Source organism: Nicotiana sylvestris, chromosome 6 (genome assembly GCF_000393655.2).
Source record: "Nicotiana sylvestris chromosome 6, ASM39365v2, whole genome shotgun sequence".
Classification (NCBI taxonomy): Eukaryota; Viridiplantae; Streptophyta; class Magnoliopsida; order Solanales; family Solanaceae; genus Nicotiana; species Nicotiana sylvestris.
In genome coordinates this window covers 112,968,413-113,040,501 of record NC_091062.1, presented here as the reverse complement: position 1 = coordinate 113,040,501, position 72,089 = coordinate 112,968,413, and the positions used below count along the sequence as shown (strand labels likewise).

Sequence of the window (72,089 nt, the reverse complement as noted above, 5' to 3'; positions counted from 1 at the left end):
CGCCTGTGTAAATCATAACTTAGCCAAAAATTTCTCATTTTTCAAACTTTTTCAAAACCTAAACACCTTTGGGCGATTTTTCAAAGCCAACTACTCTTCCAAATCGATTGTAAGTCAATTCTAACTCATTTTCCTTAATCTTTAACATCTTTTCACATGATTTCAACTAAAAATCAAGGGTTTTCATGGGGAAATTGGGTGTTTTGGGTAGAACTTAGGTTTTTCAAATTTTGGGGATTTGGACCTCGATTTGAGGTCCGATTTCAAAATAAATTATATATTTGGGTTCGTGGGTGAATGATAATCAGGTTTTGGTTCGAATCTCGGGTTTTGATCAAGTGGGCTCGGGGTCAATTTTTGGCTTTTGGGGGAAATCATTAGAAAACTTATTTTCATGCATTAGAATTGATTCATTTAGCATTTATTGATATAGTTAAGTAACTTGTGGCTAGATACAAGCGAATTGGTGGTGGAAACAAGAGGTAAAGCGGTAGTTGAGGCTTGGATTGTGTTAGCGGCATCGAGTTAAGTGTTTGGTCTAACCTTATCTTGAGGGATTAGGAGTCGTGTCTTATTTGCTACGTGTTAGTTGTTGAGTACGACGTATAGGCATGGTGATGCGTATCTATACGTTGGTGTCAAGCGTGCCTGTGACTCTTATACTATGACTAATGTGACTCCATTTCATATTGTTCATGCTTTATATGATGATTTCTATTGTTGAACAAGGCTTGTGGAAGTATTATTGGTAATTGATCATTGTAGAGCGTTGGCTCAAGTTGAGAAATGAGTTGTGAAGAAAATGTGGTAAAGAGAAAAGGTTTATATTATTGTCTCCTTTGCCGGGACGTTATTGCTTTTGATATTATCTCCCTCATCGGGATGTTATTGCTTTTGATATTATCTCCCTTCCCCGGACGTTACTTTTTCATGATATTGTTTTCTTTGCCGGGATATTATTGTTATGCTATTGTTCCCTTGCCGGAATTTTATTGTGATTTTATTGATTCCCTTGCCCTAGTTGCTTTGTGATTGTTGTTTGGATAAGGAAGAGTGTTAAAGCGCATGATATTTGTGAGAGAGCGATAATGCACGAAGGGTGATGTCGTGCCGATTTTGTGAGGTTAAAGCATGAAGGGTGATTCTGTGCCGCACGATGTACAATTCCTTGCCATGATATGAGTGACAATGCACGAAGGATCATTCTGTGCCATGTTTATGTGAGGTAAAAGCACGAAGGGTGATGTCGTGCCGATTTTATTAATTTTATGATGAGGACGAGAGTAAAAGAACGAAGGGTGATGTCGTGCACTTGTCTTTTATTTCTGATTCTTGTTGATAATTGAACTTTGGTGTTTCTTATATTTATCTGATGTTCTTCAGTTATTACTTGATGTTTCCCGCAGCATGTTTCCACCTCCTATCCTTAACTGTACATTTCTTCCTTTATTTTCCGTTGTATATGATTTAACTGCACATGTTTATTTGGTAGTCTAGTCCTAGCCTCGTCACTACTTCGCCGAGGTTATGCTAGTCACTTACCAGCAATTGGGGTCGGTTGTGCTGATACTACACTCTACACTGTGTGCAGATCCCGGTGCTGCAGCTTTTGGACCATAGTGAGGGTGTTGTCTTCAGTCCATTCAGGCGACCCGAAGTAGTCCTGCAGGCGTCCACAGGCCTTGGCATCTCCTTCTATCATTCCATTTCTATTTTTACTTATTCAGAGACAGATTCGTGTATTTTTATTCAGACTTTATTTGTAGTATTCATAAATGGTCCGTGATATGGTGACACTAAATTCTGGGTAGAGTTGTACTTAGACATTCGCATTTTGTATTAATTACATTATCACACTTCGTCTTCCGCACTGTTGTTATCATTATTTCCGCTGTTTTGTTATGTCATTTTGGAATTGCTAAGGGATATAACTAAAAATGGTTAAACAATTGAACTAATCGGCTTGCCTAGGTTTCACTAGTAGGTGCCATCACGACTCCCGAGGGTGGAAAATCTGGGTCGTGACAAGTTGGTATTAGAGTTCTAGGTTACTTAGGTCTTACAATTCACGAACAAGCTTAGTAAAGTCTGAGGGATCGGTACGGAGATGTCTGTATTTTTCCTCCAGAGGCTACAGAGTTAGGAAAAATTTCACATCTATTCTTTCCTATCGTGCGGCTTAGTTTCTCAATACTAATTGATTTTCTACTCTGTTCTTTCGCAAATGGCGAGAACACGCACTTCCTCATCCACTGATCAGCAGCCCGAGCCCCTAGTAGCAGCTCCCATGAGGGGCAGAGGGCAAGGCCGAGGCCGTTCTAGAGGCCGAGGCAAGGGCAAAGCTCAGCCCAGGGCAGCAGCACCAGCGGCGGAGCCGCAGGTTGAGTTTGATAATGAGGTTCTGGCCCAAGTAGTTCTAGTGGGCCCAGCTCAGGTCCCAGAGGGGCTCATTGCTACCTTAGTACTCTAGGATGCTCTGGTCCGTCTAGTTGGCCTTATGGATAGTGTCACCCGAGCAGGCTTACTTCCGATAGCACCAGCCGTCTCTCAAGCCCGGGGAGGAGCACAGACTCCCGCTACCTGCACTCCGGAGAAGATGGCTCCCTTGTTTCAAACTCTAGTAGCTCAGCTAGTTGAAGCAGTTCAGCCGGGTGTGGTAGCTCAGACCGCGGATGGAGCAGCTATGTCTGCTGATGCCTTGTGAAGATTGGACAGGTTTACCAAGCTCTTCACTACCACTTTCAGCGGTGCATCTTCTGAGGATCCACATGATTATTTAGATAGCTGTCATGAGGTTATTCAGAACATAAGTATAGTGGAGACCAATGGGGTCGACTTTGTTGCTTTTCGCTTATCTGGATCTTCCAAGACTTGGTGGAGAGATTATTGTTTTGGCAAGACCAGTTGGGTCACTAGCTTTGACTTGAGATCACTTTTCTCAGCTATTTCTGGAGAAGTTTCTTCCTATCACTCAGAGGGAGAACTATCAGAGGCAGTTTGAGTGTCTCCAGCAGGGTTCTATGATTGTTCCTCAGTACGAGACCAGATTTATTGACTTGGCCCGTCATGCTCTTCTTATACTTCCCACTGAGAGAGAGAGAAAGTGAGGAGGTTCATTGAGGGACTCCTTCAGCCTATTCGATTGCAGATGGCTAAGAAGATGGGGAGCGATATTTCTTTTCAGGATGCGGCCAATGTGGCCAGCAGAGTTGAGATTGTTCTATCACAGGGGGTAGTCAGGGGTCTGACAAGAGACCTCGTCATTCTGGTAGGTTCAGTGGTGCCTTGTCTAGAGGCAGGGATTCTTTTGGTAGGGGCCATCCTCCCAAGCCATTTCATTCAGCACTCTTGGTATCTCATGTTGCTCCAGGTGGTCGTGGTTCTCGTATGCAGTATTCCGAACAATTGCCCTACAGTGCACCGCCAGCTCCTATCAGTGCACCTTCGCTCCAGAGTTTTCAAAGTGGTTATTCAGGCCATCAGGTTCATTAGTCTCAGCCACCGAGGGTTTTTTATACATGTGACGATACTGGGCATATTGCTAGATTTTCCCTCGAGCACCGAGCAGCTCTCAGTATCAGGGTTCCCATGCCATGGTTCAGGCACCGAGTGTTCCACCGCCCGCCCAGCCAGCTAGAGGTAGAGGTAGAGGTGCTAGAGGTGTAGGAAGAGGTATTATAGGTGGAGGTCAGGCCGCTAGACGTGGAGGCCAACCGGTAGGACGCCGTCCCAGAGACTAGTTCAGAGTGGTAGGGCCCAGCATCGATGTTATGCTCTTCCAGCCAGGCCTAAGGATGAGGCTTCCGATGCAGTTATCACAGGTATTGTTCTGGTTTATAGTAGAGATACTTCAGTTCTATTTGATCCAGGGTCTACATACTCCTATGTGTCATCTTATTTTGCACCATATCTGGTCATGCTTAGTTATTATTTGAGTGTTCATGTATATGTGTCTACACCGGTGGGTGATTCTATTATGGTAGATCGTGTCCATCGTTCATGTATAGTTGTGATTGGGGGTCTTGAGACTCGAGTAGATATGTTACTTTTGGACATGGTTAATTTAGATGTCATATTGGGGATGGACTAGTTATCACCTTGCCACACTATCTTGGATTGTCATGCTAAGACTGTGACCTTAGCCTTGCTGGGATTGCCTCGTTTAGAGTGGACGGGGACTCCTGGTCATTCTACCCGTAGTGTTATCTCATATATGAAGGCTCGGCGAATGGTCGAGAAAGGGTGTTTGGCCTATTTGGCATATTTTCGTGATTCTAGTGCTGAGGTTCCTTCTATGGATTTTGTGCCTATTGTTCGTGAGTTTTCTAAGGTATTTTCTTCAGACCTTCCGGGTATGCCACCTGACAGGGATGTTGACTTCTGCATTGATTTGGCTCCGGGCACCCAGCCCGTTTCTATCCCGCCGTATCGTATGGCCCCGCCGGAGTTGAAAGAATTAAAGGAGCAGTTGCAAGACTTGCTTGATAAAGGCTTTATTAAACCTAGTGTCTCGCCTTGGGGTGTACCAGTGTTGTTTGTTAAGAAGAAGGACGGATCGATGAGGATGTGTATAGATTACTGGCAGTTGAACAAGGTTACAATCAAGAACAAGTATCCATTGCCGACGATTGATGATTTGTTTGATCAGCTTCAGGGTTCCAAGGTATTTTCGAAGATTGACTTGAGATCTGGAAACCATTAGTTGAGGATTAGGGCATCCAATGTCCCTAAGGAAGCTTTCCGCACTCGGTGCGGGCATTATGAGTTCTTGGTGATGTCATTTGGGTTGACAAATGCCCCAGCAACTTTTATGGATTTAATGAATCGAGTGTTCAAGCCTTACTTGGATTCGTTCGTGAATAGTCTTCATTGATGATATTTTGATCTACTCCCACAGTCGGGAGGAGAACGAGCAATATCTGAGAGTGGTTCTTCAGACTTTGAGGAATAGACAATTGTATGCTAAGTTTTCGAAGTGTGAGTTCTGGTTGAGTTCAGTTGCATTCTTGGGCCATATTGTTTTAGTAGAGGGTATTCAGGTGGATCCGAAGAAGATAGAGGAAGTCAAGAACTTTCCTAGACCCGCGTCAGCTATAGAGATCCGGAGTTTCTTGGGTTTCAGGTGGATCCGAAGAAGATAGAGGCAGCCAAGAACTGGCCTAGACCCGCGTCAGCTACAGAGATCCGGAGTTTCTTGGGTTTGGCAGGCTATTATCGTCGGTTTATGGAGGGGTTTTAATCTATTGCAGCCCCGATGACCAGGTTGACGTAGAAGGGTGCCCAGTTCAGGTGGTCAGACGAGTGTGAGTCGAGCTTTTATAAGCTCAAGATAACTTTGACTACAGTTCCAGTGTTGGTTTTGTCCACAGGTTCAGGGCTATATACAGTTTATTGTGATGCATCTCGTATTGGACTTGGTACGGTGTTTATGCATGATGGTAAGTTCATTGCTTATGCTTTGCGGCAGTTGAAGATTCATGAGAAGAATTATCCAGTTCATGATTTGGAGTTAGCACCCATTGTTCACGCATTGAAGATTTGGAGGCATTATCTGTATGGCGTTTCATGTGAGGTGTTCACGAATCACAAGAGTCTGCAGTAGTTGTTCAAGCAGAAGGAGCTAAATTTGAGGCAGAGAAGGTGGTTGGAGCTATTGAAAGATTATGATATCACCATTTTACATCATCTGGGGAAGGCCAATGTGGTGGCCGATACTTTGAATAGGAAGTCAGCCAGTATGGGTAGTCTTGCGTATATTCCGGTTGGTGAGAGACCGCTTGCTTTGGATGTTCAGGCTTTGGCCAATCAGTTCATGAGGTTGGATGTTTCTGACCCCAACCGGGTGTTAGCTTGCACAGGCACTCGTTCTTCATCATTTAAGCGTATCCGAGATCGGCAGTATGATGATCCTCATTTGTGTGTCCTTAGGGACACGGTGCAGCACGAAGGTGCCAAATAGGTTACATTGGGAGATGATGGGGTTTTGAGGCTGTAGGGTCGAATTTATGTGCCTAATGTGGATGGACTGCGAGAGTTGATTTTAGAGGAGGCCTATAGTTCCCGGTACTCTATTCATCCGGGTGCCGCTAAGATGTATCAGGATTTGCGGTAACATTATTGGTAGAGGAGGATGAAGAAGGATATTGTTGCATATGTGGCTTGGTGTTTGAATTGTGAGCGGGTAAAGTACGAGCATCAGAGACCTGGTGGTTTGTTCCAGAAGATTTAGATTCTAGAGTGGAAGTGGGAACGTATCACTATGGACTTCGTTGTTGGACTCCCACGGACTTAGAGGAAGTTTGATGCATGTGGGTTATTGTTGATAGGCTGACCAAGTCAGCACATTTCATTCTTGTGGAAGTCTCATATTCTTCCGAGAGGTTAGCTAAGATCTATATTGGGTAGATTGTTCGTCTTCATGGTGTGCCCGTGTCTATCATTTCGGACTGAGGTACGTAGTTTGCCTCACATTTTTGGAGAGCAGTTCAGCGTGAGTTGGGCACACAGGTCGAGTTGAGCACAACATTTCTTCCTCATATGGACGGGCAGTCCGAGCATACTATTTAGATTTTGGTGGATATGCTCCGAGCTTGTGTCATTGACTTTGGAGGCTCTTGGGATCAGTTCTTGCCTTTAGTGGAGTTTGCCTACAACAACCGCTACCCGTCGAGTATCCAGATGGCTCCTTATGAGGCTTTATATGGTAGGCGGTGTCGGTCGCCGGTTGGATAGTTTGAGCCGGGAGAGGCTCGGTTGTTGGGTACGAATCTAGTACAGGACGCCTTGGACAAGGTCAGGATCATTCAGGATAGGCTTTGTATAGCTCAGTCCAGGAAAAAGAGTTATGCCGACTGAAAGGTTCGTGATGTGGCATTCATGGTCGGCAAGCAGGCATTGCTTCGGGTGTCGCCTATGAAGGGCGTGATGAGATTTGGGAAGAGGGGCAAGCTTAGCCCTAGATTCATTGGCCTGTTTGAGATTCTTGATCGAGTAGGAGAGGTGGCTTACAGACTTGCATTGCTGCCGAGCTTATCTGGAAAGCCATTATGTGGAAATCTGTGAAAAATGATAAATTTTGCTTTTAAAATGAATTTAAGTTGACTTTGATCAACACTTTGGGTAAACGGACCCGGACCCGTGATTTGACGGTCCCGGAGGGTCCATAGGAAAATATGGGACTTGGGCATATGCCCAGAATGGAATTCCGAGGTACAAAGCCCGAGAAATGAATTTTTGAAGAAAATTATTCGACTGAAATTATAAGAGTTTATAGAAATTTAAATATGTTTGAGTTTGATGGTATAGGGCCCGTGGTTTCGGAGACCGGTACAGGTCTTATATGGTATTATAATCGATCCTGTAAAATTTGGTAAGAAACGGACTTGATATGATGTGAATCGGACCATCGATTGTTAGAATTCGAACTTAAGAGTTCATGAGATTTTTCTTTGATTTTGATGCTAAATACATAGTTATTGATGTTATTTTAATGATTTGATCGCACGAGCAAGTCCGTATGATGTTTTCGGATTTGCATGCATGTTTGGTTTGGAGCCCCGAGGGCTCGGGTGAGTTTTGGATAGGCCACAAAGTGTTTTTAGCTTAGCAAAAACTACTAGTATATTGCAGATCTGCAGGATTTGCAATTGCGAGCTCGCATTTGCGAAAAACCCCTCGCATTTGCGAAGATTGGCTGGATAGGGAACCTTCGCATTTGCGAAGCTTATGTCCCAAATGCGGCCTTTACAGGCATCGCAGTTGCGAACACTGTTCGCATTTGAGAAGAAAGCAGACATGGGCCATCCTTCACAATTGCGAAGCTTTGGCCGCAATTACGAGTTCGCAATTGCGAGTTCGCATTTGTGAACCAGGCTTCGCAATTGCGATATTTGCGCCTGTGTAAATCATAACTTAGCCGAAAATTTCTCATTTTTCAAACCTTTTCAAAACCTTTTACCTTTGGGCGATTTTTCAAAGACAGCTACTCTTCCAAATCGATTGTAAGTCAATTCTAACTCGTTTTCCATAATCTTTAACATCTTTTCACATGATTTCAACTAAAAATCAAGGGTTTTTATGGGGAAAATTGGGTGTTTTGGGTAGAACTTAGGTTTTTCAAATTTTGGGGATTTGGACCTCGATTTGAGGTACGATTTCAAAATAAATTATATATTTGAGTTCGTGGGTAAATGGGTAATCAAATTTTGGTTCGAACCTCGAGTTTTGACCATGTGGGCCCAGGGTCAATTTTTAACTTTTTGGGGAAATCATTGGAAAACGTATTTTCATGCATTAGAATTGATTCATTTAGCATTTATTGATATAGTTAAGTAACTTGTGGCTAGATACAAGCAAATTGGTGGTGGAAACAAGAGGGAAAGCGATAGTTGAAGCTTGAATTGTGTTCGTGACATCGAGGTAAGTGTTTGGTCTAACCTTAGCTTGAGAGATTAGGAGTCGTGTATTATTTACTACGTGTTAGTTGTTGATTATGACGTATAGTCATGGTGACGAGTATCTATACGTTGGTGTCAAGCATGCCCGTGAGTCTTATACGATGACTAATGTGACTCTGTTTCGTATTGTTCATGCTTTATATGATGATTTCTATTGTTGATCAAGGCTTGTGGAAGTATTATTGGTAATTGATCATTGTAGAGCGTTGGCTCAAGTTGAGAAATGAGTTGTGAAGAAATTGTGGTAAAGATAAAAGGTTTATATTATTGTCTCCTTTGCCGGGACGTTATTGCTTTTGATATTATCTCCCTTCCCGGGACGTTACTTTTTCATGATATTGTTTTCCTTGCAGGGATATTATTGTTATGCTATTGTTTCCTTGCCGGAATTTTATTGTGATTTTATTGATTCCCTTGCCCTAGTTGCTTCGTGATTCTTGTTTGGATAAGGAAGAGTGTCAAAGCACGAATGATGATGTCGTACATGATATTTGTGAGAGAGTGTTAATGCACGAAGGGTGATGTCGTGCCAATTTTGTGAGGTTAAAGCACGGAGGGTGATGTCGTACCGCACGATATACAATTCTGTGCCATGATATGAGTGATAATGCACGAAGAATCATTCCGTGCCATTTTTATGTGAGGTAAAAGCATGAAGGGGGATGCCGTGCGATTTTATTGATTTTATGGTGAGGGCAAGAGTAAAAGCACGAAGGGTGATGTCGTACACTTGTCTTTTATTTATGATTCTTGTTGATAATTGAACTTTGGTGTTCCTTATATTTATCTAATGTTCTTTTGTTATTACTTGATGTTCCCCATAGCATGTTTCTCTCTCCTATCCTTAACTATACATTTTTGCCTTTATTTTCCGCTGTATATGATTTAACTACACAAGTTTATTTGGTAGTCTGGTCCAGCCTCGTCACTACATCGCCGAGGTTAGGCTAGACACTTACCAGCACATGGGGTCGGTTGTGCTGATACTATACTCTGCACTGTGTGCAGATCTCGGTGCTATAGCTTTTGGACCGTAGTGAGGGTGCTGTTTTCAGTCCATTCAGGCGACCCGAGATAGTCATGCAGGCGTCTGCAAGCCTTGGCATCTCCTTCTATCATTCCCTTTCTGTTTTTATTTATTTAGAGACAGATTCATGTGTTTCTATTCAGACTTTATTTGTAGTATTCATAGATGGTCTGTGATATTGTGACACCAAATTCTAGGTAGAGTTGTACTTAGACTTCCGCAGTTTATATTTATTAAATTATCACACTTCGTCTTCCGCACTGTTGTTGTTATCATTATTTCCACTGTTTTGTTATGTTATTTTGGAATTGCTAAGGGATGTAATTGAAAATGGTTAAATAATTGAACTAATCGGCTTGCCTAGCTTTCACTAGTAAGTGCCATCACGACTTCCGAGGGTGAAAAATCCGGATCGTGACATAATCGTTCCTCCCATCCTTCTCGTAATCATTCTTCCCCTCCTCCCCATGATCATTCTTCCCGTCCTCCACATGACCGTTCTCTATACCGTCTTGTAGGTGAAAGTTCATCAGACGGTGATGATGATGTTGTAAAAAACACCCCTTGACCAGTACTTTGATATACTTTGAACTAGACTCATTGAACCAGGTTTGAATTAGATTGAACAATTTTGAACTTGTTGCAATTAGTTTTTGCTTGATTTTGGATTGTGATGTTTAATTGAACTTTAATTTGTTAGTTTTAAAATATTAATTGGATATTTGGTTGTTGTTGTCGTTGTTGTTGGGTTTTTTCTTGGAATTGTGGTGATTTGATGGTTATTAGATTTGAATTGGGGGTATTGGTATATTATTTTTATTTGGTAGGTGGTGTAGCTACCAAAACAAGCATTTTCTACCAAAACTAAACCTAGAAAACCGACCAACCTTGATCGGTTACTAATAAAATAAAAAAATTAAATTGCACATTACCGACCAATGTTGGTCGGTTAATGTACAATGAATTCTCAGATTCAACATTACCGACCAAGTTTGGTCGGTTTTCTGCCTGCCCAGTCCAGTTTACCGACCAATGTTACACTCCGTAAGTTTAACAACCTTGATACCGTCATATACATTTGATATGGTATTTTGAGTGGAACATTTTTGTAAAACAGTTTGAAAAATTACGATTTTATATAGTTATTAATATTACTACTTTCAAATATGCTTTAAATTATACATATATATAATATGAGGAAGTTTATGAGATTTTCTTTATTGTAAAGATAGAAATTATTTTCTCACAAGAAAAGAAGGTTATCTTTTTACAATTATAAGAATTAAGCGTACGAAAAAATTATACTCTTTTTATGAGATTATAAAAATTAGAAGTTGATAATACATATATATATGTATATATATATATATATATATATATATATATATATATATATATATATATATATATATATATATATATGTATATGGGATATGTATATGTATTTTTACATGGATGTTTTAGATAATAGTGTATGTATTTATTTTGTATGGTACCACATGACCATAAAAGTAAGGTGTATAAAGTGTATTAAAAATAAGTAGAATTTTAAGTAATTTGAGACAATTCTTAATTATGCGGGTAATTGATTAATTATCGAGTAGGGGAATATTACTTAATTAATTAATTATTGAATAAGATTTACAATCTTTCACGTGGCAGTCTTATAACCTAAATTAAGTGACTCTTGCATTTTTATAAAAACGTGGCATACATCTTAAGTGCCATTTGACGTATCAAGTGAACTTCTATTTTGTTGTTAATCATCCTGTTGTTGTCTCAATTGTAAGGATTCTGTTATTTTTATTCATTTTATTTGTCTTTTATTTAAGAGGGGTTGCTCTGATGGTAAGCAACCCCCACTTCTAATCGAGAGGTTGTGAGTTTGAGTCTCTCGAAGAGCAAGGTGGGAAGTTCTTGAAGGGAAGGATGCCGGGGTCTATTTGGAAACAGTCTCTCTACCCTAGGGTAGGGGTAAGGTCTGCGTACACACTACCCTCCCCAAACCCCACTAAGTGGGATTATACTGGGTTGTTGTTCTTGTTGTTGTTTATTTAAACTTAGCGATTTTCTGGAACAATAGGCTATAATGTTGTATTTGTTAGGTCTTGTGTGCGTATTTTAGATGGAATGGATGATTTAAATTCTTTGAGATCTGCAACTTTTATTTGATCCTTTTGCAGTTATAGATTTTGATTTTAGGAGTCACTATGTTTTTAGGTTAATTTTCATGTAGAGAATATGCTTATAATTGATTAAAAGAAATTGTTGGGTGGGGTGTGTGTACATGGTTTGAGTATATACTCTTAGTTGGTTTTCTTTATGGTTTGAATTTCGTTAATTTCTGTTTTGAAATTTTAAGTGACGCGTTCATGTAGGCCCTCCATTTCAGTTTATGTAGCATTTCATTTTTTATGGAGAAGACAATTTAGGGAAGTGGATTTTAAATGTTATTGCATCTTTTAAAGTTTTTTTTTTTTTTTCTTAAACTCCATTGTTGGTCAAACTATGCCATATAAATTGAAGTGGAGGGTGTAGTGCTTTTAATAGAGGTGGTTAAAAAACTAGAGATCATGCCGTTACATACTGTTTAAATAACTTAAATATTTCCAAGTATACTTTCTAAAAGCTTTTGCAGAAAAATAAAATAGAGATGGAATAAGAAATAATAATGGGCTAAATAATAAGGAAATGGAGTTTAGATATCAACTTATTGATCTAACATGTTAGGATCATGCTATAGTTTTCATTCTCTCTACCCCAAGTGTCTTATTGTGTTTATATCTGTGCTCAATATACCTTTCCTTGTATTTCCTGAAAATCTAAATTCAGTTTTTTTTTTGTTTTTTTATAGAAAAAAATTCTCAAAGCAAGATTGAGATATTCAGGAGATATAGGGAAAATCAAATAAAATTGAAGCTGTTACACTGTAGAAATACTGAAGGAATCAATAATTACTTATTGATAAAATAGGTTTTCCTCTTCAGTTAAATAGATTTTGAGTAAGACTTTCTTCTTGAAAATATATTTTGAACAAGCTGTGTTGTTTCTTAATTTCTTTTGGCGGGTGCATGGAAAACTATTAGTAAAATTCTATCTACTTGCATTAAATTGCAATTATTGTATGTTTGTCATAATGAAAATAAGACGTGTGCCATGTACAAAGGATGTTTGCTTTATAGATTACCAAGTATGTTAAATTTTTTACTGAAGTATTAGTGGTTTCCACGAGTACTATTTGCAGTTTTTGCTGATCAGTATCCTAATCTTAGCGAATGGTTTCTTGTAGAAGTAGATTGTTACATCCCCTACTTTTCTATCGAGGATTTGAGACACTATTTTTAATCATTATTGTTAATATGAGACGGAGGGAGTATAGTAACTTGAACTTAAGATATCTTATCGATTGAGATTTTCAAAAACATATCCTACATTGTTCATATCTCGATGTTAGCAAAATAATAAAAACTGAAATTTATTACGAAAGTATCAATTTTATTTGGCAACTTCCTTACCCTCATGCCAGCTCTAAATCATACACGTAATTTACTATATGCATGATTGCACCAATCCTTTATAAGTAATTGTATAAACTGAACCAAGAAGTATTTTGTAAAACAATCTTGATACCGTTAGATACATTTTGAAATGGTATTTATATCGAGTAACAATATTTTTGATAAATTTTTTGAAAAATATGATTTTATATAATTATTAATATTACTACTTTCGAATATATTTTAAATTATACACATAATGAGGAAGTTTATGAGATTTTCTTTATTGTAAAGATAAAAATTATTTTCTCACAAGAAAAGAAGGTTATCTATTTACCATTTTAAGAACTAAGTGTACGAGAATTTTCACTCTTTATATGAGATTAGAAAAATTATAAATGAAAATATATGTATTTTTGCATGGATATTTTAATAAAAATAATAATGTATGTATTTATTTTATGTGGTACCATATAATCATGATTGTAGGATATATAAAGTGTGTTAAAAGTAAGTAGTATGATAAGTAATATGAGATAATTTTTAATTATGTGAATAATTGGGTAATTATTAATTTTAGTATGAGATTAATTAATTAATATATTTGGATTAGAGTTCAACGTGGCAATGAGATGTGATATAATAAAGTGATCACTAGTGAGTCACTTTGAAAGGTGGCTTGCTAAGAGGGAAACACCTCAGTAGCCTCTTGGAAGAAATTGTATGTTTTAGTCCTAACAGGTTATGCCTAACCTCCTTAAGCCAAGCTATGAGTGGACATCCTCACTTCATTTTTTAATCTGATCCTATAATATAAATTTTATAGAAAATCCTTTCCAACAGTGTATAGAGGGACTTCTATTTACAAAATGACTCTATTAGTAAAAATGTTAAAAGATGCCGTTACTACGTTTCATTAGAAGTCAAACGACACAACTTCTTTTTAATTCGTTCTGAATGCTGTTAATGCTATACCGAGAATACTGAAAATCATTGATACTGACTGAGAGGACATTTCAGTGCAAACTTCGTAAAGTCATTTGTTTGTTTTCTGAATGAAGGTTAGTAAATTTAATTTGTTTACTCATTTTCTTAGCTTTTCTTCTATTTACATTACATGATTGTAATATTAATATTTTGGGATATATCAATTTCTTACGGCAGTAGTTCATACAATGGTATAAAGACAGAAGGTTGATGTTTCTTGTGACAGCAGTAGTTCTTTTATATTTCCAAGTTTTTAGTTTGTAAAGGTTTAGAAAAATTTCTAAGGTTACACTGCACATCTGAAAGTCGGTACTGAAGGTTTTCTAGTGCGGATGTTGGAAAATAAGTTGTATACTTTGAGGCAGTATTTGAGGTGATAATAGCCATGGGTATCTTCCAGATGTGAAGTTTTGAAGATGTACTGATGAAATTGATATTAACTTGCATCTGCATTAAAAAAAAAAAAAAAAACTTGCATCTGCATTTCAGCGATTTTACATTTGGTGCCATAACTGCCGTTGTGGTTAAAGTAGAAATTTCAGTAACATTGTTCATGCTGACCTTACTATCCAGATTCCTTTGCAATACTTTGTGATTTTAGTATCTGTTTAGGCTCTTTCTTGTAGTTGAACTCCCGGATAATTGAGGAGATGCTAGTAAGCAATCCTACTGTTAATGGTGCCTAGTATGGCTGAGAACCTATGAGCGAGCCTACTACGGTAGAGCAATTATATATATACCGAGCCTTATAGGGCTGGACAACTATTTTACTTACTATATTGAGAGAGTTGAGCCAGTATCAGCAGGTAAGCATATCTTTAGATTATCTTTGACTTCCAGCTAGTTGCAGTTATTATATTATTAGTTCAGTTTCAGCTTTCAGTATATTGCCTTACATACTCGGTACATTGTTCGTACTGACGTCCTTTTGTTGGGGCCACTGCATTCATGCTTGCAAGAATAGACAATCAGCTTGACGAGCCCTCATATTAGATGAGATCAGCATTCAGCGAAGGATCGGTAAGACTCCACCTCATTCGGAGTGCAGCCGAGTTTTATGAGTCATCGTGTCAGAATTTTGCTACACACTTATGAGTAGGCCGGTACCCGGCCCCGTTGATGTCGAATAATAATAGAGGCTTTGTAGACACAGAGGTTTACTTTGTACAGTATGTCAGAGGCCTTGACGGCCCATATGTACTTATGTTTTAAGAACGATATTTTATTGATACAGTGCTGCCCACTTACAATTGTACATTACGAGTTGCGGCCATGTTGGCCCATGAAAATTACAAAAGGAATGAATGAGTTACAGAGTGGTTCACTCGGGCCAGTGCGACACCGAGTGCCAGCCACGTCTCCCAAGGTCGGGGCGTGACCATGATAGGAGATTTACTCGACTTAACCGTGAGCTTAATTGGCAAACTTCTAGCAGCCAAAGGTATTCTCGTTACATTTTTCCACAACTGAAAGTCACGATGCTCAAATGAAACAAAAAAAAGCCAATAAAAACGTAAGTGATGAGCCAACTCCCTATGGTTCAGGTATGTTAAGGTTAATCGTTCATTCTTTTGGCATGATCCAAAGAACGATACGTAAACGTAATGATATTCCATAAGTGGTTCTACTCTTAGCAGTTAAGGATGTCTATGTTATTCATTCCTATAAAGTGATATTCAAGCATGTCTAAGTATGTTTGTCACGACCCTAAACCCAGACCCGGTCGTGATGGCGCCTCTCGTGAAGACAAGGCCAGCTGACACAAACCCCCAATAAAATTAACAAATAACAATTCATAATTAAGTCATTAATAATGATAAATCCCATAATAGAGTGAAATATATCAACTGCGGAAAACCAAACATAGCCCGACATCGGGGTGTCACCAGTCATGAGCATTTAGCATAGTCTAAGAGTATGAAAGAGTTTATACAATCTATTACATAACTAGGACAGGGAAAATAATATAGAAGGGAGAAACACTGGGCTGCGAACGCCAAGCAGCTACCTAGTGGACTCCGAATAGCCTGCTGAGCAATCAAACCTCACTGGCGGGACCTGAAGCTCCTGAATCTGCACACAGGGTGCAGGGAGTAAAGTGAGTACTCCAACTCAGTGGGTAATAACAATAAATGAATATTGAGCGACAAAAAATCACATAAAAACACAACAACATGATATAAAGAGGCAGTGTAAAACCAATAAGATGCAATAAAACAGTGAAATCTTATAAAAATACCTTGGTTCAGAATAAGCTTCTTTAAATCACCTTTTCAATAGTTAAAACAAGTAAATGAAAAGCAGCTAGAAAAGATAAACACATAACATCCGCCCCTCGGGCAGAATTGTCAATAGAATCAGCCCCTCGGGCAATAACATGGAACAGCACCAGCCCCTTGGGCTATATCTCATATCACAATGGGTACCCGCACTCGCTGGGTGTGTACGGACTCCGGGAGGGGCCCCTTACGGCCTAAGCGCAATATCAAGCCATCTCGTGGCATAATCAATAGGCTCTCGGCCTCATATCAAGCCACCTTGTGGCGTACAACTCAGGCCCTCGGCCTCATAATCATAATCAGTACAGCACTGCTGCAGCGTGCAGCCCGATCCCATAATAGTCCTCACAACACAGGCTCTCTGCCCTACTCAGTCAGAAATCTCTAAAAACCACTCGGGCATAGTAAAATATGATGCTCAACCCAAAATATCATTTAAAGTGTTAAAACAAAGTAAACATGGTTGAGTTATGAAAACAATATAATTTAGCATGACTGAGTACAAATATAAAATCAAACAGTGAGAAAATAGCAGTAAAAATCCCCTAAGGGTCCATATAGTTGGCACAAGGCCCAAATATGGTATTCAGCCCAAAACATGATGATAGAAAATAATTTTCAATCAAATACGCAGTAAAATAGTTACTCGGGATGGACTAAGTCACAATCCTCAACAGTGTACGACCCCACGCTCGTCATCTAGCGTGTGCGTCACCTCAATATAGCACCACGATGCGAAATGCGGGGTTTCATACCCTCAGAACAACATTTGAAAATCATTACTCACCTCTATCCGGTCCGAACTCTAGCCCGCGAAGCCCTTGCCTCTCGAATCGGCCTCCGAATGCTCCAAATCTAACCAAAATCAGTGCAAAATCATTAAAATATGCTAAGGGAACAAAGCTCACTCGAAAGAAATCAAATTACAATACAAATCCTGAAATTGGCCAAATCCGACCTCCGTGCCCACGTCTCGGATTCCGATAAAAATTACATCAATAGACTCTTTATTACTCCCCGAGTTCATTCATATCAAAATCACCAAAATCCAACCACAAATGATCCCTCAAATCCCTAATTTTAGGTCTCCAATTCCAAGCTCTAGTTCTTAAATATTAGGCTTAAATTCCATGATCAATTATGTAGAAAACACATTAGGATTGAGTATTAAGTCCATAAATCTTACCTCCAAGTGTTCCCCCTTGATTCCCTCTTCAATCCTCTTCAAAAGTTTCAAAATTGCCCAAAAATGGAGGAACTTATGCTCAAAAACGCGGAATAGGCCTTTTAAAACATTCTGCCCAGGCATTCAAATCTTTCTTCGCGAATGCGGTCAACCCCTCGCGTTCGCGAAGCATAAACTTAGGCTTACCAGAATTTCAACTTACGCGAACGTGACCGCTCTCCCGCGAACGCGATGCCTCAGTAACTCCACCAATCACGAACATGTCTGCTCTCCCGCGAACGCGAGGCTTCCTGACTCCAACCCTTCGCGAACGTGGGGCCTCCCTCGCAAACGCGAAGGCCAAATCTCCAGCCTCACCTGCTAACCCTTCGCGAACGCAAGGGACCACTCACGAACGCGAAGAACAACTGGTTTGCAACACACACATCAGTTTTCTGCGATCTTTTTCAACATGAGATGGTCCGTTTAACCACCCAAAACTCACCCAAGGACCTTGGGACCTCAACCAAACATGCCAACATATCCCATAGCATCATTCAAACTTGTTCCAACCTTCGGAACGCTCAAAACAACATCAAAACACCAAATTTGCATCGGATTCAAGCCTAAGAATTTCAAAATCTTCTAAATTCCGTTTTCGATCAAAACGTCTATCAAACCACGTCTGAATGACCTAAAATTTTGAACACACATCCCAAATGACACAACGGACCTACTGCAACTTCTGGAATTCCATTTCGACCCCTATATCAAAATCTCACCTATCAACCGGAAAATGCCAAAATTTCAATTTCGCCAATTCAAGCCTAAATCTACTCTGGACCTCCAAAACACGTTTTGATCATGCTCCTAAGTAAAAAATCACCTCTCGAAGCTATCTGAACCATTAGAACTCACATTCGAGCCCTTTAACATATAGGTCAACATCCGGTTAATTTTTCCAACTTAAGCTTCCTCAAAAGAGACTAAGTGTCTCAAATCTTACCAAAACCTCTACGAACCCGAGCCAACTAACCCAGTAACACAAAAAAGGCAATAATAGGTAGAAATGGGGGGGGGGGACAGAGCAGTAACTCATGAAACGACCGGCCGGGTCGTTACATCCTCCCCCTCTTAAACAAATGTTCGTCCTCGAACGAGTCTAGAAACATACCTGAAGCCTCAAACAGGTGAGGATATTTGCTCCGCATCTCCCGCTTGGTCTCCTAAGTAGCCTCCTCCATGGACCGAACTCTCCACTGCACTTTCATTGAAGCTATATCCTTTGATCTCAACTTTCGAATCTGACACTCCAAAATAGCTACTGGCTCCACATAATAAGTCAAATCATCATATAACTGAACCGTTCTAAAATCTAAAACATGAAACGGATCCCCAATATACTTCTGGAGCATAGAAACATACCGGATGCACACTCGACAAGCTGGGTGGCAAAGCAAGCTCATAAGCCACCTCCCTATTCCTCCGAAGCACCTTAAAAGGCCCAATGAACTGAGGACTCAATTTACTCTTCTTCCCAAATCTCATAACACCCTTCATGGGTGAAACCTATAACAGAACCTTCTCACTAACCATGTAGGACACATCCCGAACCTTTTTGTCAGCATAACTCTTTTGTCTCGATTGCGCTGTACGAAGCCTCTCCTGAATTACCTTCACCTTTTCTAAAGCATCCTACACCAAGTCTATCCCCAATAGCCTAGCCTCACCCGACTCAAACCAACCAACTGGAGATCTACACCGCCTCCCATACAAAGCCTCATATGGAGCCATCTGAATACTCGACTGGTAGCTGTTGTTATAAGCAAACTCTGCGAGCGGTAGAAACTGATCTCATGACCCTCCGAAATCAATGACACAAGCACGCAACATGTCCTCCAATATCTGAATAGTGCGCCTGAACTGCCCGTCCGTCTGAGGGTGAAAAGTTGTGCGCAACTCAACCTGAGTACCCAACTCTCATTGCACAGACCTCCAAAACTCCAAAGTAAACTGAGTGCCCCTATCTGAAATGATGGAAAATGGGACACCATGGAAATGAAAAATCTCCCGGATATAGATCTCTGCCAACCGCTCTGAAGAATAGATAGTACACATAGGAATGAATTGTGCGGACTTGGTCAGCCGATCCACAATCATCCAAATAACTTCAAAATCCGTGGGAGCCCAACTACAAAGTTCATGGTGATCCGCTCCCACTTCTACTCTGGAATATCCATCTGCTGAAGCAAGCCACCCGGTCTCTAATGCTCATATTTCCCCTGCTGACAATTAAGACACCGAGATACAAATCCCACAATGTCCTTCTTCATTATTCTTCACCAATAATGCTGTCTCAAATCCTGATACATCTTCGCGGCACCCGGATGAATGGAATACCGCGAGCTATGGGCCTTCTCCAGAATCAACTCCCGAAGCCCATCTACATTGGGCACACATATCCAGCCCTGTACCCTTAACATCCCATCGTCACCAATAGTCACATCTCTGGCATCATCGTGCTGAAATCTGTCCTTAAGGACAAGCAAATGAGGATCATCAGATTGGGGCTCTCTGATGTGATCATATAAGGAAGACCGAGAAATCACACAAGCCAATACCCGACGGGGCTCCGAAATATCCAACCTCGCAAACTAATTGGCCAAGGCCTAAACATCAACTGCAAGAGGTCTCTCCCCAGCTGGAATATATGCCAAATTCCCCATACTCACCGCCTTTCGGCTCAAAGCATCGGCCACCATATTGGCCTTTCCCAGATGGTACAAAATAATAATATCATAATCCTTTAGCAACTCCAACCATCTCTGCTACCTCAAATTGAGATCCTTCTGCTTGAACAAGTGATGGAGACTATGATGATCAGTGAACACCTCACAAGACATACCATACAAGTAATGCCTCAAAATCTTCTACGCGTGAACAATGGCAGCCAACTCCAAATCATGAATAGGGTAGTTCTTCTTATGGGGTTTCAACTGACGAGAAGCATAAGCAATGACTCTGCCCTCCTGCATCAATACACACCCAATACCAACTCTTGAAGCATCAAAATACACGGTATATGAACCTGAAGCTGATGGCAAAACTAACACTGGAGTTGTAGTCAAGGCAGTCTTGAGCTTCTGAAAGCTCTCCTCACACTCGTCCGACCACCTGAATAGAGCACCCTTTTGAGTCAACTTGGTCAAGGGCAATGCGATAGATGAGAATCCCTGAACAAACCGGCGGTAATAACCCGCCAAATCAAGAAAGCTGCAAATATTTGTGGTTGAGGACGATTTGGGCCAACTCTTAACCGCCTCTATCTTCTTCGGATCAACCTGAACACCCTCGCTGGACACCACGTGCCCCAAGAAAGCCACTAAACTGAGCCAAAACTCACACTTGGAGAACTTTGCATAGAGCTTCTCCTCCCTCAATCTCTTCAACACAACTCTCAAATGCTCCGCGTGCTCCTCCTGACTACGCGAATATACCAAAATATCATCAATGAAAACTACGACAAACGAGTCGAGATAAGGCTAGAACAGCTGTTCATCAAATGCATGAACGCTGCTAGGGCATTGGCCAGCCCAAAAGACATCACCAAGAACTCATAATGACCATATCGAGTCCTGAAAGTTTTCTTAAGAATATCCGAGTCCCTAATCTTCAACTTGTGATAACCTGAACAAAGATCAATATTAGAGAACACTCTCGCTCCCTGAAGCTGGTCGAATAAATCATCAATGAGAGGCAAAGGATACTTGTTCTTAATTGTTACTTTGTTCAATTGCCTATAATCAAAACACATCCTCATAGTGCCATCCTTCTTCTTCACAAATAGAACAGGCGCACCCCAAGGCGACACACTAGGCCGAATGAACCCCTTATCAAGGAGTTCCTGAAGTTGCTCCTTTAACTCCTTCAACTCCGATGGTGCCATAAGATACGGTGGAATAGAAATGGGTTGAGTGCCCGATACCAGATCAATACCAAATTCAATATTCCTATCCGGCGGCATGCCCGGCATGTCTGCAGGAAACACATCGGGAAAATCCCTCACAACTAGAAAAAATTAATATCGGGAGTCTCTGCACCGATATAACTCACAAAGGCTAAATACAAAAGACAACCCTTCCCAACCATACATTAGGCCTTCAAGAATGAAATTACTCTACTGGGACAGTCAAACCTTGCCACTCAATCTGTGGCACACCCGGCATAGCCAATGTCACTGTCGTATCATGGCAGTCCAAAATAGCACAACACGGAGATAGCTAATCCATGCCCAAAATAACATCAAAATCCACCATACATAATAACAAAATATCCAGTCGGGTCTCCAGACCTCCAATAGTCACCACACATGACCGGTACACACGGTCTACAACAACAGTATCGCCCACCGGAGTAGATACATAAACAGGTGAAACAAGAGACTCATGGGGCATATCCAAATAACGAGCAAAGTATGATGAAACATGAGAATAAGTGGAACTAGGATCAAATAATATAGAGGCATCTCTGTGGCAGACTAAGATAATACCTGTAATAACAACATCGGAAGCAATAGCATCGGGTCTAGCCGGAAGTGCATAGAAACGGGCCTGACCGCCACCTGATCGACCTTCCCCTCTAGGGCAACCCCTAGTTGATTGACCTTTACCCCTAGCTAGCTGGGTGGGTGGTGGTGAAGTAACCGGCGCTGAAGCCGATGGCTGACTCTTCTGCTGAGATGAACCCGCAAGACGGCGAGGACACTGCCTCTACATATGACCCATCTCTCCACACTCATAGCAACTCTCGGGTGCTGGAGACGGGGAATGAAGGGAACCCCTAGCACAGAAATAACTAGCAAATGCACCTGGCATAGAAGAGCCCTAAACTGATGGAGAACGGGACGAACTCTGAGCTGGAAGGGCACTAAGTGATGACTGGCCCTGATGAGAATTGTGAGAACCATGACCCGATAATGCCCCACGATAACTTGGGCGAGCTGGATGAGCATGCCTGAATGGACGGCCTCTACCGTGCTGAAACTGGCCTCTCGAATGAGCACCACCATAACTACCAGATCCTCGAGGCCTCTTGGCCTCCCTCTCATCTCGCTCCTGGCAATGAACTGACTCAATATCACGAGCAATGTCTACAACCTCCTCAAAAGTAGCACCAGACATCCTCTCCCGGTCTTGAGAATACGAAGCTGATATGTGAGGCCATCAACAAACCTCTTAATCCTCTCTCTATCTGTCAGAACCAACCAAATAGCATGACGAGCTAACTCGGAGAACCTCATATCATACTGCAACACAGTCATCTCTCCCTGATGCAACCACTCTAACTGCCTGCGCAGCTCCTCTCTGCGAGACTGCGGCACATACTTCTCCAAAAAGAGAATGGAGAACTACTGCCAGGTAAAGGGTGCTGCACCAATAGGCCTACGCCTCTCATAAGCCTCCCACCAAGTGAAGGCGGATCCAGAAAACTAAAAAGTAGTGAAAGCGACCCCGCTGGTCTCTAGAATACCCGCTGTGCGAAGAATCCTCTAATACTTGTCTAAGAAACCCTAGGCATCCTCGCCCTCTGCACCACTGAAAGTTAGAGGCTGAAGTCTATCAAACCTCTCCAACCTGCGTTGTTTGTCCTCTGGCATGGCAGGAGCTACATAGCCCTGAGCAGCTGCAACCGGTTGGGCTGGATGTGCCCCCAGTGTCTGAAGTCCCTACACGACCTGCTTAGGTGTGCGAGCGGTGGGAGTTTGAGTGCCTCCCCCGACCTGAGAAGTAGTTGCGGCTGTAGTAACTGAGGCCGCCTGAGCTAGGCCAGTGAATACTAATAGAATCTGAGCCAAGGCCTCCTGAAGACCTGGAATCACAATGGGCACAGCTGGTGTCTGAGCTGGTGCTGCTGAAGCGTTCGCAACTGGGACCTGATCCTGAACTGGGGCGACTGGTGGATCTGTAGGTGCTACCCTAGCTGCTGTGCGGGCCACAACCCTGCCCCTACCGCGACCACGACCGCGTCCTCGGCCTCTAGTGGCCATAGCTGGTGGTACTGGTGGTCATCCATCCTGACCGGTACCGCGTGTCCTCACCATCTGTGAGAGAATAGAATACCAGAAGTTTAGTACTCGGATCAATAGATTCGCACGATAAGAATTTCAAGAATATGAAGTTTTTCCTAAAGGTTCTGCAGCCTCTCGTGGATAAATACAGACGTCTTCGCACCAATCCGCGAAACTCTACTACACCTGCTCATGACTCGTGAGACCTATGTAACCTAGGTTCTAATACCAACTTGTCACACCCTAAACCCAGACCAGGTCGTGATGGCGCCTCTCGGGAAGACAAGGCCAACCGACACAAACCCCCAATAAAATTAACAAATAACAATTCATGATTAAGTCATTAATAATGATAAATCCCATAACAGAGTGAAATATATTAACATCGGAAAACCAGATACAGCCCGATATCGGGGTGTCACCAGTCATGAGCATTTAGCATAGTCTAAGAGTATGAAGGAGTTTATACAATCTATTACATAACTAGGATAGGTAAAATAAAATAGGAGGGAGAAACACTGGGTTACAAACGCTGCGCAACTACCTAGTGGACTCCGATAGCCTGCTGAGCAATCAACCCTCACTGGCGGGACCTGAAGCTTCTGAATCTGCACACAAAGTGCAGGAAGTAAAGTGAGTGCTCCAACGCAGTGGGTAATAACAATAAATGAAGACTGAGCGATAAGAAATCACGTAAAAACACAACAACATGCTATAAAAAGGCAGTGTAAAACCAATAAGATGCAATACAACAGTGAAATCTTATAAAAATACTTTGGTTCAGAATAAGCTTCTTTAAATCACTTTTTCAATAGTTAAAACAAGTAAATGAAAAGCAGCTAAAAAAGATAAACACATAACATCCGCCCCTCGGGCACAATTGTCAACAAAACCAGCCCCTCGGACAATAACATGGAACAACACCAGCCCCTTGGGCTATATCTCATATCACAATGGGTATCCGTGCTCATTGGGGGTGTACAGACTTCGGGAGGGGCCCCTTACGACCCAAGCGCAATATCAAGCCATCTCGTGGCATAATCAATAGGCTCTCGAGCTCATATCCAGCCATCGTGTGGTGTACAACTCAGGCCCTCGGCCTCATAATCATTATCAGTGCAACACTACTACGGCATGCAACCCGATCCCATAATAGTCCTCACAGCTCAGGCACTCGGCCCAACTAAGTCAGAAATCTCTAAAAACCACTCGGGCACAGTAAAATATGATGCTCAGCCCAAAATATCATTTAAAGTATTAAAACAAAGTAAATATGGGACCTCAACCAAACATGCCAACATATTCCATAACATAATACAAACTTGTTCCAACCTTCGGAACAATCAAAACACCAAATTTGCATCGAATTCAAGCCTAAGAATTCCAAAATATTCTAAATTCCGCTTTCGATCAAAAAGTCTATCAAACAACGTCCGAATGACCTGAAATTTTGCACAGACATCCCAAATGACACAACGGACCTACTGCAACTTCTGAAATTCTATTTCGACCCCTATATCAAAATCTCACCTATCAACCGGAAAACGCCAAAATTCCAATTTCGCCAATTCAAGCATAAATCTACTCTGGACCTCCAAAACACATTCTGATCATACTCCTAAGTCCCAAATCACCTCCCAAAGCTATCCGAACCATCAGAACTCACATCCGAGCCCTTTAACACATAAGTCAATATCCGGTTAATTTTTCCAACTTAAGCTTCCTCAAAAGAAACTAAGTGTCTCAAACCTTACCAAAACCTCTTCGAACCCGAGCCAACTAACCCGGTAACACAAAATAAAACTAAACAAAGCAATAATAAGCAGAAATGGGGGGAGAAACAGAGCGGTTACTCATAAAATGACCGGTTGGGTCGTTACACTGTTCCTGATTCCCCGTATGTCCTACTACCATATTGTCTAATCATGGGCCTCGTAACATTCCAAGATCATATTGTCTTACTTCATTATGCATTGCATTAATTTATACATGTGCATTTACCCATGACTCAGACGTCGTTATATATGCATATATATGTATATGGTATATGGGAAAAGGTTACGGCGTTATATACGTATCACCACCTGATCAGCTGGTATACGATGATGATATTGCCCACAGTGGCTGAGATGATATGATAGGATGCCCTCAGAGGCTTTATGATGTTATATACGTACAGACCTATGCATTACATGACATTTATACGCATATGCATGATACTATAAATATTTCATGATTTACAGAGTTATCCAGACTTCCAGGTTGAATCTTTTACTCCATGTTTCTTCCATATCTTTAATTAAAGCTGACTTACTGTTATGTTTCAATTCTGCCTTACATACGCAGTACATTATTCATACTGGCGTCCTTTTGTTGGGGACGTTGCATTCATGCCTGCAGGTATAAATAATTAGTTGGACGAGCCCTAATAGTAGGCGATATTGCCATTCAACGAAGAATCGGTAAGACTCCACCTCATTCAGAGTGCAGTCGAGTCTATGAGTTAGCGTATCAGAGTTTTGCTACAGACTTACGGGTAGGCCGGTACCCTGTCCCATTTGATGTCAATTAATCTTAGAGGCTTTCTAGACAGAGATTCAGATTGTACAGTATGTTAGAGGCCTTGACGGCCCATATGTATTCATGTTTTAAGAAAAATGGTTCACTGACATAATATTTTCCACTTACAATTGTACATTACGAGTTGTGGCCATGTTGGCCCATGATAGTTACAAAAGGATTGAATGAGTTACAGAGTGGTTCGCTCGGGCCATTATGGCACCGGGTGCCAGCCACGCCTCCCTAGGTTTGGGGCGTGACAAGAAGTTGGTCGGTTTTTTAAAATTTTAATAATTTATAAAAAATATATATTTTCCAATATCGACCAAAGTTGTCGGTAGGAAAAATTAATAAATTTAATACACTGACCAAGCTTGGTCGGTAAAATTAAATTAATAAAATAATACTCCGACCAATTTTGGTCGGTAAGCCAATTACATTGTTAGATGGTCGTGTAGAGCATACCGACCAATGTTGGTCGATAATTTTCGACCAACTTTGGTCGGTATGCCCTTTTGACCTTCAAAATACCGTCCACACGTAAATGATTGTGTTTTGGACGGTTATTAGCCATTATTGACCAGCTTTGGTTGGTTTTTCCCGAATTTCTAATAGTGCTAGCCCAATAGATTTGGACTTACTTATTTTATCCCTTGACACGTGGCATGATTCTATTGGCTCTTCTATTTGACTTGGCGTGCCACATCATTTCACACGTGGCACAAGGTGGGCCTCTAGGAAGATGATATCTGAGGCCTAATAAAGTGGGCTCATTATTTGTTAGCCCAATTAAATGGGCTAGTCCATAGATTCAGATTTATTTATTTTAGCCATAATTATTGGACTTATATAACTCAGTTATATTAGCCCACAACACTTATTTGAACTAATATATCTTGAATTTAAAATAATGTAGTCTAAATAATTTTATGGATATAAATCCAATAAAATTTAGATGCCTACATTACTGGTAGTGTAAATAAAAGTTTAGAAGTTGGTTACTTACCATATTTTTAAATGAAGTGACTAGATAGACGATGTATAAAAATTAAACTCATATATAATATATTATTAAAATAAATATTTTTCATCATATATAAATAAATACTTCAATTATTATTCTCCATGTAATTGCCTAATTGGTGCGTTTATAAATACGTATAGTTTAAACACGTGTAATCTTAAGTCTTTTTCATAGGATCATAGTTACGAAACTCAGTCGCAAGCTTGCTAAAAGGTGTAACAAAAAAGAATGGCGAGTCGACTGATCATCTTCCTCTCTATCTCATCCCTTCTCCTCTTTCCTCTCTTCATCACCCCATCACTAGCCAAAACTCCAACATCCTCCGATGACGAATTCCTCAGCTTCCTCGAAGACTACGAGGAATCAACCGAGCCAGACTTGGAGAATCATGACCAAATTGAGTTCCCTTCGGCGCCATTCGATCATGCGGAGGAAGACGAGGATCTTAAGATTGATGACAAGAATGTTGTAGTATTGACTGACAGAAATTTCAGTGAATTCGTGGATGATAATAAGTATGTGATGGTGGAGTTTTACGCTCCCTGGAATGGCCACTGCAAGGCCCTGGCTCCAGAGTATGCGGATGCCGCAACAGAGCTGAAAACGGAGAATGTGGCGTTGGCAAAGGTTAATGCCATTAAGGAATATGAGGTGGCTGATAACTACGATGTCCGAGGTTTTCCTACCATTTATTTCTTCGTTGACGGTGATCCTGAACCTTATAATGGCCGAAAAACCAAGTATGTCTTATTCATCACTGTCTCTTTACTCTGAGAGAATTATGTATGTACTTCTCTATATATATTCAACATATACCTACATAATAGGAACGTACATACATATTCATATATTCTTAATTATAGTATTTGATAACACTTGAAAGTAATATCCGAGCATATAATGCATCGGACAACATGTGACAACAACAACAACAACAACCCAGTATAATCTCACTTAGTGGGGTCTGGGGAGGGTAGTGTGTACGCAGACCTTACCCCTACCCTAGGGTAGAGAGGCTGTTTCCAAATAGACCCCCGACATCCTTCCCTCCAAGAACTTCCCACCTTGCTCTTGGGGAGACTCGAACTCACAACCTCTTGGTCGGACAACATGTGACAATCCATGAAAACGGGTTAGGCAATTCTGTTCTATACATACAACTGTTAATTAGGTAAGAAAACTCAAAATTGGACTTCAAGACTTTATTCTGGCAATTTCGGTTTTTGCATAAATGGAAGAGAGAAGACAATTAAAAGTAATGTATGTTTAGCTGATTATATAATTGGCATCATTAGTGTATTTCTGGCTTGGGCAATCAATTGTGAGACTTACAGTTATCATCACGGCGTGTGGAAATGGGTTGATATTGAACAGAATGGATATAGATGATTTGGGTAACTGATTAAGGATCAGGCTTAGCTGATCAAATGATCATCTCAAAGTGGAGATATAAACGGGAAAGGTGGGAATTTTTCTTCATTCTTGCAACTTCTCATAACTTATCGTACTTCAAGCGAAAAGTTAGAGATGACCATAATTCAATAGACTCTGTCACACTCTTTTAATTGGTTCATAATCATTGTAATTTGTAGTGTCTGAAGCAGATAAATTCTCCTCCTTTCTTTCTTTGCGGCTTCTGGCTTATCAATCAGTCTTGTGTGCTGAAGTGAAGCTGATGAGGAATTTTACCTGTAGAAATGCAATTGTGACTTGGATAAAGAAGAAAATAGGACCTCACATTTACAATATAACAACAACAGAGGACGCAGAGCGTGTATTAACCTATGAGGACAAAGTTGTTCTAGCATACCTCGACGCCTTGGTGGTATATTTTGCTTACTCTATCTTGATTATTAATTTGCTGTTCTTATTGTATAGTTTTACTGAGCCTTGCAAACTTTCTCCTGGTGATAAGCATGCATTGCAGTTTTGATATTTTTCTATCGCTAAAGAAAACTTGAATTTTAATGCTCATATTTTTATGTCGGATTCATGACATTTGATTTTTGATAGTTAGATGGCACTTGACGAAATAACTTTACCATATTGTAGTATACAATGAGCTTCAGTTCAAATGGGATGTTTTGCTCTTTTTTCCTTTTTTTGCTGGTATTTGCTATTTTAACCAGTTGCAGATTCTAACTTAAAACCTTGAAAGTTGATTCTTCTCTTTTTCTTGTTGTACTAGTTGTATACTGCTACAATATAATGCTCATTATTCTTCCCTTCTAGTGAAAGTACAACAACAACAATGACCCAGTAAAATTCCACTAGGGGGTCTGGGGAGGGTAGTGTGTACGCAGACCTTACTCCTACCCGAGGGAGTAGAGATGTTATTTTATTTCTCTTAGTATTACATCCTAGTATACCTCTTTTATTGTGTATTGCCGCCAATGGTCAGTCTGCAACTTACAGTTTTGTCATTAGCCCTCTTATAACATGATCGGTCATAAGTTCATTGTCTAAACATTTTACAGGGTCCAGAGACTGATCAACTAGCAGCTGTTTCAAAACTTGAATATGATGTTAACTTTTACCAGACGACAAATCCTAACGTGGCTAAGCTATTCAACATAGAATCCAATGATAAACGCCCTGCTATAGTCATGCTTAAAAAGGAACCAGAGAATGTTGCGCATTATGGTTAGCTACTCCTCTCATCTCTGTTTATAAATACTGGAAGTGAATCTTGTCTCTGGGGGATGGTAATAAGAGAGCCTTTAGGAATTTGACAACCATGCTGTATTATTTTAATTGGGACTAATTTATGGTTCCTTTCATAGCTGCTTTCTTTCTATGAAGAAGTGAAAAAAGAAGGAAGCAAGGAGATATCCTTATTTTATTTTTATCTTTTCATTTTGCCCTTCAGATGGTCAATTCAGAAAATCTGCAATAGCTAAGTTTGTTTCTGCCAACAAGCTCCCTTTAGTGACAACTTTTACTAAGGAAAGCGCCCCTTCAATTTTTGCTAGTCCAATTAAGAAGCAGGTAAGATTAGATCATTTATTTAACAACTATTATGACTTTTGTTTTGAAGTGTATCTTCCTCATCTAGGAATATGGTTAATGTATTGATTGTCCGCTATGTTCTATGTAGGTTTTGCTTTTTGCGACAGTAAATGATACGGATAAGTTGTTCCCAACATTTCAAGATGCTGCAAAACTTTTCAAGGGAAAGGTAATGAAGCTTTATTCTGTCTCAAACAGCATTGTCATATATTGCTTCTATACATAGAGTGGAAATGCTGTTAGAATGGGTTCCAAAAAAGGATTTATAGACTGAATGGACACTATCATCTAATGTGTAATGCCGTTAGGTTGGACCCTTCTATTTAGTTTATAACAATTGATATTGGAGTAGGCTGATCAATGCTTGAGATCATGACTTGGAGTATGGTGTTTAAAGCCTTCGGTTTAAGAAGGTTGATGAATGCTTAAGATCATGATTTCTAAGTCTTCGGTTTAAAGTTAGAGTGATAGATAGATAACTACCTATCTATCATACATTTTACACCAAAACACCCAAATCTTTGATTCCTTTACTATTTGGCACTATCAATTAACTAACAGTGTGTACTTTTTGCCATGGACAAATGAAGCTAAACTTTGTTTTTGTCAAAATGGACGATGAAGTTGGAAGACCAGTATCAGATTATTTTGGGGCTACTGGAGATGCTCCACAGGTAACACTTATTCCACATTATAATTGGGCACTATAAGATTTTTAGGAACCTTTGTTACTGAATGTGCAATTCTATCTTGATTGTTGATTTAATTCCTGTAGGTTATTGGATACATAGAAGATGATAATCACAAGAAATTTATATTTGTTGGGGAGATAACACTCGAGAAGATTAAGGTAGATGGCCATGAATGGTTGTTCGGTGCATATAATTTTGGTTGAGAAGTTGTGGACTAACTTGTTTATTGTCTTTTATTCCTCAGGCATTTGGAGATGATTTTCTAGAAGACAAGCTTAAACCTTTCTATAAATCAGATCCAATTCCTGAGACTGTAAGCTGCGATTTCGTTCCTGCAGGCCTTCAACTCATCATATATATAGTTCTAATTCAAGTCTGTTTCATTGTAATTATCACAGAATGATGCGGATGTGAAAGTTGTAGTCGGGAACAATTTTGATGAAATCGTTCTAAATGAGTCAAAGGACGTGCTTCTTGAGGTATGTTCAAGAAATGAATTTTCTTTGGTTAGTTTTGTAATCAACTCAGGCATCGAAGTTTTAGAATGCCTTTAAACATCTTTTTGTCAGATCTATGCACCATGGTGTAGGCCGTGCCAAGCTCTAGAACCAACTTTCAATAAACTTGCACACCACTTCCATAGCATTGAGTTTCTTGTTATAGCCAAAATGGATGGAACAAGAAACGAGCACCCTCGGGCTAAGGTAATTTATAGTTAATATGCGGTTTGGAATTGAAGTAGCTTGATTATCATCTGGTGTTTTTCAGCATTCATTTGTTTGCAATAGTTCAAATTTGCATTATTTAATTTAAGTTCAACTGACATTTTCTAGATTTAGATGAAAAGAGAGAATTGCGGTCATTTCTGTTACTTTGCAGGTTAAAGGATTTCCAACACTCCTCTTCTTCCCAGCAGGGAATAAGAGCATTGATCCAGTAAGTGATGTTTATTTTATTTGTGTTGGTTCGCTATAAACTAAGCAAGATGCCAAATGTTTTATTTTTTGTGTTGTGATCATACAGATACCAGTTGATACTGAACTCACTCTAGTGGCATTGTACAAGTTTACCAAGAAACATGCGGCTATCCCTTTCAAGCTTCAGAGACCAGCTTCTTCTACCAAATCCGAGAGGGAGCCTAGCAACGTCAAAGATGAATTATGAGGAGTTTAACTTGTACACACTGACAATAGTTTTTCTATCTATAGTTGGATTGCTTTTTCCCTGGGACTATTTATGTAGTAACTATGTTTAGGATAGAACTAAAAACTACTGTAGTATCGCTTATAGTTTAATAGATTCAAACATACAGGTAATAAAATAATATAACTACACTTTGTCGCCCAAAAGTGTACTTCACCAGTTCACCTACTTACAAATGTTCAATGGCCACAGTGACTTCACAAAGACTTGAGACCAAGGTGAAAAGATACTCTACTTCCAAGTTATAATATAGATAGCACCTTGAAGCATCCCACATTTTCACTGATACTTTGATATATATCTTGCGATCTCCTATGAAGACTAAATGCACCATTTACAGAAAGAAGCAACGATCAATATAAAAAAAAACGATTTGCCAATAGCAACTTGTATACGATCACCTCAAGGCAGAGAGCTACGCAATATGTATCTATCATGTTGCTCCTGAAGATGACTTTGCATCCATGTAAAGGGAATTAATTTCTTCCAGATCCGCCTGTAAAAGTGAATAGGTGTAGTAAGTAACAATTCCCCCAACTTCATATTCATACACCCAAAACGAATTTGATTGATCAAGACTTGATAGCTAAGATCTGGCCAAGTATCGACAGAAACTTCCATCAAGAAACTGCCAAGACTTAATAAAAATTCATCATAATAGCAAAACCTGTATCATTTCAGCTGGACCATAAGTTTCATTTCTTATAATCACCAACCGATCTAATAAGTCAACTGGAATGCCATGTGGACTAGTCATACCTGTCCCTATGCAAAGAAAAACCTCTTGTTTTAAGTTATAACTGGCTCATCCCAGACATTACACACATTTAAAGGCTGCATAAAGCTAAATTCTCTAAACAGAAAACACAATTCACACCAAGCTAAATAAATGGAAATTTAAAAGTCAGGGACTAGTTGAACTTTTCCAACGTAACCACCCAGAGCATGCATTTAACAGCCGAATAAGATACAACAAGTTTAGCCGTGATGTGCTGATTTTGATACTCTCATATCTCTAGCAGCTAAAAAGTTATAACCAAAATGGCCTATGTGAATATTTGGATGCATAAAACCACATAAGGAAAAGAGTGGCTTTCTATATTATTTTCCATATATTTCTACGGATACAAAATAGATGTAATGCAGAAAATAACAAGCACGGAATATTCTACAAGCACTATATTACAATATGCAATAGTTAGATATCAGATGCAAGGGGCCAGAAAGAAGCTTCAGTTTACAGCTGTTAGAACATCAGACAATCAAAGAAATTAATAAAATGGAGAACATGATAATTAATTTTTAAGCATGGCATGGAACAGAACCTCTTACCTGACATTACAGATACCTCTATTTGTGGCAAAAATCACAACCGCAGATAGTGAACTCTCCACAGCACGATTCAAGTACGAAAAGCATTCCATATCAAGAATATGTTCCTGCACACGAAACTTGTGTCGTTAACCAGGGCTGTAAAAACATATAATGCCTAAATAGACATGAACATTAGATGAAGAAATGTAATTATATACGGATGTTTTCATGTCCCTCGTAACACATTTCCCTCCTAATAGGTCATTTAAGTAATGATATGGTTTTTCGCAACCAAAGCTACATTATTTGATATAAAAACAGGTAATATTGTTGTGAACCTCTCCTTTAGGAAGTGGAACATACTCTTCTGCCTCGGGATCAAATTCTGTAGCAAAAGCATCACTCATATCCACTCTTTTAACTGCGCTTCAATGTGTATGACATCACCAACAGCTACCTGCGCATATATCATGGAGACAGGAGATGAGAACAGAATGAAGAGGTTTTCACTTGTTCTATCTTTTGAAGTCCTGCAATATAGATGCACGGATTATAGAATCTACAAGTGATATACCCTTTAATAATTAAAGAATTTCTATTCCTTCATTTACCTTTGTTATCTGTTATTTTGGTTGTTTAAAAGCTAAAACTAAGTTGATGATTGTGTTTGTGGTTCTTGCTCTTTTCTCATGACATACCTTTTGCAGCCATTGTTTGTTTATGAATGCTTATGATTAAAGGTATCTCGTGCTATGTTGTTTTTAAAAATAAAACTTAAATATCGGATAGCTTCTAGTGTCCGTATAATGTTATACTATGTGTTATTCTAAAAATTGACCATTGCAGACTTGTCAATTAAATTAGATAAGACATTGATGAAGTGACACACTTGCAAAGATTGGGAGTCCACTTATTTGCTAATTGCCTACAGTACAACATGCTAAGTCACTAAGATGCTAAGATTATATTACAAGCTTAGATTAACCTGTCTTTCTGCCTGTTCAAAAAGGAATAATGATGAAAATGCATTAACAGTTTCAAGTATCATCTTTGTCATAATAACTTTGACCCTGTGCTTTGTCGATTTGTTTGGAAAATTAACTAAGCATGGTTTTCTTTTGATGCTTCACGAGTCGACCAAGTCTGAAAAGAAAGTAATTGTTGCTGAAAAGCAAGGGAACCTGCTAGCTACTGCTTTTTACCCGAGTTAACAGCACGGTTTTACGTGGAAAACTCCCAGCTCACGAGATTAAAAACTACGATCTGTACTTGTAAGATTTCACCTGTGGTAAGGTCTGCGTACATATTATCCTCCCCAGACCCCACCTGTGGGATTATACTGGGTCGTTGTTGTTGTTGTTGTAACCGAGTAGGTTCAGATTATAACCTATTGTAACCTAAGAATTAGGATTTTAATACCTCACTCACTTGTAATAACTCTACTACAAGCCTCTTTGTAATAACTTTAGTACAAAGCTCACAACTCGACTAACTCTAGTCAAGACACAAACACGAAGATTTATAGTTTTACAAAGGTTTTCTACATAATGCTTCTAGCTAAGCTAAGTAGGAATTACAAGTAAATCACTTTAATAAAGGTACAACATAACTCAGGACATATAATAACTCAATGCAGGGAAATGATCTTTCGTTATGATGTTCTATGTTCTTGAAGCACTGAATGTCACTTGCAAGTTGGCAACACACTTGAGAGAAAGCTTGATGAATTTCGAAATGTGCAAGTGCATTGTTTTCCCTTTGCTTCATGTTAATATTACACAAGTGATATCACTTGAATGACGCAAGTATGTTTGGTACAAGGGCATTCCCCATAAAGTGATTGTTACACTATTTACACTGTTGCGTGTGTGCAGAGAAACAGTTGCAATGACTTTACAGCTATGGGAATTGACTGTTACAGTCAGCAAGGGAATTGAGGTCCATCTGTTTCCTCTTTTGTTTCTTTGACTCTAAGTGTTGGAACATGTCCCAAACTTGAGATTTGTTGATCTTGAGTACTTTGAGGATGTGGAGCACGTTCCCTATGTGGTTCTTAACATTAAGTTTGTTAGATCGTCAAAACATAACAGGATGCATAACCTATTAATTTCCCCCTTTTTGGTGATGACATACGTGTAATTGAAATTCCCCCTAAGAACCAACGTACCATAAATATTTCCTATATTCCTCCTGAACATGTTCCCCCTCATTTCCTGTATTCACCTTCAATTACTTTTTCTCCTTCTGGCATCATAAAAAGATCAGTAACAAGTAATAATAAGCAAAAAAGAAGTCTAGCATGCATGACTCATGCCATATGTGTGCACACAAACATGATTAAGAACAGAGCATAAGAGCAAGTCATACATAGCAAAAGAACGGGATACTCATTAATTTGGAAATAAACAGGGAGCAGAATTAGCAGTACCATTTGTTACATAGACATCCACAAAATAAAACAACAGAAAAAGTACCAGCCACTAAACACATCAAAACAAAGGGACCAAAATAGAGAACAGACAACTTGAACTAGGAAGGGATGATTTTAACGAGCACTAGAAGGGGGAGGCACAGATGAAGAGGGAAGGGTTCTAAGGAGGATATCCATTCTAGCATTTGCTGATGTCTGCTCGTTAAGCAACCTCTCCTTTAGGTCCTGACCTGTTTCCTGAGATCAACATTTTCCTTAGTCAGACAGGCAACCACTGTGCCTTGTGTACTGCTAGAACCAGGTGCCTCCTGAGCCTGACTAAGCTGGCTCTCAAGAATAGCGTTTGGGGCCTTCAACTTCCTTATCTCTTCATTGGCAATATTCTGAGCTTCAATCAGTAAAAATATTGTGGAATTGCAGCCAACCCTCCATTTTTATTAATGCACTCACACTCTTCTAAGGTGGTCTTGGAGAAGGTTTGCTTGTGAGTACCCACTTTAGCCTTTACCAAAGAGGCTTTGAAGAAGTCAAACACTTTACTGAGTAGGAACCCATAAGGCAACCCATGATTACCATCCTTAAAATCTACCACTTTCTTTATATGCTCTATCATGAGACCATGCATGTTTATAGTGGTGTAAGCATTCAGTGATTCCATGAGAAACAAGTTTTCTCGTGACGTAATGGAATATCTTTCTGCGCGTGGGAGCAAAACTTTGTTCACCATTTCAAACATCAATTGGTACACTGGAAGGAGGGCCTTTTTGTGTACCCGTTTCCCTTGCTGCTGTGCATTATCCTTCAAGATGGCATTTCTGAAATTTGGAGAACAAGTCCCCTTAATGGAGGATATTCTACTAGAGGCACTCCCCAAATGGTTCACAATACAACCTCATCCATCACAAAGTCAACACCATTCACCTTCATGCAGATGTTATCATCCTCTACTGTGAAAAAGTCGGCATAGAAATTGCGCACCTCTGGCTCATACACCTTAGGACCCTCATTTGTGAACAAATGTATCCACTGTTGAAATTCACAGATATCAACCAGTTGGTGCATCCCTGTCATGTCAAGAATATCAAGTGCAAATGTTCTTCCCCCAACACCTTCTGATTTCTCAAATTTTCCCTTCCTTCATCCTTGGTACCACCCACCTTGGCTTTCTTGGAGGAACCTGGTTCCTTATTGGCACTAGCCTTGTGTTTCACACATTTTCTCACACATTTCCCTTTCTTTGACACCTTTTTTCCAAATTTTTCAGACATCTTCGCACCAGACTCTTCAACCACTTTCTCACCAGAATCCTCAGCCACTTTCTCACCATACTTTTCAACCTCAACATTGCTAACCTCAATTACTCTTACAGATGACTCTTTCCTAGATTTTGGAAGTATAGGTTTCTTAGAGGACTTACGAATTAAGGAACCAGGTTCCTCATTCACCTCTGTCAACATCAACAACAAGTGCTGGAGGCAATATCTCTTCATTCAATACCTTTCCACCCTTCACCAACCTCTTATTCTTTTCTTCTTTATTTTTCCTCAGAACTGATTGAAGAGCTTCCTTCTTTTGCAGCCTAGTAGTAGTTCTTTTAAGAGTGGGCTCCTTGGGATGCCTTTCTACTCCTAGCACTAATACAGCTTGTAAGGGCCACAATGCCATAGTCTTCCTCACTATCCTTATTCTCTTCCTCAGAAAGAGATCTCATCTCAAGAACAACGGCGGTCAATGGCTCAGCATAAAAATAAGGAGAGGGACCAGGATTAATACTGATCTGGGTACTTTTGAAGAACAGGGGGTTTCATCCGAAGTAGGAGCAGAGGACTCCTCTTGGGCTGAGGGATCAGTTCTGTCATGTGATTCCCTAGTAGTACTTTCAGGTGCTATTCAACAGGCACTAGTTCCCTACTCTCTACCTGTAGACTATCACATTCCCCCCGAGACCCAATGGTTTCATACACACCTTCATAACCAACAACCAAACTCCCCTCAGCAGTTATTAACAACATATTTTCAAAGGCTTCTTGTTCATTCAACCCAAAATTAGATTTTGAAAATATAGGAGGAAGATTACCTGTAGGATCGACAACATTCAAGTCAAGGTTTGGGGTGATCGATGCTGATTCTTCACCACTGTGAACCACACTCCGTTATGCCTTAGAGTTGTCTTCATCTTGCATACTGGAGACTTCCTGATCTTCTCTCCCTCTACCATTTCTCTCTTAGCCATTTTTCCAGGTAGGCAGAAGGAGAAGTCGTAGCCACAAACCTCTTTGGGTTCGAAGTTTTGCGACTCCGATGAGAACCAAAACTTGATTGGGTTGGAGAAGAAGCAGTAGGTGGTTCGGAATCTTGTTTAGGATTTGGACTGGGTGACATAGGGGACTTGGACTCTGTCACCGGTGCTTCGTGAGGTGCAGACACGGTGGGAACGACACTGGGGACATTTGAGGCTTCTAAATTCTTAGACATGGTGAAGAGTAGTAAGAGTTTATGGAAAGGAAGTGTTTGGTAGTTGAGAGAAAAGGGAAATTTTGGCTTTTGATGTGAACAGTTATGAGAGTGACAACGTTTGGGTTTATTTAAGAGAGTGACGGACCGATTAGGAATGGGTATTGATTTTCTGGGTAGATGGGTCGTTTAATAACGGGTACGACACTAGGGTTCCAAAAAGGGAAAAATGAGAAACTGTCATTTTAATGACGTGGCACTTTCTCAGCCGCTAAAAAGTTGTGCATGAGAGTATAAAGGAACTACTAATCTGTGTCAAGGGATTATTTTCAAATTGCTCTCTGCATAGTGCTTGTTACACCCCATAAGTTTAACCACCTTGATACTGTTATATATATATATATATATATATTTGATATGGTATTTTGAGTATGACATTTTTGTAAAGAAAAAAATATGGTTTGAAAAATATGATTTTATATTTTTATTAATATTACTACTTTCGAATATGCTTTAAATTATACTCATAATATGAGAAAGTTTATGAGATTTTCTTTATTGTAAAGATAGAAATTATTTTTTTTCTCATAAGAAAAGAAGGTTATCTTTTTACAATTATAAGGACTAAGTGTACGAAAATTTTATACTATTTTTATGAGTTATAAAAATTAGAAGTTGATAATATATATATATATATATATATATATATATATATATATATATATATATATATATATATATATATATGTAGTTTTACACGGATGTTTTACATAAGGAAAAATTTCACATAAAAATAATTGGGCTTCCTACTTTTCAATTTTATAGCCCATATTTCAATTTACAACCAACTAGCCCAAAAATAATAGGCTAATACTCAACATTCAACTCCAATAGGTTCTCGAAATTACTATTTAATTTTTAAAATAGATTGCTCAAGCTTTTAAGTTAACTTTCGAATCAGTAACCATGACTGAAATATTAGTTTAACAAACCAAATCCACTTGGGTAGTGAAAATTAGATTTTTAACAAGCTTATGTGGGTTTAAATTCCAAATTTGATTTCGTGAGAATTTTGGAGCGGGCACTATTTAAACTTGTTAAAAATAGTATAAGGAGGTTGTATATAAAATTTGAAGTCATTTAATGGAGATTTGGACTGGTTTTGAACAAGAATTGCAATTAAAAATCGTGGAAGAAGTTTATCTACAGACGTTTTGTATAAAGGTGTATGAAAGTGTGTAAGATGTGTTTATACACTTATATACACTATTATATAAGATTATACAAAATTATACAAAAAACTGTCTTCGTCTTCTTCCTTGCGTCTTTTCTGAAATTTAACTCAAATCTTGCTCAAATCTACTCCAAATCACTTCAAATTTAAATCTTGAACTCCTTTTGATATTTGCAATCAATTGGAACAACACCCAATCCAAACAACTAACAAACTCAAAAAATTATATTTTGGAAAGCAAAGCTTTGAATGACCTTCAATAGTGGAATTCTACTTTTTAATTTTTCTTACATTGCAACCACGTGACACAGGGGGAGAAGCAGAAAATACTCGGCCCCTTGAAGCATATGTAGAAGATGTGAGAAGAAGAGAGAGTGAAAGCAATGGTTGTGAGAATACATATTTAACTCCATAGCTTTTAGAAGCAATGGTTGTAAGAACACTTATTTTGAATTTGCCAGTGCTTTCAAAATATATACAATATGGGCTAGGTAGGGTAAAACTTAAAATTATGAGCCATTTTTTGTTATGGTGTAAAGTCATGTGTATTTTCTTGTAAATCTTTATTTAAATAATAGTATATGTATTTATTTTATATGGTACGACATGACCGTAATAGTACGATGTATAAAGTGTATTAAAAATAAATAAAATTTTAAGTAAGTTGAGATAATTCTTAATTATGCGAGTAATTGGTTAATTATCGGGTACCGGGATATTACCTAATTAATTATTGGATAAAGTTTAAAATTTTCCAATAAGAGGATTACGTGGCAGCCCCATGCCTTTCAAATAATGACTCTCATAGTCATGTATTAAGGTGGCACAATTCAAGAGAATTGTGGCCAAGTCATCACCCTATTAAATAATATGTATAAGCTTGTCAAGGCTATTATTTTGATAGCATAGTGTGTGTTTGTATGAGTCCACCAAACAGTAGAGTACCTGATCCTCTATGAGGTTATGCTGAGAATACTAGTAAAACTGTAAGTAATTGAGACACATGATTTTTACGTGGAAAAATCTCAACTTAAGGGGACAAAAACAACGATCTACACCTTGTAGGCTTTCAACTTTACTAAATTGTAAACACCTATTACATGCCACTTTGTAATAACTCTATTACAAAGGATTCAACTCAACTAACTTGTGGCACTCTCACCACAAGCCACTTTGTGACTCTCTAGTTACAAAGACTTTGACTAACTTGTGATACTCTTACCACAAGCCACTTTGTCACTCTCTAGTGACAAAGACTTTACCGTATGACTAAACCTAGTCACAACATAAACTCAGAGAGTTTACGAATTTTACAAGAGGATTCCTAATCAACACTTCTAACTAAGCAGTTTAGGAGATACAATAAGAACATTCACAAAGTTACAACTCAACTAAGGACAACAACATACTAACTTTAGGAACTGGTCTGTAGTAGCATTTAACTTTGTTCTTCAAGCTCGTGAGAGTTGATTTCTCTATTTTTGCAAAAGGCTTGATTGAGAAACAGAAATGTTCAAGTGATATTTTGTATAAACTCATTATTGATCCACCTTGATGACATCACTTGAAATGATGTAAGCACTTTAGTTGGTCAAGAAATAAGTGGATACTGGAAACAGTGCAGTGCAGGCAGAAACAGTGCAGGTAGTCACGTCGCTTCCAGCTGTATCCAATTGACATTGTACTGCTGTGAGAAAACCACAAGGGTATTAGGTCCTTGCTTAGTTTCCTATCTCCTGAAGCTATAGAAGTTCAACTTTAGCTGGAATCTGTTAAACTTGCAGTTTAGCCAAGTAGGTCAAGTTCCCTATATGATTCTTAACAGTAAGTTTGTTAGATCATCAAAACATAAGTCAAGGGCATTTAAAACCTAGCAATTTCCCCCTTTTTGATGATGACAAACTTAACATCGATAAAGTGGATGTAGAGCAGTGAGAACCAGACTAAGTAATAGGAGAACACAAGTTTCACAATCAGTTCCCCCTGACTTTATGCGTTCCTAATTTTTCATTTTTATCTACTACACTTGTTTATTATTATTCCCCCTTTTGGCATCATTAAAAAGGCAGAAACAGATAAACAACATAAAGAAGTCTAGCCGAGCTAACTCATGCCATATATGTACACACAACATGATAGAGCAGAGAAACATAGAATTTAAGCAATGAGATAATAAAAAAGGATAGATTGATATTGATAAAAATTTTATGTGCCTTTGCTTAAAAAGCGAAGGCAACATTGGACTGTTAAGACAGGAGCAACACTGTTTCATCGCAACCATATCAAAAAAAGAAAATAAAATATCTGCCAAACGAAAAAACTTAAAAGAACATATCGAGAAACTGGTCACTGAAGGGGTACTTAGGGGGCACTAGGAGTAGAGGGCTTGGAAGCTGCAACAAGTGTTTGGAGAACAAGGTCTATTTGGGCATTGGCCGACTTTTGCTCATTGAGCAGTTCTACTTTCAAGTTATCTACTTGAGCCCTGAGATCATCATTTTCTTTTGTCAAACGAGCTACCTCATCATTTGACGTTGGAACCCCTTGGGCTTGCTGACCTTCCAGGATAGCATTCCTAGCCTTCAACCGACAAATCTCCTCAGCTGAACTGTTCTGAGCATTAATAAGTTGTGAGACGGTTGATGTACTTCCTACTCCCCCATTCTTTTCTATGCACTCACATTCTTCCTATGTTGTCTGTGAGAAAGTCTACTTCTTAGTCCCCACCTTCCCTGTCCCCAGTGGCACCTCAAAGAATTTAAATACTTGCGTAAGCAAGGACCCATAGGGAAGGCCATGATTACCATCTTTGAAGGTGGCGACCTTTTGCATGTGTTTGAACATAATAGTAGGCAGACTTACAGGAGTAAAGCTATCCAGTTGCTCCATCAAGAACAGGTCAGACTTAGAAGTCACTGACCTCCTCTCAGCTTGAGGCAATAGAACTTTGTTTACCAATTCGAACAGCAGTTGATAGACAGGGAGTAACACTTTCTTATGGATCTGGTCCCCCTTCTGGTTTGCATTGTCTTTTACCACGAAATTTCTGAAGTTAAACTGACACACATCTTTTACACTGGACACACCAGCTGTAGGAACTTTAAGAATCTCTCCAAGCAACTTTACATCGAACACGATATCTACTCCATTCACCAAAGCATAGATGTGGTCTATCTCAACGGGAAAGAGGCTAGCAAAGAAGCTTTGTACCTCATCCTCATATGCCTTAGGTGCACCTATTTGGAATAGATGCGCCCATCGTTGAAAATCGACCATTTCAAGAATTTGTTGCATAGCAGCCATCTTAGAGATTGTTGGGTCAAAAGTACGACCCAGCAAGACTTTTTGGTGCCTCAGGCGTTCTGAGCCAAGGCTGACTTCACTTCTTATCCTCTTCATAGAACCAGGTTCCTGAATAATTTCAGACTTTTGTTTGCCAGATTTCCCACCACTGGATTTCTCCTTTCCCTTGGATTTGACTAACACATCTTCGTCAGACATTGAGAACTCACTCACAACATCCTTCAACTTGGAGCTAGAGGTTGAAGCCTTCTCTACTGAAGCAGGATGCTTCTTTTTCTGAGACCATCTAACCAGTGAACCAGGTTCATCTGGTGTTTCCTCTTCCACCTCTACCACAGGGATTGCCTTATCACTTACCGATTCATTTTCCTAGGAGATGATCTCATGCAATACACCATCAGCAGACACCACAAAGACGATTACAACATTTTTTTCCTCAATCGGTACTACTGCCAACACGGAATCGGTAGCAACAATGGCTGAACCCTCTATGACCTCTGGGTTTTGACCTTGTTCACCACTTGGTCTTTGATTAGTGGGAACCTCAGAGGGTGGAGAGAATGGATCAACAATTTTAGGGGTTTCTAAAATAGAGAGAGAAGGGGAATCTGAGTGAGGTATGATTTTAGCGGGAAGGGTATGAGTGGTTAAAGAGGGCTCAGTAGGGGTGGAGGACTCCATACGTCTTTCAGTAATAGGTATGACTGAGGCAGTGAGGTCGGAGTTTGTATTAGCCATTAGAAAGATGGAGCGAAGGTGCTTTGGGAAGTTTGAATAGAAGACTTATGGATTGTGGAGAACAAAAAGAGGGGTTTTATTAAGAATGGATAATTATGAAGAGAGAGATATAGGAACCAGTTCTGAAACAGCGGTTGGGCGTGGAGAAGTGCAACGTTTTAGAGGGAGATGGAACGATTTGAAGTGAGGAGACGTGACAGCAAGATCTGAAAAGTTGGATGACATGGCAGTTATGTTTTGTTATCTTTTTAAGACGTGTATTAAAGAATGCACAGAACTACTAGCCTTTGGTACAAGAACCAGGTTCTTGACCTGTTGTTTGAAAATGTTAATCCTTGTTTATCATCCATGCACTGCATCTAGCTTCTATACTCATCATGCGTGTTTACTTGCAACGGTATTGAAGTGAGTTAGACAAGGCCAAAAAACACTTTTAGCCAATTTTTCTTGAAGATATTTTTCATTGCCAAATAATGAGGAATCAGGTTCTCAATTGGGCTTTAAAAGCCCCAACTTCACTCTGTTTCTTTCAAAATGTTCCCTACTTAGTGCCTTGGTAAAAATGTCTGCAATTTGATCTTCTGTGCTACAGAACTTCATACATATCAATCCTTTCTCCACATTGTCCCTCAGAAAGTGATGCCTCACATCAATATGCTTGGTCTTTTTGTGTTGAACTGGATTCTTGGCCATGTTGAGTGCACTTGTGTTATCATATAGAAGGGGCACACTCTCAGTGAGTACCCCAAAGTCCTCCAATTGCTGCTTGATCCACAAAAGTTGTGCACAGCATGATGCTACGGCTACATATTCTGCTTTAGCTGTTGAAAAAGCCACTGAGTTTTGCTTCCTTGTGCCCCAAGAGATGAGACATGAACCTAGGAAGTGAGTCATTCCAGAAGTGCTTTTCCTATCCACAAGATATCCTGCATCAGCATATCCAATAAGATTAAAGCTGTCACTTGAGGGATAATAAAGGACCAGGTCTTATGTTCTTTTAAGATATCTCAGAATTCTTTTGGATGCCTTCAAGTGAGATTCCTTGGGATTTGATTGAAATCTCGCACATAACCCTACACTGAAGACAATATCAGGTCTACTTGCAGTAAGATAGAGAAAGACCCAATAATGTCTCTATACATGTTTTGATTCACAGGAGACCCAGCTTCATCCATGTCTAGTGGAGTGGCCGTAGCAATGATAATGTCTATCACCTTTGATGCTTCCATGTCAAACCTCTGCAAGAGCTCCCTCATGCATTTTTGCTGATAAATGAATGTACCCTGCAAGGACTATTTTACTTAAAGACCCAAGAAGAAGTTCAGTTCCCCTATCATACTCATTTCAAACTCCCTTCCCATGAGTTTTGCAAATTCTTCACACACAGAATCAGTTGTTGCCCCAAAAATGATATCATCAACATAAACCTGAACAATGAGCAGGCTCCTTATCCGTTTCTTTAGGAACAGGGTATTTTCAATTTTCCCTCTTTTAAAGCCATTTTCCAAGAGGAATTTTTACAGCCTTTCATACCAAGCTCGAGGAGCCTACTTCATCCCATACAATGTTTTATCCAGTTTAAACACATATTCAGGGTGTTCATGACATTCAAACCCTAGAGGTTGCTTCACATAGACTTCTTCCTTAAGAAGTCCATTCTGAAATGCACTTTTGATATCCATTTGGAACAAGGTGAATTCCATATGAGATGCAAAAGCGATTAGAATTCTAATAGCTTCCATGCGAGTGATCGGAGCAAACATTTCATCGTAGTCAATCCCTTCCTCCTGATTATAGCCTTGAACCACTAGTCCGGCCTTGTTCCTTGTGGTTCCATGTTCATCAAGCTTATTACTGAATACCCACCTGGTTCCTATAATGGTTCGATCTGAGGGTCTGGGTACCAGGTGCTAGACATTGTTCCTTTCAAACTTATGTAACTCGTCTTGCATGGTTGTAATCCAATCTACATCTTTCAAGGCTTCCTTGATATTCTTGGGCTCTATTTGAGAGAGAAAGGCTGAGAATATAAGTGAGTTTCTAGCTTTTGACCCGGTTTGTACTCCAGAATCTAGAGGAGTAATTATGTTGTCAAGAAGATGAGAACTTTTGTGTCTCCAGTTAGACGTCTGAGGTTCATTTAGAGAGAATGTGGGTACATTTGACTAGTCTTCCTGTGTTCTCTCAGGTGCTAGTGGAGTACCCTGAACTGCATCAACCGCTCTTTATTCAGCTTCAGTGATTGTAATTGAAGTACCTGGTTTCATTAAAGATGAGGCAGTGTTGTCTTCACTCAGGTCTTTTACTTGGCTCATCATGTCTGCCTTTCCATTTGTCATGTCAATGAGTTCACCGGAAACTAGTAAGGGTTCTCCATCTTGATCTTCTTCAACACTCTTCTCACAGGATGAATAAGACTCATCAAAAATAACATGAACATTTTCCTCAATACATTGAGTCCGCTTATTATATATCTTGTACGCTTTGCTTTGAGAAGCGTAGCTTAGAAATATTCCTTCATCAGTCTTGGCATCGAATTTACTAAGCTGATTCTTTCCCTTATTGAGAACATAACATTTGCACCCAAATGTTCTTAGGTGAGTCAACTTGGGTTTCCTTCCATTCAACAACTCATATGGGGTTTTTTTCAGGAGGGATCTGATCATGCGCCTGTTCAGCAAGTAACAGGCAGTGTTGACTGCTTCAGCCCAGAAGTTCTTTGTAATTCCACTGTCGATAAGCATTGTTCTTGCCATCTCTTCCAGAGTTCTGTTCTTCCTTTCCACTACTCCATTTTGCTTGGGAGTTTTGGGAGCTGAGAAGTTATGGGTAATGCCATTTTCATTGCAGAACTCATCAAATTTGGCATTGTCAAATTTTGTTCCATGATCTGACCTAATGCATACGATTCCAGACTCCACCTTCACCTGGATTTTCTTCACAAAGGCCACAAACACTTCAAAGGTTTCATCTTTAGTTCTAAGAAATAGAGTCCATGTGAATCTGGAGTGGTCATCCACTATCACAAAGATGTATCTTTTTCCTCCTCTACTTTGCACTCTCATAGGACCACATAGATCTATATGCAAAAGCTCTAGTGGCTTTGAAGTGCTCACATCCTTTTTAGACTTAAAAGAGGACATCGTATGTTTTCCTCTAGCATAGGCATCACAAATTTTTTGCACCTTGAATTTTGACATAGGCAAACCATGGACCAGGTCCTTCTGAATTAGTTTGTTCAGAAGAGAAAAGCTTGCGTGCCCCAGTTTTCTGTGCCACAGTTCAACATCATCATCAACGGCTTTCAGACAACTCAGATCACTACTTTGTAAGGACTCTACATCAGCAACATGTATGTTCTTGTATCTCTTGGCCACAAGTACCACTTTGCCAGTTACAAAATAAGTAACTGTACATATCTTGGACAAGAATTCTACCTTGTTTCCCTTATTGCAGATCTGAGAGACACTTAAAAGACTGTACTTAAGGGCATTGACATAGTACACATTTTCAATAGAATTAGTGAGTGGCTTTCGTGTTTTTCCAACTCCAAGAATGTATCCCTTTTTTCCATTGCCAAAGGATACACTCCCTCCCTGCAGGGCTTTTAGTGAAAGAAAGTCCATGGTGTTCCCAGTCAAGTGCTTTGAACACCCACTATCCATGAACCATTGTTGACCGCTTCCTTTCACTGTTCCCTGCACAAGAAGGTCATGAGTTAGTTTTAGGAACCCAAGAAAGTTTGGGTCCCTTATAGTAGGCAAGAGGATGAATAAGAGCTGACTTAGTCCATGCAGGTAATTTGTATTTTTTGTGAGTGGAACCTGGTCCCTTTTTGTAGTCATCTTTCCAGCATACACTTTGTTTTTCTGAACAGATTGAACCCTAGCCTGGCAATCTTCTTTGACATGGCCGTTGTTTCCACAGTGGGTACATAGTCAGTTATCAAAAATAGTAACGTACTTGCTGCGAGGGTTGTAAGGAGTTTTCTCCCTTTGGAACCCTATTCCCTGCCTGTTTCCACCATTATTAGTGTATATGGCAGTGATAGCTTTTGAGGACCAGGTCCACTTTAGTAACTTTTCAGGACCATTTTTTACTCTTTCCAGATCAGTTTGGAGGTTCTTTTTTTTCTCAATTTCAGCACACATCCTAGTTCTCACAGCTTTCAACTCATTTTCAAGCCTAATGTGTTCCACACTCGATATCTCTTTTCCTTTCCCAAAATTTCCAGGTTTTGACTTAGTCCCTGGTCTCTCTATTGTTTCCCTTAGGTCTGCAATTACTGCTAGGAAATCATTTCTATCTTCTTTGAATTTTTCAATGGTTTCCTTATGGTCAATAACTACAGCCACTAAGTCATCTCTAGTTTGTTCAGCTTCTCCTAGTTCTACGGTCAAGGAATCCCTATCCTCCACAAGACTATGATAGGAATTAATCAATACACTAGCTAAAGACACGAGTTTATTAGGAGAGTAGGATTTTAGATTTCTCTGAACATCCCTAAAATTTTACCTCCTTGTTGTCATCGTGTTTATCATCATCTAATTGGGCCATCAAAGCAAAGGTTGAGTTATATTCATTTTGCTCGCCTTCAACTGCCATCATGGAGCTATCACTAGTATCGGTTTCATCTTCAGACTCACCAGAGGAATCTCCCCATGCATCAAGATCCTGTTTCATCACATTATCATCAGATCTTTTTTTTGAAGTCCTTGAAAGGAACCGGGTTCCTCTTAGCTGCTTTTTCAGGGTTGTTCTTGGAGAATTCTTGCTTCAAGAGAGGACAATCTTTGATGAAGTGTCAAGGATTTCCATACTTATGACAGAGGTCATAGTTTTTTGGCTTGCTAGAGCTGCCCCTTTTTAGCATTTCTCCATTTCTTCTAACCATCTTCTGAAACCTTTTGGTAAGTAAACCATGCCAATGTCTTCATCACTTGAGCCATTTCTATCAGCTTTGAGTACCAGGTTCTTTTCTTTCTTTGGTTATCTTCTTTCACTATCTATCTTCCTCTTCATCTCATAGGTCTTTAGATTTCTAATAAGCTCTTCTGAGGTCAGCTCCTGCAAGTCCTTTGATTCAGTAATGGCATTTACCTTGCTTTCCCATAGGCTAGGCAGAATACTAAGGATTTTCCTCACTAGCTTATTTCTAGGAATGGTTTCTCCAAGTAAGTGTAACTCATTTATGATGGAAGTGAATCTTGTGTGTATATCTTGAATAGATTCATCATCCTTCATCCTGGAGAGTTTATACTCTGTAGTAAGTATATCGATCTTAGACTGTTTTACTTGGGTAGTTCCCTCATGAGCTATTTGCAAAGCTTCCCATATCTCTTTAGCAGTGTCACAAGCGATAATTCTTATATATTCTTCAGGTCTTATTCCATTCACCAGAATTTTCTTGGCACAAAAATTCTTCTCCACATCTTTCATGTCTACGTCAATGTATTCTTTACTGGTTTTTGACATTGAAAATGGGAGTTCTTCCAGTACCTTTGTTGGAACATAAGGACCATAACATATGATATCCATAAATCAGAATCCTCATCCATGATAAAATCATGCATTCTTATTTTCCACCACCCATAGTATTGTCCATTGAACCTGGGTGGTCGGTATATAGATTGACCTTCTTTAAAATTTGGTGGAGCAGCCATAAGGATCCTTCCTAGGTGTTAGCCTTATAAGAGAAACCCGCTCTGATACCAATTGTTAGTTTGTATGAGTCCACCAAATAGTAGAATACCTGGTCCTCTATGAGGTTATGCTGAGAATACTAGTAAAACTGTAAGTAAGTGAGACACAGGATTTTTACGTGGAAAAAGCCCAACTCAAGGGGACAAAAACCATGACCTACACCTTGTAGGCTTTCAACTTCACTAACTTGTAAACACCTATTACAAGCTACTTTGTAATAACTCTATTACAAATGATTCAACTCAACCAACTTGTGGCACTCTCACCACAAGCCACTTTGTGACTCTCTAGTTACAAAGACTTTGACTAACTTATGATACTCTCACCACAAGCCACTTGGTCATTCTCTAGTGACAAAGACTTTAACTTATGACTAAACCTAGTCACAACATAAACTCAAAGAGATTACGGATTTTACAAGAGGATTCCTAATCAATGCTTCTAACTAAGCAGTTTAGGAGATACAATAAGAACATTCACAAAGTTACAACTCAACTAAGGACAACAACATACTAACTTTAGGAACTGGTCCGTAGTAGCGTTTAACTTTGTTCTTCAAGCTCGTGAGGATGGATTTCTCTATTTTTGCAAAAGGCTTGAATGAGAAACAGAAATGTTCAAGTGATGTTTTGTATAAACTCATTGTTGATCCACCTTGATGACATCACTTGAAATGATGTAAGCATTATAGTTGGTCAAGGAATAAGTGGATACTGGAAATAGTGCAGTGCAGGCAGAAATAGTGTAGGCAGTCACGTCGCTTCCAGCTGTGTCCATTTGACTTGGTACTGCTGTGAGGAAACCACAAGGGTATCAGGTCCTTGTTTGGTTTCCTGTCCTTGTTTGGTTTCCTATCTCCTGAAGCCAGAGGCGGATCCAGAAATTCAAGAAGATGGGTGCACCACTGCTGACAACGACGAAAAAGAGACGAGTCGCAACTACCAAATTTGCTATTCAAGCAATTTTCAGGCTAAGGTTCTAAAGTCACTAGAGTTGGGTGCTTGGTAGCTGATGAGAGATATGCGAGATAGGCGTATTTTTTTTCTCCCGAAAAATTCAATTTACATACTAACGGTGTAAATTATTATTATTACCGATTATGTTTGCTTAGAGATTAATTATAGGTAATTTCTTACCACAATTTGATTGATAACCTCTAATAGTAAGTAATCTATCAAGATAGTAAAATTATAGTGATAATGTACATATCTTTTAGCTAATATATTTAAGTGTAATGCTAAGCCTTTTTCAAGAGGGAAAAAAAAGAGGTTAAGGCTGTTTGGTTGTGGGAAAAAAAGCAGGAAAAAAATAGAAAAAGGAAAAAAGAAAGATTTAAAGGGAAAAAAGGAAAAAAGATAAAGAAAGAGTTTGGCACTTGCCTGCGAAAAAGGGGCAAAAACAAAAGAATGCTCTAAATGAGATTTGGTCTCATTACCTCCTAGCAAAGCATGTGTCTTATGGTAAAAGATTGAGCCAGTGCACCAAACACTCATTTGAGAGCATGTGGGCACAGAAGAATATATCACCTTTTTAAAAATAAAATGTATGGTAAAAATACAAATTTAGAGCCACAAGCATGGGCTCACAGGCACCAATGGCTCCAAGGCAGATTCGCCACTGCCTGAAGCTATAGCAGTTCACCTTTAGCTGGAATCCGTTAAACTTGTAGTTTAGTCCAAGTAGGTAAGGTTCCCTACCTGGTTCTTAACAGTAAGTTTGTTAGATCATCAAAACATAAGGCAAGGACATTTAAATCTATCACATAGGAATTGTTTCCATTTCCATTCATCTATATCTTAAAAAACGAACAGTAAGAATTTCTCTTTCTTGCTTTCTTTCTTTTGTTCCCGTACTAACAATATAGGAGTCTTGAAAAATCTTGTCAACAATGTTTTCAAAAGGGTTGTTTACTGCAACCTGAGGAATTCCTCTTCATTCCGAAGTTTTTTGGATTACATAATAGGTTAGCCCATGAAAAATATATTTTTGGATAAAACAAACAGTAAAGGGCTTTTAGATGTTCTCATATAAAAATGTTATGAAGGTAGTAAATGCACATATGACATTCAGATTAAGCTATCTTAGTGGTATTGGTGCATGACTTTTCTTTGTGTACTGCAGCTATTTGTGTGAGCCTCAAGATAACGGCTAAAAGTGATCTCTCAAACAAATATTTTGAAAGACATCCTTCTTTTACTACTACGTCTAGACAAGTGTAGGTTTTTCCAAAATAAAAGAAAGTCAAGGTACAAAATTTTCAGGTATGTTAAGGCTATCCATTCTTTCATTTGGTATGATTTATATGACACAAGCGAAACGAGCAAATGCACAACTTCCATAAATTACTCTATTCGTAGAAATGCTAGAGATGTGTATATTCTTATTCCCCCATAAGTCTTACTCTTTCTATGAGATTTTTACATAGCTGATCACTTATTAAATATTATTGTCATTAATAGCATCATTCTTTGGTTAAGCTAATATAACTAAATCTAATTTCAAGATTAATATTGTACTAAGACATATTCTTGATGCTTATACGATTTATATTTGATGTAAATATTTTTGAAATTTTCACATATGTACTTAATGTATATGTGATGAATTTTTAGCAGTGTTAATAAGACATATATTTGAGATATAAATTAGGTATATATGAAGACGTAATTTGTATATCCAATATCGTGATGGTAATTTATATAATACAAATAATATTTCTTTGGTGTATATGTGATGTATCTTTTAATGTATCAAGATGTATTTTTGAGGTATAATTATATATATATACATCGATCTTTTTTCCCACTGTATCTAATGGTAAACAAAACTTTGTGTTTGAGCGAGAAAATAGGAACAAATATGTATAGTATTTATTTTTCTTTTTATGGAGGCGGCAGTTGCGAGAAAGAAATGGTATTGATTTGATGAGTGATTATGGGCGAGATACTTGGGAGGCTAGCGTTTAAACCGACACCTTATAACGTAAAAATTGCACAGGGCGTCCTATTTGGTTGCCCCCATTTAACCTATACCCATTTTTTTAAAACTATTAACTTGTACCCAATCCTTAAATAACTTCAGCTCCCTTTCTCCTCCTTCTTCTCCTCCTTCGTTTTCTTCTTCTTCTGAAATAAATAGCTGAAATATGCAAACAAGCAAATTGAAAGAAAGGAACTCCAAATCATCACAGCTAGATGCCAACAAAGAGTTCTCTCTGATCAGATACCATATTACTCTATAAAACTTCAGTAAAGTTATCTAAACAAAATCAAAGTACAGAATATTGTGGAAAAGGATTGGGTAGCCAGCACGATCATTATACAATTTCTGTGTAAAACATAGCGCTTATTTTCTGGTTAATATTGTTTAGTCGTTGACGTGAAAACAATGAAACAGAGAAATAATGCACATGATTTACAAATAGTTAATTGCATTGTCAATACAACAATTGAAAGAAATGGTTGAATGCTAATAGCTGGTGAAGGCTTCATCAATTGGATCAATGGAGAGGAGCAAATCCAACGGCTTCATATAAGAGTTAATTTTATCCAAGCTTCAGCTCTAGAGCTGAAGTTTCCCAGTCACAACACAGAAACTTCAGCTCTAGAGCTGAACTTCGGGCCCGACTACTAGAATGCTGAAGTTTTACGTGATTGCCTTTGCTACTTCAGCCCCGTGTGCTGAAGTTATGCGAAAAAGCGGGTACGCTTGCAATATTTTTTGCAAAGCGGGCACAAGTTAAAATGTGACACAAAAAGCGGGTATAGATGCAAATGCCCTCCTTATAACTAGTTTATGCTATTTTTATTATTTTTAGATTTCTTGTCTTGTAAATCAAATAATGTTGTTGGGCTCCTGTATTTATTTTTAAAGAATTAGCCACTTAAGAAACTTTCTCTTATTCTATCATCTGTTCATGAGTCTCAGAAAATACGTCAGTTGGTAAAGTTTACTTCATGATGTTACCCAAAGGCATAATGGTCTTATGACATTCCGAGAGATTTTATTAACGTACTTCTCATGCATTGCATTCGTTTACATGTGAATTTACCCATGACTCAGGCGGCGTTATATACACACATATATATGTATATATATGTATCTAGATATGGGAAAAGGTTACGGTATTATATACGCACCACCACCTGATCAGCTGGCATACGATGATGATGTTGCCCATAGTGGCTGAAATATGACTCAGACGGCGTTATATACGCGTATATATGTATATGAGATATGGGAAAAGGTTACAGTGTTATATACGCATCACCACCTGATCAGCTGATATACGTTGATGATTTTGCCCACAGTGGCCGAGATGATATAATGGAATGCCCTCAGAGGCTTGATAATGTTATGAACACATGTACATATGCACGACATGACATTCATATGCATATGCATGACACTATAAGTATTTCATGATTTACAGAGTTATCCAGACTTACAGGTTGAGTCATTTACTCTATGTTTCTTTCATGCCTTTTATATGATTATTTACGTGCCTTACATACTCAGTACATTATTCGTACTGACGTCCTTTTGTTGGGGACGCTGCATTCATGCCTGCAAGTATAGATAATCAGTTTGACGAGCCCTCATAGTAGACGAGATCGGCATTCAGCAAAGGATCAGTAAGACTCCACCTCATTCGGAGTGCAGCGGAGTCTAAGAGTCAATGTGTCAGACTTTTGGGTAGGCCAGTACCCTGTCCCATTTGATGTAAAATAATCGTAGCGGCTTTGTAGACAGATGTTCATTTTGTATAGTATGTCAGAGGCCTTGACTTCCCACATGTATTCATGTTTTAAGAAAAATGGTTCAGTGATACAGTGTTTTCCACTTATAGTTATACATTTTGAGTTGTGGCCATGTTGGCCCATGATAGATACATAAGAAAAACAAATAAGTTACAGAGTGGTTCGCTCGGGCCAGTGCGGCACCGGGTGCCAGCCACACCTCTCCAGGTTCGGGATGTGACAGTGCTTTGGTAAAGATATTTGCAATTTGATCTTCTGTGCTGCTAAACATCATGCAGATAAGCCCCTTTTAACATCGTCTTTGAGAAAATGATGTCGCATATCAATGTACTTTATTTTCTTATGTTGAACTGGGTTCTTTTCCATGTTGAGAGCACTGGTGTTATCACATAGTAATGGCACACTATCAGAAAACACACCAAAACCTTCAAGCTGCTGCTTGATCCACAACAATTTAGCACATCAAGAGGCAGCTGCCACATACTAAACTTCTTCCATTTAAAGAGCCATTGAATTTTATTTCCTTGTACCCCATGAAATTAGACATGATCCCTAAAAGTGTTTCATGCTAGAAGTGCTTTTCCTATCCACCAGATAACCAACATAATCAACGTCAGTGTACCCGATCAAGTCTAAATTGTCTCCTGAGGGGTAGTAGAGATCCAGGTCCTCTGTTCCTTTGAGATACCTCAGGATTCTCTTGGCAGCTTTCAGATGAGATTCCTTTGGATTAGATTGAAACCTAGCACACAGTCCCACACTGAAAACGGTATCTGGTCTACTTGCTCTGAGATACAAGAGTGACCCAATAATACCTCTATACATGGTCTCGTTCACAGGAGAACCAGGTTCATCTATGTACAGACAAGTGGCAGTGGCAATAGGAGTATCAATGATTTTTTAGCTTTCCATCTCAAATCTTTTCAGAAGCTCTTTGATGTACTTCTGCTAACTTATCATAATGCCCTTAGGAGTTTTTTTGACTTGCAGGCTCAAGAAGAAATTCAATTCCCCTATCATACTTATTTCGAACTCACTTCCCATGAGCTTTGCAAACTCCTCACACAGAGAATCATTTGTTGCACCAAAGATGATGTCGTCAACATAAACTTGCACAATGAGCAGGTTCCTCCCCCGTTTCTTTAGAAACAGGGTGTTGTCAATTTTTCTTCTTGTAAAGCCATTTTCTAGGAGAAATTTGGACAACATCTCATACCATGCACGAGGAGCCTGCTTCAACCCATATAAAGCTTTGTCAAGTTTAAAAACATGCTCAGGATACTCGTGACATTTGAAGCCAGGTAGTTTCTTGATGAAGACTTCTTATTTTAGAAAATCATTCAGAAATGCACTTTTGACATCCATTTGGAACAATTTGAATTCCATATGAGATGTAAAAGCAATGAGGATTCTGATGGCTTCCATTCAAGCAATTGGAGCAAAAGTTTCATCATAGTCAATCTCTTATTCTTGATTATAGCCTTGAATTACTAGCCTTGCCTTGTTCCTTATTGTGTTTCCAAACTCATTAAGTTTGTTTCTGAATACTCACCTGTTTCCTATAATAATTCTATCAGCAGGTCGAGGAACCAGGTGTCATACGTTGTTCCTCTCAAATTGATGGAGTTCATCTTGTATAGCAGTAATCCACTCAACATCTTTTAATACTTCCTTGATATTTTTGGGCTCAATTTAAGAGAGAAAGGCTGAGAAGGCAAGTGAGTTTCTTGACTTTGATCTAGTTTGAATCCTTTAGTCAAGAGGAGTAATCACATTTTGAAGAGGGTGTGAACTTTTGTGGTTCTAGTTAGACACTTGAATCTCATTGTGAGAGGGTCCAGGTTCTTTTGAATGTGATCCATGGTTGACTTGAGTCCCTCTTATCAACTCAGTATCCGGGGTTACTTGCACAATATCAACAACTCTGTCCTTAGCTTCAGTTGTTGTGATTGAGGAACCAAGTTCCTCAACATCAGTTGGAGATACAACTGTACCATCATCATTTGATTCTTTGACGTGACTCATCATGTCAGCCTTTCCATTTTCCATATCAATGACTTCACTAGGAACAATTAACTGCTATCTGTCTTGATCAATCTTATCATGTGAATCTTTCCCACATAGGTGGTGAGATTTGTCAAACATCGCATGTATGCTTTCCTCACCACATTGAGTTCTTTTGTTGTATACTTTTTAGGCTTTGCTTTGTGATGAATAGCCCAGAAAGATTCCTTCATCACTTTTGGCATCGAATTTTTCAAGTGCTTCCTTAACTTTGTTGAGGACAAAACATTTGCAGCCAAATGTCCTTAAATGCGTCAGCTTGGGTTTCCTCCCGTTCAGTAGTTCATATGGGGTTTTGTTCAGAAAGGACCTGATCATGCACCTGTTCACCAACTAGCATGTAGTATTGACTGCTTCTACACAGAAACGTTTTACAATTCCACTGTAAATCAACATTGTCCTTGCTATGTCTTCAAGAGTCCTATTTTTCCTCTCCACAATACTATTTTATGAGGTGTTCTTGGAGCTGAAAAATTATGACTTATGCCATTTTCAGCATAGAATTCATCGAATTTTGTTGTCAAATTATGTGCCGTGATCAGATCTTATAACACTACATTATGGATCATCTTCACTTGGATCTTTTTTACAAATGCAACAAATACTGGAAAAGTTTCATCCTTGGTTCTAAGGAACATGATCCAGGTGAATTTGGAATAGTCGTCCACTATAACAAGAATGTATTTCTTTCCTCCTTTAATCGGCACCCTCCATATGCAGGAGATCGAGTGACGTTGAGGTACTAACTTCTTTTTTGGGCTTGGGGGGAGGATCTGACTTGATTTTCTTTACGTATGAACACACACCTTGTAATCTTTGAAGCTTGACTTGGATAGTCCAAGAACCTGGTCCTTTTTGACCAATTTGTTCAGCAACATAAAACTTGTATGACCCAGTCTTTTGTGCCATAGTTCAGCATCATCATCAACAACACTCAAACAAGTGAGATCCCCATTTTGCAATGACTTAAAATCAGCAACATAAATGTTTTTGTATCTTTTAGCCACCAGGACCACTTCACCAGTTACAAGATTTGTGACTGTGCATATTTTTGACTCAAATTCCACATTGTTTCTTTTATCGCAGATTTGAGAAACACTCAGTAGGCTATATTTCAATTCGTTTACATAATACACATTTTCAATTGAGTGATTGTCTTTCTAATTCTTCCTATTCCCAAAATATATCCCTTTTTGCCATTGTCAAAGGACACACTTCCTCCTTGCAAGGCTTTGAGTGAAAGAAAATCATCGATGCTTCCAGTTATGTGCTTGGAGTAGCCATTATCCATGTACCATTTTTGGTTGCTTCCTTTCACTACTACCTGCACAAGGAAATCAAAGGTTAGACTTAGGAACCCAAACAAGTTTGGATCCCTTCTAGTGAGGAAATGGGCGAATTAAGCTTCTTTTTGTTCAGGCAGGCAAATCACGTTTTCTAATGAAGGGACCAGGTTCCTTAGCAGTAGTTACATTTTCAACAAAAACCTTATTTTTTCGTTGGAATTGAATTCTAGCTTTACAATTTTCTTTAAAATGTCCAGTGTTGCGCATTGAGTGCAAAGCCAGTTATCAGGGACAATAACATACTTGTTATGTAGATTGTAGGGAGTTGTTTCCTTTTAGAACCCGATTCCCTTCATGTTCCCACAATTACTTGTTTACATGGCAGTACATCAGAGGGCCAGGTCCACTTTAGAGATTTTTCTAGGTCATTTCTAACTCTGCCTAGATCTTCTTGAAGTTGTCTATTTCTTTCATGTTCAACACATAGACTAGATTTCACAGACTTGATTTCATTTTCAAGCTTGTGCCTTACTTACAACTTCCTTTCCCTTTTGACTATTCCCAGAGTTGTTTCCCCTTTTTAGTTCCTCAATTGTTTCTTTTAGATCCACAACTAACAGGTCATCTTTTTCATATTCTATGTTTTCAATTTTTTTAGTTAGAACATCTTTTTCTTTCTTTAAATCCTCAATAGTTTCTTTTAGATCTTCCACTATAACTACCAAATCATCTCTCTCATGTTCTACCTCTCCTAATTCTTCAGTTAATGCATTTTTATCCTTTATAAGACTATGATAAACATCAATTAAAATATTTGCCAAAGATATAAGCCTTTTCTAATATTAAGACTTTAAATTTCATTGAGCGTCTATAAAGTTTACCTCATCATCATCATCATCATCGTCAGATTTTGCCACCAGGGAAAGGATAGAGTCATATTCAGCTGCTTCATTTTCTACTGCTATCATGGAGCTGTCACCTTGTTCATCATCTCCTCCAGATTCGCTGGAAGAGTCTCCCCATGCAGCAAGAGCTTGTTTCACAACATTATCAGCAGCATCTTTTCTCTTGAATCTTGTTAGGAGCCGGGTTCCTCTTGGTTGCTTTGTGTGTGTTTTGTTTGTACTCGTCTTGTTTGAGTAGAGGGAAAACCTTGATGAAAAGTCTTGGCTTCCCGCACTTATGACATAAGTCATACCCTCTTGGCATGCTGGAGCTACCTCTTTTTGGAATACCTCCATTTCTGCGAACGATCTTCTGAAATCTTTTTGTCAGGTAAGCCATATTAGCATTCTCACCACTTGAGTCATTGTTAGCTATCTTAAGAACTAGGTTCTTCTTACTTTTGGGCTCTCTTCTCTCATGATCCTTCTTTTTCTTCATTTCATAAGTTTTCAGATTGCCAATGAGTTCATCAGTGGTCAGCTTTTGTAGATCCTTTGCCTCCGTGATAGCATTTACTTTGCCTTCCTAGGAACCATGTAATACGCTGAGTATTTTCTTGACAAGTTTGTTCCTTGGAATGATTTCTCCAAGAGAATGGAGCTCATTAATGATATAGGTGAAACGCGTGTGCATGTCCTGAATGGACTCATCATCCTTTATCCTAAAGAGTTCATACTCAGTGGTCAGCATGTCAATCTTTGATTGCTTGACTTGAGTCATCCCTTCATGTGCTGTTTGGAGAGCTTCTCATATCTCATTGGCAGATTGACAAGAAGAAATGTTGTTGTATTCATCTGGTCCAATACCACAGATGAGGATCTTTTTTGCTCGAAAGTTCTTTTCTATAGCCTTGCGGTCAACATCATTGTACTCCTTCCTAGTCTTAGGAACATCCATAGCTGGTTCTCCAATGGTCTTCATAGGGACGAAAGTACCATTGCAAATAACATCCTAGAGCTATGAATCTTCAGCCATGATAAAATCATACATCATTGTTTTCCATCATCCGTAGTATTGACCATTGAATCTTGGTGATCTGTAGGTAGATTGACCTTCTTTAATGTTTAGTGGAGGAGCCATGCAGATCCTTTCTAGGTGTTAGCCTGATAGAAAGAACCTGCTCTCATACCAATTAATAGAAACTTAGGGTCCACCAAACTGTATAGAGAACCGACTTCTCTATCAGTTCCCATAGAACATACATAAAGAGATAAGTAAATGACTCAGCAGAGTTTTACGTGGAAAACTTCCAACTCAGGGGATTAAAAACTACGACCTACACTTGTAGGAATTCAACTTCGCTAACCGAGCAAGTTCAGATTACAACCTATTGTAACCTAAGAATTAACACCTTAATCCCTCACTCACTTGTAATAACTCTATTGCAAGCCTCTTTGTAATAGCTCTAGCTATTACAAAGCTCTCAACTCGACTAACTCTAGTCAAGACACAAACACCACAGTTTATGGTTTTACAAATATTTCCTACACAATGCTTCTAGCTAAGCTAAGTAGGAATTACAAGTAAATCACTTTAACAAAGGTACAACATAACTTAGGACATATAATAACTCAATGCAGGAAAGTGGTCCTTCGTTATGATGTTCGCTGTTCTTGAAGCCCTGAATATCACTTGCAAGTTGGCAACACACTTGAGAGAAAGCTTGATGAATTTTGGAATGTGAAAGCGCGTTAATATTACACAAGTGACATCACTTTAATGATGCAAACATGTTTGGTACAAAGGCATTCCCCATAAAGTGACTGTTGCACTGTTTGCACTATTGCGTGTGTGCAGAGAAACAATTGCAGCGACTTTACATCTGTGGGGTTGACTGGTACATTCAGCAAGGGAACTGATGTCTATTTCTATGTTGTTTTTTTTGACTCTTAGTATCGGAACATGTCCCAGAATTGAGACTTGTTGATCTTGAGCATTTTGAGGAAGTAGAGAAGGTTCCATATCTAGTTCTTAACATTAAATTTGTTAGATCATCAAAACATAATAGGACACATAACATATCAGTTATATACCTTTAAACCTAATATTTTATCTTTAGCGTAATTTTCCGACGAATGATGGCCAATTAACCACCCTTACTAGAGTATGCTTCGCCCCTGTTCTCAGACCGATCAATAAATGATCTTCCAATATTTCAATAGCAGAAAGAGAAATTCTCCGAATGAATAAAAATCATACGAATTTTCGAAGGACTCTTGCCATTTGTATCCCATGTTTCTGATTCCTACTTATTGTTGCTCTCGAATGGTAGAGCTATGATGCCCTCTTTTGTTAGTCCTAAATGCAACATAGTGGACACTAGATGCTGATGCTTATAAATTATTGCTATACGTAATATCATTTAGGATATTGATTCATTGGTCTTAAAATCAAAAGCAGTACACGAGCATACGTCTCAGCAAACGTATAGAGTGGACCAGACTTTGGCTGATCCTCTTCTTCACATTTCGGGTTTCTTATGAAACAAAGCCAGAGGCACGTAGGTTCAGGCCTATGAAATATGGATCACTTGTTGAAGTCGACAAACTCTTAAATCCAGCTTTCCTATTTTATCTAGTTAGAGTACCAGTCCTAATAGATATGGATTGGAGATCAATAAAGTTGCTCATTATAATGGCTTTCCGATGGAGTAAGGGTACTGTTGGGAAGGGTGGAAAAGGCAAAGGTGGAAATTTTCATTCTCCTCCTGTTTTCTAGATTGTATTACTGTAGTGTGTTTTATTCCCACAAAATTATTCGTCCATGTATTATGTGTATCTTAAATGTATAAAAATTGGTATAATGTTCATTCTTCATATAGAGTTTAATTAGTAGGTAAGGCACCAAGCTCCCTTCTTTTTTCTAATTTTTTTAATTAATAAAATAACCTGCCTATAAAATGGCATCAAAATGCTAATTAAGAAGAATTTGAGGATTATGAAATGGACTATCTCCAACGCATAATTGGACCGTCAAGAAATGGGACAAACTCGTATGTCCTGTTGTTCCTTGAAATATCCATCCAATTTAAATCGTAATACGAACGAGGGCCTACTTAGAGGGTTATAACTTATAACCAACAAAAGAGGATGGGCACAAATGACCAAGAACTGTATTGAATTTGAACATAGCGCCATTTTTAAGTTTGTTGCAAGCCAATCATATTCTAACGAGTGTAAGCAAAGCAAGCATAAAACGATTATTTTGGTACATGCCCACTTTAGATCTCCAAATTTCCTGCGTATCCAAGCAAACAATCAGCTGTAATAGTTCCTCGATCCCCCGCCCAACCCCAAACCTTTCCAATAATTCAACTCTTGTTTGAGAACAGGATCAGTCTTCGACAGAAACTTGAAGATTCTAATTGCTTCTTTTAACTAAATGAGTACAGTAATAGAGTGAAAAGTATTTATAAAATTATAAATTGATGAGTAACCTAATAAAATGATAGACTAATTATGTTATCACATATTAAAGTCACTTTATCTTAGAAAATCTTTATACTGTCAGTATATATGATATAAATTCAAGAAATTAAATAAATAAAATCTTAACCTCCCACCAAATTGAGCGATACTGTACTAATAATTTGTTTCATAATTAGTAGTATAGCTTCCAACTTCTCACCTACCATACAGATTAATTTCCTATTTCCCTCTCCATAAAATCCATCTGTTTCCGCCCTATCAGAAACAAGCACCGTTCATCTTTCAAATTTCATACTCCTAAGTCTGTTTCTCTCGATATTCAAACCATCCATTCTTGAAAAGAAAAAAAAGAGAAACAAATATGATGAGCTGTCTCGTTTTCTCTCTTTCACTCCTTCTAATTTTCCTCCATTCTTGCACCTTGACTCTAGCCCAAACTTCTGCCACGGTCCCAGCTCCATCCGGTCCAACCAACATCACAAAAATACTCGAAAAAGCCGGTCAATTCACCACATTTATCCGGCTCTTAAAAACAACACAAGCCGGTGATCAAATCAACACACAATTAAATAATTCAAAACAAGGGATGACTGTTTTTGCACCTACGGATAACGCATTCTCGAGCTTAAAAGCTGGCACTCTCAATTCTCTAAGTTCTCAACAACAAGTTTCGCTAGTGCAATTTCATTTACTTCCCAATTTTATTTCAATTTCACAGTTTCAAACGGTGAGCAATCCGTTAAGAACACAAGCTGGTGACACTAGTCCCGGCGATTTTCCGTTAAATGTAACGACTTTAGGAAACCAAGTGAATGTGTCAACTGGCATTGTGGATGCTACTGTAGCTAATACGATTTATACTGACGGTGAGCTTGCGGTTTATCAAGTGGATAAAGTGCTTCAACCCTTGAGTATTTTTGCTTCTCCTGCGCCGGCACCGGCACCAGCACCGGCTCCAGCGACGTTAAATTTAAAGAAAAAGTCTCCGGCAGCGTTGAGTCCCAGCTCCGGCAGTGATGATGCGGTGGTAGATGATTCGGGTGCTGGTGGAGTTAACGTGCATGGGGTGGCGGTGTTGGGACTTGGAGTTTTCTTGTTTGTGTTTTGGTTGTGACGGTCGTTGTGATTGTTCGTTAGTGGTCAAATTGTGGACTCAACGGCTGTGATCGTCAACGACTACATTTGAATAATTCCTCCTCTCTCCTTTTTTTTTTTTTTTTTGTTTTCCTCCTCTTTTCAATTTCGATGTTCAAGTGACAAGCTGTAAGATACTGAGAATCAAGTTTTGAAGTTGTCTACATTTATATGTTTTTCATTCTTCGTCCCCTCTGCTTTCCCTTGTCTCTTCCGGCTATTTGTATAAATTTACTGGGAAACAAGAAATTAACCCAAGATTAGAAAACAGAAAAGAAATATACTGTATATGTTTACGTCTGCCCTACACAAATTACGTACCATAGTAAGGAAGTTCGTGGTCGATATGGTCCCTGTCTTGGAAATGTAACATTTGAAACGTAGCAATGGCCCATTGATATATTAAAAGATTCAAAGTTCAACTATGCTAATACTGATTTACGCAGACTTAACTTGAAAATTAACATAAGAATGATCATTAAAGAATTGGTGTCCGTTCAATCATTTTGCTAGCTGGAACTTAGTCCACCTGATCATGCTTTTGGTATGACCTAAGAAGTTGCAAATCAAAAGACTGCCTTCTAATGACTAAGTAGTGAATTTGACTTCAAAAATTAGATCATCACATTCTTTACTTAGAACAAGAAACTACTACACGTTAACAAGGGAGCTAGGGGCGAATTCTGGATTTTAAAGTAGTGGGTGCTCCAGTACTTTTAGTATAGAGTTGCTAAAATTAGTGGCGGAGCCAACTTCATTTACGGGTGTTACTTGACATCTCTTCATCAAAAAATTACACTAGGTAGTTAGGTAATCCACTATCATATATTGAATTTCCTTAATTTTGCATATGTTTATCTTTTATATTGTTACATATATTCATAAATATTCGAATGTGTACTTTTTTATATTTCTAATCCTATTAGTAGAAATTCTGGTTCCGCCACTGGTTGCAACTATAATGTATAAGCGCCCTGTAGACAATAAACTGCGTCAAAAATAAATAAATCAAGACCGAAAAATATTGCAACAATCGTAGTATTTGATTTCAAATATTTGAGTGTTACAATCTCTATGGTTCCTCTGATTCTACTTTTCCAATATAAATCCAAGGACCTTTGAGCTTGATCTTGAATATCTAGTTGTTGCCACGAATGATGATCTTGAATTCAAGTAGCACGCACTTTGATTTCAATTCGTACTCCTTGAATCTTGATTTGTTCTTTGTTCTTGAGCTTGAACTTGATTTCTTGAACTTGAATTTGATTGCTTGAAACTTAAAACTTGTATAGAAATTTATGGCGTTTGATCCACGAGCTCTCTCTTGCTTCTTGTTATAACTTCTGATTTCTTTTCTGGGTTATGAAAACCCTATTTATAGTTGTGGGAGGGAAGATTTATGATAAGAACAAGTTCTTTCCGACCAATCATATCGAAGTGTAACAAGGCCGCATTTAATTGGCTAGAACATGTCACTTGCACACATCGCACGATTACATTAGCCTTTTAATGTGACTTGGCATGCCTTGTCATTTTGATACGTGACATGATCCTATTGGCTCTTTCGCTTGACTTGACGTGCCACATCATATGACACGTGGCACCAAATTGGACCTTTAGAAAGATGACATCTTGAGATTAATGAAGTGAGCTCATCACTTTAGTCCAATTAAATGGGTTAGCCTAATGGATTAAGACTTATTTATTTAATCCATATATATTTGATTTATATAATTTATTCAATTATATTATCCCATAATATTTATTTAGACCAATATATCTTGAATTTAAAATATAGCCCAAAATAATTTATGAATTTAATTCCGTAAATTTATACTCCTATTAATTCCCCCTACTTCAAAACTTGTTAAGGTATAGACTTATCATAACCGAAAACAGGTCACGAAGTATTAGCTGACTATGAAATTGTCGCCTGCCAGATTAGAATGCAAATTATCACCCAAGTAATTTGTTACAACCCTATCAATTACCTTAACAATGTAATAATCATTACCTTTGAATAAAGACAAAAGCAAAACCATGCAAATTATAATTGTAGCCGCCAGTGACATCAAAATTTCCCATTAGGAAACAAATTCTTTATATTGTAATGACCAGATACAATAATGACTAGATACAATTTAAGTTTTCTTCGAATTCCTACATTGCTGCCAAAGTAAGACTACTCCCTTCTCGAAGATACATAGCAGAATCCCTTGCGAATGTAAAATACACGATCCCACATCGACAATTCACCTTCAAAAACTACCTTATGACTTCTATAAATACATGACTCTTTATTCTATTAGTTTCACTTTTAGCATTTGCAAATCACTTTGAGTCTACTTTTGATGACTTGGAAGCATTGAAATGGAGGTAATTTCTTCTTTTTTTCTTGTGCTTTCTTTATTCTATAGTCCTTTTTGTAGGTAAAACAAAAAGGATATGTTCTTGCTTAACGAGATGATCGACACATGAAGAAGAGTGTTTTAGGATGTGAAGGGATGCATACTCATCTCCCTCCCAATATCGGAGAAATTACTCTCAAGGTGGTCCGAATATCGGAGAGATTACTCTCAATGTGGCTCGACTATTGGAGAGATTACTCTCAATGTGACCCGACTATCAGAGAGATTACTCTCAAGGTGACCCGACTATCGGAGAGATCACTCCCAAAATGACCAAAATATCGAAGAGATTACTCTCAAGATGGCCCGACTATCGAAGAGATTGCTCTCAATGTGGCCCGACTATCAGAGAGATTACTCTCAAGATGACCTGACTATCGGAGAGATTACTCTCAAGGTGGACCGACTTTTATCTTAGTCGCATAATTTTCATCTTTACGCGCTTGTAACAAAAGAATAATATCTTGTCGTGGGAGAGTCGAAATAACGAACCATTTGATTTCTCGAAAATTATACTTCAATATCTAAAACATATTCAAAACTTAGAATCAAACACCTTCAGAATCTTCCTAAATAATATTTTGAATCCAACTTTAGATTTTACCGTGTTGAAAATTTCAGATTTGCGCAGTCTCACCAAAAAGATCATATCTTGGTATAGAAAAGTCAAAATCACGAACCGTTTGATTTTTTTAGAAATTTAACTTGAAAATTTATAACATATCCAAAATGAAAAATTTAATGCCTTAAGGATAGTTTCAGATAATATTTTGAAATCAATATTAAATTCTGACGGGGCGTCGATTTTAGATTTGCGCGACTTCACCAAAATTTTTGTATCTTGATGTAGGAACGTCGAAATTACAAACCGTTTAATCTATTGGAAACTGAAATTCCAAATATATAAGATATCCAAAATGAAAAATTTAATGCCTTAAGGATAGTTTCAAATAATATTTCAAAGTCAATATTAAAGTCTAACATACTGACGATTTCAGATTTGCGCGACATCACCAAAACTTTTGTATCTTGATATAGAAATATTGAAATCACGGACCATTTGATTTCTTGAAAACTAAACTTCAAAATCTAAAACATCCCCAAAATGTAAAATTTAATTCCTTAAGGATAGTTTCAGATGATAGTTCAAGTAGTAACTAAATGGATTACATTCCATCGTACTTCATTCGGACAATGATTGGGGGATTATGTATCTTTTGAACTTATGCGACTGAACTCAGAGTTGAACTCTAAGATGCCTACGTACCTCAGTGAAGAGGATTAAGTCATTCTGTAGTTTAGAATGGGTAATTTTATTTATTTATTTTTTTTAAATTTTTTATGTCCTAACTTTTGCCTAGGCTACCTCTTTCGTGGTTTTCTACCTAGCGAACTTTTTTTGGGCCGTACACAGTTTAGACTCATGCGGGCCAGGAGTGTAGGAACATGCAGTTTAGGCTCATGCATCAAGGAGCATTGCAACTTTATATAAGACGAAATTGGAGGGACCAATTTCTCGTTGTTAAGGCATCTCGGAAGATCACCTCAAAGGCTCGAGGCCACGGGTCGAGTACCCTCCCTCGAGGTCCGTCGACGCACGACATAGGGACAATGTTGGCCGCGGTCATGATGGGAATGGGGAGTTCCCTAGGCATGCAGTTAGTACTGATAGAGCCTGGTGCCATCTAGTTGTCTCATCCCCCTATTTTTTGTAATTAATGCTTTTGTACTATGTTGGAATTCCCCTCATATATAAAGGGAGTCCTTGACATTTTGTAAACCCTCTGTTGCTCCAGCTGCTCCATAAGAAATATAGAAGAACACTCTCTTTGCTCTCTCATATACTCTCTTGATATTATTTCTTTCATTTATTATCTCCATATTTGTTCATCATTTGCCTATCATTTGCCATAAAGAGCCTCCATTGATTTTATTATAATTGTTAGTCACATAACAACTGTATTCGATAGCTCGTAATCGAGCTCCGGAATCGACCCCGAGGCCTTGAATCCACAAGCTCGAGGCCCCGATAATTGGTCTATCGGTTCGATTATAGCTCTCTCCTTAACTCTTTTTGCCTCTAAGTCTCATACATCTAGCATCAATTTCTTAACAAAGTAGCATAAAAATAGATCACGTCTTTTTAGAGTCCCATCAACAAATTTAATTGTTATTACCGTTTTCACGGTAAACAGTTTGGCGCCAACCGTAGGGCTAAAAATAATAGTGATTATTTTCTTGTTGGTTTCGTTCTATAACACAAGTTATCTTTCACGTTTTTTCTTGTCCAAGATTTTCGATTTCACCTCATGATGTCTAACTCAGTAAACGAAGGTGAAAACAACAATCTTGAGGACCACGGGGAAAACAGTGTGGCTGTTCCAAGTGTTGGTGTACCGCCACAAAACCCTAAGAATGCACCAGCGCCAGTCCCCATGGATGCAATCTTACGCGATGCCCAACGGGTCAATATAAGCTCGCATACCGATAGAAACGTACGTCAAGGAGATCCACAAGAAGCTAGGAAAACCCCATCTACGGAAGAACGTGAGGGTAGCCTTCATGTTATTTTTGAAATGTTGCAGGCACAACATCTAGCTATTACTCAGCTGCAAAGTCACCAAAAAACTCCCAGCACGGTAGCACCGGGGATAGCTCCTCCAGCCGAACAGGTGCCGGAGAGATCGAGCAATAACGGGTCGATGACTGATCCCGCCATCATAAAAGTGCTTGAGGACCTCACCAAAAGGATCGAATCGGGCGAGAAAATGATAGAAGCCAACGACAAGAAGGTCGAGACCTACAACTCCAGGGTCGACCAAATTTCGGGCGCACCCCCGGTCCTGAAAGGTGTGGATTCGAAGAAGTTCATATAAAGGTCATTCCCCGAGGAAGAGGCCCCGAAAACCCATTCCAAAGAAGTTCAGAATGCCGGAACTCCCAAAATACAATGGGACCTCAAACCCCAATGAACACGTTACTGCCTACACTTGTGCAGTGAAGGGCAACGATATAAGGGATGACAAGATCGAGTCCGTCTTACTAAAGAAGTTTGGGGAAACACTCTCTAAGGGGTCCATGATGTGGTATCACAACCTAGCTCCTAACTCCATAGATTCATTTGCCATGCTAGCAGACTTCTTCATAAAAGTACATGCTGGTGCCTTCAAAGTAGCAACGAGGAAATCCGACGTGTTCAAAATCAATCAGAGAGACAACAAAATGTTGCGAGAGTTCGTATCTCGCTTCCAAATGGAACAGATGGAGGTACCGCTAGTCTCTGACGACTGGGCAGTGTAGGCTTTCACTCAAGGTCTGAACGAACGAAGCTCGACGGCTTCAAAACAGTTGAAACAGAATTTGATCGTATATCCTGTTGTGATCTGGTCGGACGTCCACAAGCGATACCAATCAAAGATTAGGGCCGAAGAAGACCAGCTGGGAGCCCCCTCGAGCTCAGTATATCCAAGCAGGTTTCCGACGAAGGAACCGAAGCCGAACAAAGAAAGGTCCCAGCCATACACCAAAGATAGGAGGAACACCCCGAGGCGTAATCCACCTCGTAATGATCGAAGGATAGACCGAGGACAGGATCCTTGGGGACCCATCAATAGAGCCAGATTCGATAGGAACGGGGGGCCAATGGGGGCACCCCACTTATCAGAATACAACTTCAACGTCGATGTATCGGGCATCGTGTTCACAATCAGTAAAATCAGAGACGCCAGGTAGCCCAGGACTGTACAATCGGATCCTTCACATAGGAATCATAACCTAGTGTGCGAGTTTCACAACACGCACGACCATAGGACCGATGATTGCCACCAACTCCAAGAGGAGGTAGCTCGACTACTTAACAAAGGTCGCCTCCGGGAATTCCTCAGCGACCGAGCCAAAAATTAGTTCCGAGAAGGAGAGGCGGAAAGAAGAACGAAACAAATGAGCCACAACATGTTATCCATATGATCTTGGGAGGCGTCGATGCCCAGTAGGAACCCGTGATGAGAAGGACAAAAATATCCATTACCAGAAAAAAGCGAACCCGGGGGTACATACCTGAGGATGCCCTCACTTTCAGCAAAGAGGACACCGAGACCGTGTCTCAACCTCACAATGATGCACTGGTAATCTCTTTCCTTGTAAATTCTTTTCAAATAAAACGTGTACTCGTGGATCCAGGTAGCTCGGCCAACATCATCAGGTCGAGGGTGATAGAGCAGCTCGGACTGCTTGACCAAATCATGTCCGCCACTCGAGTCCTCAACGGATTCAACATGGCAAGTGAAACAACGAAAAGAAAAATCACCCTCCCAGTCACCGTGGATGGCACAACCCAAAATGCTAAATTCCATGCCATCGAAGGGGACATGAGGTACAACGCCTTGTTCGGACGGCCGTGGATACACTGCATGAGAGCAGTACCATCAACTCTCCACCAAATGATGAAATTCCCAACAAAGGATGGAATTAAATCCATCTACGGGGAATAACATGAGGCAAGGGAAATGTTTGCGGTGCACGACGTGGTACCGGCACCAATATCTCTGCCCGAAAAGGAGCCAAAAGGTAATCTAGCCTCACCTTCGATTAAGCCCGATTACATAAAGTAAAGGACCATACCGTGTCCTCATCTCGAGTAACTAGGACATATCGGTCCTCGAAACATCACCGGCACATCCTATACTAAGGTATAACCATCTCCCTTTTCATTTAGTATTTCGTACCAACCCTTATGCAGGTGCCTGACTAGAGCAGTCAAAACGCTAACCCAGCTCGATGACCTTAAGGTTTCAAAGCATCTGTTGCACTCTTTTCCTTCGACCGAGTTTTTATCCCGAAAAGGGTTTTACCGGCAAGGTTTTTAACGAGGCAACATCTATATGCTACCTTATGAGGATCCAACAAGTGTTCAAGGCTTCTTTTGCAATCGACCCCGAACACTGGGGGCATTCCTCCGGAGGGTCATAATACACTCGAAAAAGCTAAGAAATGCCAAATGGGGTCCCAGTAGGGAAACGATGTACCTGGCCAAACAGTCGAACAAACCGTGTCCGTATAGCCGGACCCCCGACGACGAAAGCATGGACACTTGTATCGAATAATTGAAGAATATCTTTTGTCAAAGCATCTCGCACTCCAAAAGAAGCTCGTCGCCTCCGCAAAAATGACTTCTCCGCCAGAAACGTCCCGAAGACTCGGGGACTGGTGTCAACAATTCAACGCCCGAATGACCTCCGGGTTGGGACTCCAAAATCATAAGCCCTCAGATGAGGCAACAATCACAAAACATCTCCAATGCCGAAAGTACCCCGAATACTTGGGGACTAGCATCAAAATCTCTAAAAACACACAACCTCAGGGTTGGGATCTCTAAAATCGTAAGCCCTCGATAAGGGAATACGAAGTCTACAAAGAATGGATCCCGAGTCAAGAAATCCTCGACGACTCGGGGACTGCCGTCAAGCGCCACCTCCATTGACTTGTCAAAACCCGAGGCCATAAGACCCCGAGCAGGCAGACTCGGTCTCGTAAGATCTATATAAAGCAGCAACTATATCTGTAAGACCTCAACGACATGAAAAACCTGTTATACCTCAATGACATGTAAAAACTGTAAGACCTCAATGGCATGTAAAAACTGTAAGACCTCAATGGCATGTAAAAACTGTAATACCTCAACGACATGTAAAACTTGTAAGACCTCACTAAAGGCATAGACCCGATCCCAAAGTTTCGACTATATATCGAACTTGTAAGACCCCTAAAAATGCATACCCTCGATATAAATGACGAAACTACCTCATTCGCGACTCAAAGGCTCCGGCCTAACACAATTGACTCTGGTCACACGGTTGTACCAGCTGAACTAACACGACTCGGGGATGCCCAACCGTCGCTACAAGGCATAAGAGCCATTGTCGCCAGCCCACACAGGCCTTCAATTACTCCAAATCTACTTCAGAAAGAACCAGTTAAACAGGCTACCCTCGACATAAGAAAAAAGCTTCGACCATGTCGGCTCCTGATCACAAGCTTCGAGCTACTCAGCCTCCGAGCCAAACCTCCTGAGGTGCTCGAACATCGCCGCAAGTTACCCAAAATTGAGGTTCTTTTTGAATCGACACAGGTCAGGCAAAAATTACTTAAAAATCCCTTAACGAGAGGAAAAATAAAGCCTACATAAATAGTCACATCGACCAAGCGCGTAAGAGCCATTGTCGCCAGCCTAATGAGCCTTAGGGCCACACACAAAAAAGGTTGCATCGACCAAAAGCGTAAGAGCCACTGTCGCCAGCTTGAAATCTGAGAACTTGAGGGTGAAAATGAGCTCGAGTCGTAACCCGATTCAGAGACCGGACCCAAAACAGTTAATTAAATATGCCTAATAGCAAGGCGTAAGAGCCACTGTCGCCAGCCCACACTAAAGACCGCATCGTCCCATGGCGTAAGAGCCACTATCTCTAGCCCACACTAAAAGGCCGCATCGGCCCATGACGTAAGACCCACTGTCGCCCGCCCACACTAAAAGGCTGCATTAGCCCACGACGTAAGGGCCATTGTCGCCAACCCACATACACTAGAAGGTCGCATCGGCCTACGGCGTAAGAGCCATTGTCGCCAGCCCTCAATAAAAGGCCGCATCGGCCCACGACATAAGAGCCATTGTTGCCAGCCAACATACACTAGAAGGTCGCATCGACTTACGACTAAGAGCCATTGTCGCTAGCCCACAAACACTAGAAGGTCGCATCGACCAAAAGTGTAAGAGCCACTGTCGCCAACCTAAATTTCGACCATTCGAAGGCCAAATAAGCTCGAGTCAATCCCCGACTCAAGGACTGCACCCAAAGTAGATGGACTAAATACGCCTAAGAGCGAAAGCGTGCAAGAGCATACGGGCCAGTCCGATGAGCCCCAGGGC

General features: G+C 39.4%; 3 protein-coding genes and 1 long non-coding RNA gene across 4 annotated transcripts; 2 read left to right on the top strand and 2 right to left on the bottom strand.

Annotated features, from left to right (window-relative positions):
• The first annotated feature begins 27,273 nt into the window (after positions 1-27,273).
• LOC104212677 (protein disulfide isomerase-like 1-4) lies at positions 27,274-32,085 on the top strand. The gene is made up of 12 exons (XM_009762023.2): positions 27,274-27,801; positions 28,757-28,886; positions 29,539-29,704; positions 29,931-30,049; positions 30,159-30,239; positions 30,661-30,744; positions 30,846-30,920; positions 31,007-31,075; positions 31,161-31,241; positions 31,332-31,466; positions 31,642-31,698; positions 31,786-32,085. Exons 1-12 carry the CDS (start codon positions 27,290-27,292, stop codon positions 31,924-31,926), a joined length of 1,650 nt encoding a protein of 549 aa, XP_009760325.1. The 5' UTR covers positions 27,274-27,289; the 3' UTR covers positions 31,927-32,085.
• A 115-nt stretch (positions 32,086-32,200) lies between these two features.
• Positions 32,201-33,966, bottom strand: LOC104212663 (uncharacterized). The gene is made up of 4 exons (XR_707406.2): positions 33,891-33,966; positions 33,643-33,809; positions 33,298-33,404; positions 32,201-32,461 (listed from the first exon to the last, which is right to left on the bottom strand). It is a non-coding gene; the product is annotated as an uncharacterized lncRNA (long non-coding RNA).
• A 14,462-nt stretch (positions 33,967-48,428) lies between these two features.
• Positions 48,429-48,977, bottom strand: LOC138871119 (uncharacterized). Its single transcript, XM_070148975.1, has one exon. The coding sequence runs from the start codon at positions 48,975-48,977 to the stop codon at positions 48,429-48,431; it is 549 nt and encodes a 182-aa protein (XP_070005076.1).
• Positions 48,978-61,986: 13,009 nt separating this feature from the next.
• LOC104212659 (fasciclin-like arabinogalactan protein 11) lies at positions 61,987-62,739 on the top strand. Its single transcript, XM_009762001.2, has one exon. The coding sequence runs from the start codon at positions 61,987-61,989 to the stop codon at positions 62,737-62,739; it is 753 nt and encodes a 250-aa protein (XP_009760303.1).
• The last annotated feature ends 9,350 nt before the right edge of the window (positions 62,740-72,089 follow it).

Excerpts from the sequence above, each read along its gene's own strand:
- LOC138871119 (XM_070148975.1), bottom strand. The coding sequence starts at position 48,977 with ATGGATATCATATGTTATGGTCCTTATGTTCCAACAAAGGTACTGGAA.
- LOC104212677 (XM_009762023.2), top strand. The coding sequence starts at position 27,290 with ATGGCGAGTCGACTGATCATCTTCCTCTCTATCTCATCCCTTCTCCTC. Across the intron at positions 31,076-31,160 it reads CAGATCCAATTCCTGAGACT|AATGATGCGGATGTGAAAGT; the intron begins GTAAGCTGCGAT and ends TAATTATCACAG. Across the intron at positions 31,467-31,641 it reads ACGAGCACCCTCGGGCTAAG|GTTAAAGGATTTCCAACACT; the intron begins GTAATTTATAGT and ends GTTACTTTGCAG.
- LOC104212659 (XM_009762001.2), top strand. The coding sequence starts at position 61,987 with ATGATGAGCTGTCTCGTTTTCTCTCTTTCACTCCTTCTAATTTTCCTC.